Genomic DNA, 56,141 nt, shown 5'->3' with positions numbered 1-56,141 from the left:
TTGATGTTGCTAAAACCCATTTCTACCTCATACCTCAGGATACCAGCTAATGTTTTACTAGAAAGAATGTCCATGAAATTATGCTTGTTTTTTTTGTTCCTTTGTGACTGAGGTCAAAGTGAGCCTTGAGAAACAGATGGTTTCAGGCAAAATTAGGGTGTTTAGGTGAGTTTAAAGTAAAAGGTAAGACCTTTATCTGCCTGAGCAGCAGTTGGACCCTTTTAATAGCTACATGTTGGGTACATTTTGGGAGTAATTACAAACCTTCAGCATGCTTTAGAGAGCTTTAATGCTGACATTTAGCTGCAACAAACAGTTTGTGTTCATTTAACCTTTAACAGCTTCATAATTTTTACATTACTGGTTTAAACTAAATCCTATTAATAAGCCTCCAATGAAATAGAAAAGCCAAACATTCTCAAATATTTATACTTTTATGTCAAAATAGAGCACATTGTACAGCATTAGTGATACTTCTTGAAAGATACAGTATCTCCCAAAGAGGAGGATTCTCCTCTGTAAGGTTTAGATTATTCATATGATATAAATATACACACAGTACATCCATTTCCAAAATAACAGTAACCTCAATATGCAACTCAGTCATGAAAAGACAGACATATTAAGTCATGGACACATGCTTGCATGGTCTTAACAGTTCGACATCAACAATACAAAAACATTTACATCTGTGAAGGACAAAAGTTCAGTTCCATGACTCCATAACACACACACACACACACACACACACACACACACACACACACACACACACACACACACACACACACACACACACACACACACACACACACTCATATTCATACAGGCTAGTTGTGTGCTTAAAATGATTATAACTCCATCTTAGCGCTCTTATTAAGTCCATCTGAAGCTTTTGCCACCAAGTCATCCTTAAGCCATCTGTTAAAAACAGCAACCGGGTCAATGTTCCAGTGTTTGTGGAAAGAGATGGGCACCTGGTGAGCTAAGAAGTCCCTGGCATAGTCCTCTGGGCGTGCCTGAAAGATAAGATAAAGTACAGTAATTTATATTTGGAAGCAGCCACAAGAGACTGCAAGTGCTGCAGAGAGCGAAGAGTGAAGGCATGAAAGTGTACGTTTATATTGAAACGGATACTGCATACTGAAAACTGAGCAACTGAAACTATTATGTTTTAAGAAATTATTTTCAACCAAACATCAGTAATTGAATTATTAAGTTGTAAAATAAACAAGATGTTAACTTGTTTGGAAGCTGTTATTGGTACATGGAGTTGGGTGACCTTATATAATTTCTAGCATAGCTCCACCCACCTTCAACCTACATGTAATGTCACAGTTATGTCTAGTTACTATAATATCCAGTTTCTGGTTTGTAAATACCATTCACATCAACATCCAGGTAGTAATTAGGAATGTGAAACTCAGATTTTTCCATCATTCAAGGTAATTAAACCAATATTTAATAGATATAGTGCTATAATGTTATAAAATAACGTAACTGCCAGTTTTGCAGTCATTTTTTCTTCTGTAGGTCTTTTTGTCAAATGAGAGAAATGGCTGTCAGAAATTCCCGATATCTCTGACTCAGAATTACAAGTACAGAGACTGATGTGAATGATTATTCCCACTCAGCTGCTTGTAATTACAGAATCTTAGATATGACCTGTGTGGATGGGCCTCTAAATATCAGATATCAGGCCAGTTGTGCTGTCGACTGCCAATAAGATCAAAAGGTCTCTATTTGTCTCCGGATGATGAGTCTGTAAAACCTGTGATGAAATCTGACACCATGTATCTCACTTATTATTATTATTATTATTATTATTATTATTATTATTATTATTATTATTATTATTATCATCATCATCATCATCATCATCATATTTTGCTGGTGTTTTATCAAATATGAAAAAGAACAAAAGGCTATTGCCTTTAAAAAGCCTTATCAGTCTCAAATACACAGAGAGAGAGAGACACAAATAATGTATTATAAGAGTGTGAATACAACCTGGTGGAAGAGTGGACTGTGTGTGACAGGAAGTCCGAGAGCATTGAGGCACATTCCCAGCACCATGTCATCCGGCGCATCATTGCTGTAGCATTTGCAACCGCTGTCAAGAAGTCGGACCACAGCCTCCCTGCTGAACACCATACTGCAGCAACACAGAGACGGACATCAGAAACATACAAAATAAATACATAACACAACCGATTTAGCTGTGCTAAATTTAAGAAGCAAATGTTGTAAATTACCAGAAAATAATATGTATACTTTCATCTCAAGGTTTATTGTGCTTTTTTCATTCATTCGGTGAGAGGGCGACAGAGTAGAGAGTGAAACTGCAAATCAAGCTGACAGGGAGATGTGGTTTTCTGTGAATTGGCTCTGTACAACAATGATGTGACGTCTCTTTGAAAAGAGAGGCAATTACGCATGAAAAAACAAATCTTAGGCTGCCAAAAAAAAAAAAAAAAAACATTCATTGCCACTCAAAACCGTTTTTGAGAGATATCACTTTTTAGAAAACTGGCAGTTGCAGTGCTGTAAAGTGTCAAAGCAACTGAAGTGTCCCTAAATAGAGTTTCTCACACAGCTCAAGCTTTATCTATAGTACAGATTTCCTCCAGCACTGACAGCTGACATATAACTTGTGCTTATTACCCACTTTTGTGTGCATGTAATAAGAATGCTTTAAAATATGGAACTTATAGAATTGCAATAATTTTGTGCTATATGTTTTCTTGCAGTAACCAACAGTTTGTATTACGTAGTGTGAGTATTAAGCATAGACTCCCTGTCCCATCTTATCAACTGATGACCATCTGTTTACTGTATTTTGTGATGATTTATTCCATATTTTTATTGAGTATCTTTACTGTAATGCAGCCTGCAAAACAAAATTTCCCTTAAGGGAGCAACACACTTTTAAACGGAATTGAAATGGTTTATCTGTAAATTACAGATTACAGGGTTTCCATTACAGATTTTATAGTCCCTCTGCTGCGTCTGTATCTTTCATCATTATTCCCTGAGCATCTGAGCTGTGAAACTCACCCTCCACCTCCAGTGATGTAGCTGTAGCCGCCTTGGCTCAGGCTGTAGCCGTACCTCTCCCCTAGACACACTGGTTCAGAGGGGTTGTAACAGCTCAGCAAGACTTGCAGTCTGGGGAGGCTGAAGACAGCACAGATTAAACTCATCACACACTCATTATCATCATACACACATGCCTGCACATACACACACATATGAAACTGTCCATTTAGAATCTGAAATAACTGTTCTCCCTGAGGCACTATTACACATCCAGAGGCTTCCACATGAAGGGGCAACATGACATATATAAAGTGAAGCCAGGACTTTATGTACTGAGCTTTTTAGATGTTCGACAGGATGGTAATATCTCTGGAACCCATCTTCCCAAAATGATTTCATTCCAAGCGCTTCTCTATTTCACTGTTCAAACCTTTTTATAGCTGTGAGACAGAGTCTAACAGAAAATGTATGAATAAATGTCAGTCAAAGTTTGAGAAAAATAAAAGCATGGCATTTAGAGAATGAGACACTGAGACCCAGCTGAAAAAAGGGGAGAAACACCATGTCGAAAAACCATTTCCAGAGCATGGAAATATACCTGATAAGTGTGTCATCGTCCACAACAAGGAGCCACTTGGTGTTTGGGACAGAGCTGCTTAGAAATCTTTGAAGGATTGCAAATGTTTTCCCACAGTGGCCTGCAAATAGAGACATGCTATCAATAGAATGGCCTGTACGACTTAATCACATATTGACCATGTGCTGTATTCTGGTTTACAAAGATAAATGACCCTGTTACAGGAAGAAAAACACATTTGGCATAAGCAGGTATTTACATGCACACAAATGCCTGCATTCACAAAAATGCATACACAGGACAACAGCACTGCCACAAAAACAAAAAAGTATTGTAATAAGTTATTATACTAATGCTAAAGGATTTGAAACGCGGCAGGCTAACCAAGAGAAAACATTACTGTAAGGCCTCAGTTTTAAAGCAATAACTCCGATCTCACAGCTCCATTCAGTACAATGAATTAATTAATTTTTCAGCATGAATGGCTCCTGTAGGAATCCAACCTGGGCAATGCTAATATGTTGCTTTAACTGATAAGATAAAGAATCATTAGATGTGGCCAATAGTGTTTTATTTAAACAATATAACAATACGACTATTAGGCCCAAACCTAACAAGTGTGCAGTACATATGCAACTTTCCTTTCTGTTTCAGCATTACCTTGACAGTTGTATGCATCATAAGTTACAAAGTCTGAACAAGTAGTGGTTCTGCATTCTGCTCACACCTCAAACGCACATGTGGCTGTAGGTGGACACATGAGCAACTGCAGTGATCAAACAAGGGGGCAAAAATGACACTGCCACCTTTTTAAGATTTGTATTGTACAGCATTAAAAAATATTTTCAATGCAAGGATGTGTCCTCTAGAGCTTTGTGAGCAGAAAGAAAGCCGCTGTCTATATTCTGACATCTCAAACAAATAATAAGGTATGTTTGGCATGATGGGCCGGGAAGATCAAACTTTTACTCTGGCATGTTTGACATAACTGCCAGATGGAACAAAATGTTATGCCAACTCCTGAAAAAAATATATGATGTGGTAGTACAGAACAAATACCATGAACCCAAAGAAATATACCCATCAGAATCCAAATATCTGCACACCATCAGGGCTGAGAGCTGAGACATGGAAATCCCTGGTGGCAAGAATCACAAAGAATACTGAGGCACTACTGTTTTATTTATAAGGCACCCAAGGTGTTTTTTTCCCTATTATCTGAATATAGCATAAGTAAGGACACCTTGAACTGCGGACAAGAATAAAAATAAAAAAATAAAAAAATGCACTTTTAGAGGCAGGTATCCAGTCAAGTCTGGATCTTATTTCTAGTTGGAGGTGGTTTGCGAGTGACGTTCAGAGGCTTGGAAAGATGCAGTAGCTTCCACATCCATGTCTCATGCGGTATCGGCACAAAAAAAGAGACCGACCACTGCTACATTTACTTAAACATAATACTACGGCTCCTTTTTGGCCTCATAAGGGTCTTCTATCATCAGGTCTTTGTTCTGACACATTGGAGTCAAGTACAATACACGACCATGAATAGTTGAGTATTTATTTGATAAAGTTCCTATGCCATTTTCCCATTTCAAGGTCTTGCATCACCCTTCCCCTCACTAGCTCAGACAGAGCTAAAACTTTTAATCTCAGACTGTTGAGTTTATTTTTCCATTTTCAAAATATATATACTGTAAGGCTTGTGTGCTTTCACTTTCACAGACTTATTTCTTTGTGACTACAGATGGCAGCATGATAACCCAGAACATTTTAAATGGGGTCAAAGCCTGTTTCTAGAGGCAACCAAGTTTATTTATTTTATGTTTAAATAGTCTTTAGGGTCAGTTTTTTTGATGTTTCTGATGCAGTTTTAAGAATGTTCTATCTCTCTCTCTTTTTTTTTTTTTTTTTTTTTTTTTTTACAAATTTCACTACAAAGAAAGTCATCATGGCTACTTTATTGCCACATCTTGTACATCTTAAATTGATTAGGTAGGTTGGAATTGTGAACTTTCTGACTTGGCTCTCAAAGCTTAGGCAAGTCAATAGAATCAATGAAGTCAGAGGAAGGTGAAAAATAAAGATTTATAAAGGTGACTACAGATTCCTGACATATTGATGCCTGTTGACTGTTGATGAAGTCCAGGCCTGTTCTCAGCACTCTTTAGCATAAACCTTGACGTCTTAGAAAAGGAACAGAAAGAGGTGAACAAAAAGAAAGACATTATGCATGGCCTTACTTTAACTTAATTGTAGTCCGATAACTGATTCAATATCAGTATGTGGGTATTTAAGAAACAGATAAACTGCGTATTTTTCATTTGACCTCAGTCATATTTCATGTCAGTGCGTGCTTATCTGATTAACGCAGTGGCTTTACTGTATGTCCCTATATGTGACTGACTCCATTGTATATTTCTGTTTGAAGATACAGTATATACAAATTTTATCAAGTTGCTTCATCAATGGCCAGTCACATTTAAAGTCTCCCTTTTTCTAGACACCAGAATCAAACCACTGTAAAAAAATTCAATCTACAGTATGTATTCCAGGATGTAAGCGAAATTATGAGTGCTCAGTTTGATTGACAGTATGCATAGTTACTAAACAGAGAGTAGCTTCAGCATCTGGCCGCTTACCAAACTAGACAAAATCCCCCTGTCTTGATGATGGACTGTGGATTGGTGCCAAAGTTCCAACACTCAATTGTTGTCTCCTGAAAGTAAAAATACTCATATGCAGTGGAAGGCAAAATTAAGGGAAGGAGACACTTTCTCCTGGATAATATATGAGAAAGACTTATCCAAAACTGGCTTTCAAATAAAAACATAACTTATTAGTTTAGAGGAGCAAAGCCATGGCTTTTTCTGGAGTAAGACATCAAACTAATGAGTAAGTCACACCAACTCTCGATACCTAGGGAATGTGTCGAGTCATGCAAATGAGAAGGTTTGAGAAGCCGGACAACTTCCACTTGAATTTTGTTTCTGTGATGGCATAACCAGCTGCCAACCTGTCAGCTTGGCAGTATGCAAACTGTGAATGGGAGCACACATCATCACTTGCCCTGACCCCAGTATCTGACGGAGAATATCATGATAAACATCATTCAAAAGAATATTAATGTTGCTCTGCTTAGTGGAAATGACGACCATTTAACAGATCTTTAGCTCGGAATAGGTCCACTACACTAGTCATTCACTGTATAAAACAATCATGACAGACAGACAGACAGATCTGATTGATAAATCTGATTGACGAGAGCTGTGACATGGTTTACAAAAAAAAGTTTGTAAACTTTTGAAGTAAAAGGCGTGAACTGTCCACCTAAAGGTGTAATTGTCAGTCTTTACAGCTTGTTTAATAATATCTCAGGGATTTTAATGTTCCTAAAATCAATCCTTTTTACTCTTCACATATCAGACCTCCAACTTTACACTAGACATGCCATCTCAAGAACTTCTGCAGCTATGACTCTACTTTAATGATCTGCATCAGTGAGTTCAGGACATACTGGCTGTTGTAATGATGTAAACTACAAACACATTTGCATTTTCTGGTGACATTTTTACCAATATGGAAGGAAAATAACAAGCAGCAGGCTAGATGAAAAACAGATGTATTGTCTAACTCTTCAAAGACCAACAACATCTAGTAGCAGTGTGAAACTCCTCCATCACTGTTGATTCCAACTGCTGTCATATGGTTAGCTGACAGGGATAACATAATTCTGCATAGGACATCAATGTTTGTTTCCCATTACGAGTGATGCAGAGGTCTGAAATCAGTTTGAAATCAGATTTGAGCAGCTGGGGTGAGACATCTTCAGAAATCTGATCAAACTTTCTTAAATCAGATTTGCAAAAAACTGTTTCCTTGTGGATATTTCCCGTTAATATTTGATTAAAAAAATCCAATGTGGTTATTCCAGCGAGGATACAGTATGCCCACAATCTGAAAACATTGACAGTGTGTGCAATAAGAACTATCTGTAGTTCAGTGTCAGGAAGGAAAAGAAGCTGGTAGTGGATTTGTAACAGAGTGAGAAGCCGCTGAGACCTGTCACTATCCACGACAAGGAGGTGGGGATGAGGCGGCCCTCAAGTAAGGGGGTTGCATCTCAACAACAAACTGGACTGCTAACAGAGTAACTTTACAAGAAAAGGTTTACTTTTAATCTTATATTCTTGCTCAGCTCTGCAACACATTAGTCTACATGTTCCAGCAACTAGCTGGTGGCAGTTTGCATCCTTTGCTGCCTCAATACAAAGAGGTTCCAAACGACGTACTTGTTAAAGAACTGAGCTGCCTGGAAACAGCAACTGAAGGGAGGCTGGAGACTAAACCAGACTCTTTCGAACAACAACAACCCTCAACCCTCCTACAGTGGGCTGAAAGTGGCTACAGCCAATGCATCATCCCATTAAGGTGCAACATGAGAGGTCTTAGATGATGTTTTGTGCCAACAGCCATCAGACTGTAAAATAATTCACGCCCAAATGGCCTCTGCCTCAGGCAACCAGGAGGGCGCTGAAGCAGAGAGCTACTGCTGTCTTTACAAACTACCCAGGATTGCTTTGAGCGGTCTTACGCTCTATGTACATGTTCTTGCTCTTGTTACATTTTCTTATTATCATACATTATGCATTTCCCTCAGGATAAGCTGGAGGATGTTGTTGGGTTAAAACTTCTCCTGAGGGATCACCAGGCTCTCAGACCAGCTGGAGGATGTGTTTTCCTTGCAGAGAAGCCTGGACTGTCACAGGGTCTCCTTCCCAGTCTGCCATGCCTGGTGCATCTACAGAGGGAGCCACCATTTGGTCTTTGTTACCAGGTGCAGCCTTTTAATGCAGAGGAACAGTGGTCATTAACCTCTGAACTCTTGATTTTCTCCCCGATTTCACCTTACTTTTGTGTAAATATAGAGATTTTTTCCCCATACTGTATGATACATGCTCTGTATCAGCTTGTTCCCACACACATGACAACATGTTGTTATGTGTCTGCACCATTACATGAAACCAAAACATTGAAGATGCCTTGCACATATTTCCTCAAACTATAAATCCTGATATCTTTGATAACATTTGGGATCTTGTCAAGAATTGGGGTTCTGAGGTTTGAAGGAATAGTTTGCATATTGGCTTTCTTGCAGAAAGTTAAATGAACAGATAAATACCACTCTCATATCTGTCCGTTAAATATAAATATACACTCAGGAGCTGATTAGCCTAACTTCGTATAGACTGGAGAAGGGTAAACCGCTAGACTGGCTCTGTCCAAAGCTGACAAAATATGTCGGCCAGTACCTCTAAAGCTAACTAATTAACATGTTATATCTTTTTTGTTTAATCTGTACAAAAACTGAAGTGTAAAAATGACACGTTGTAATTTTACGTGGAGGTTATTTGCCTGACAATTTCTTGGCCAGCAGCAGGCAATCAGTGGAGACTCCAGAAAGTCCCCACTGTTTGCCTGGAAACCATACTGTGACGATAAGACTTCAGGCCAAGAAAACTTCCAGCACATTACCCCCACGTAAAACCAGTGAACTTTAGAGGTCTTATGCAGATTTTGTTTCCACCTGTTTCCAGTCATTATGCTAAGCTATACTAACAGACAGTTTGCTATGGCTACATAGGCTAATGTACAGATATAAGAGTATGGTATCCATCTTTTCATCTAACTCTTGCCAAGAAAGCCTAAAAGTGTGTTTCCAAAATGACAAACTATTCCTTTAAACAACACTTTGCCCTGCTATAAGAGCTTGTATGTACCCGACAGTAAGTCTGGCAAAGTGCAAAAGGTTAAAGTGTGCTGTGCTTAAAAACAAACTACAAGTGACGACATAATAACATAATATTATCACCAGCTCTTAAACAAACAAATATCTGGAGCAAACATTTCAGTTATTAACTACTGACAGTCCGACAGTCTGGGAAAATCAGCAGGGGATGTTGGCCATGCTTCTGGTGAGTAAATGTGCTCAGTCAGAGAGAAGCTCCTCAAATTGAAGAATAAACAGAAGGCACAAACCCATTTATCACCTCGGAAATTATTCTGAGAAAAAATATAAAAAGCATGCAATAGTTAAAAAATTTTTTTTTTTGCACGATTAACAAACAAAATCCCAACATAATTGACAAAAATCTATTTACACGGGGGATTGAATAACAAATATCAAGATATCAAGTCCTGCCATTGTGTTATTTTGTGAAGTAAACACACTTTTAGTGAGGCTTTCACAGAGCTACTCCTACTCGCTTTAGTTCCAATTCACCTCCAATATTAGGTTTGAATCATGGCCTCCATCCCACTCACAAGGTGTTAGTTTGTAGATGATTCAACTTTAGTTTGCCATTTCATTTTTCATGTACCTTCGAATACGTAGCTGACCCCTCACCATTACCCAGGCCAGTGACTGTATCTGTTAGTGCGACTGAGACTGAAGGAGTTTAGGCTGCAAAAGGAGCACTTACCTCTTTCAGTATTTGGTACTCCGATATTAATGGTTGGTATTGAAGGATCAGCATGGTCACTGTAGTACTCTAAAAATAAGGCATCCTTTTCCCACGTCTTCTTTATCACTGGAACTAGAGCAAAGGGAAGAAAAATCAATAGTGTTCACTAAGTTTCACAACAAGCAGACCTCTAGCTCCGTGCAATGTAGACTCTTTCCATGAGCAAATGATTATTTCGAATTTATTGCAATACATGGTTTCTCTGATGTCTCTGCCTTTTGTTGGTGAAATATTCTATTATAGACGATTGGAGAGGTTTCTAAAGAAATAAATAGTAGAGACAAGAGGGAAAATAGATTGACAATAAAAGCGGAAAATAAGATAAAATGCTTAATCCTCCCACTTTGTTGAATGTTCAAGATAACTTGAAAATAAGCAGAAAACCTCAGAACTAGGTATTATGTGCTGATGCTATATACTGTATGAGATAGATACAGTTTGGAGTGTACAAACCATTTGTCATTTGGGGAAATGGTTATACCAAATAAATACCACAAAACGTTTACAAACAAAATCAGAATCAGAAATACTCAAAAATCACTCTCTTCAGTTTCAACAGTTAAATTTCAGAATTATGAATCCCGGGATCCCTGTCAGAGTCTTCAAGAAAAATGTTATAACTTTATACATACATTGTTTGTGTTATATGCTATTTATAGTTTGTTTTATTTCATGTTTTGTTTTTTTCTTATGTAAATGTTTGGAAACCTGTACTATGCGTAGGTTGTTTTTGAAAGAATAAAACCCAACAAACCAAACCAAGGACTAGGAACAATTTTCCATAATGTTTCAAATGTGAAAAATCTACACAGAGCCATACAAACTCAAAAACACAAGTAACAACAGAAACCTGTGTTTATTTCTTTTTGTGGTAGTTCAGGGTAGTTCTATCAGTGTTGCAGTATAAAAGTGCCAAACCAAAAAAGAAAAAAAAAGAAAAAAACAACAAACAAAATCAAACATAGTTTTAAAGGTTAAAGCTTTTATGCTGTCACAGTAATAAACATTAATAAAACTACCCTGAGTTCACCCATCATTTTTATATTAACTCAAATTTCTAAATAGATGAATTTGCATTTCCATGTCATTGTTTTTGTGCTATATACTTACTACAGATATAGAAGATTAAAACGCCTTTACACTTAGTGACATCATAAATTAAATGTGAGGCTCTTTTGTGTCTGTTGCTTACTGATTTAAGCTGAACTTTGATAGATAAATCTAATTCATTTCCATCTTGTCTACATTTGAAACTGATAATGGCAGCTTGGCAGAGGAAATTGTAATTAAGGTAATTGGTGCAATTGCATTTGAATGAAGTGTACAATTTGTCTGATCCCTCTGGATTTAATCTGCAATTTGATCTATTGACTGAAGCTGCTACATTTATGAGGTTAAAAGAGAAGCAGATTTACTGTAGACAGATTAATGTCGGCCGAGCTTGCAAATAAATGGCTAAACATCAGTAAGTGATTTCTTAACATCTGCAGGATTGTTGGATGATTGTGCGTTTCCAGCATCAAGGGGGGCACACAATTACATACTTCAAGGTATTTTATTAGCCTTAATACTATTAAATTCTCTCAGACATGACGGTGGAATTATCTAGTGAAAGACTTTATCATGACAATGAGTTAAAGCTCTTTAATCGTACATGCCAAAAGGTAAAACAAATCCATTACGAGAAAACAACAGGACAAAAGCATGTGCCATTTCAATGGAAATTGTGCATCTTTGGTGGATTCTGTATGAGTGGGAGTGTGACTCACCTCTTTCACTGTGAAACTTCCTACATGTTTTCACAGCAACAAATATATCTTCCTTATTTACAGGCTCCCCCTTTGATGAAAATAGGAGACATAAATGCTTGCATGAACATACAGCATAAATCACATAATTCAAACAGAATCTATATTGTATGCAGCCAAATGGTTGAAATGGAGTTTTTCAGGCAATATTAAGTATCAAAGTGAACAGTGGGAATTGTGATCTTCAAAGTGAAATTAGAATTGGATATTTCTGTTAATGGACAGACATCATTTGGCCTTCTGGTTGTCTTTGGCTCTCCTTCTGAAGCTTAAGACATACAGCAGCTGATAACATTGCAGCATATGTAAACATTTCAGGACTTAATGCTGAATTACATTGAGTCATGTGTACACTTATATAATATAAAAGCCTTGTAAATAAGAAGATGAGCAACAAGTGAGACTGGGAAAGATGATAAATTAAATGAAAGAGTGAGAGAATAAAAATGAAAATGAACATCTCTATGTGCATCTCTGTGCCCTTTGTTACCACATTCAGTCCAAAATAGAATGTTTTTTTTCTTGTGCTCAGTCACACAAGAGGATTCACTAAATCAACAACAGACAGAATGCATTAAAAATGTACACTACATTAAAATGTCATCAGCTTCTGCGCAAACCATCTATTTTCCAAGAACATTTCTAAACAGGATGTGATGTGATAACTGTGTCTGCCTGCTGTTTGGTGCTGAGCAGGTAGTGTACAGTGGGTTTTTTGAGCTTTTTCTCTGAAAACAGCTGCCTGCTGCGGTTAAAATGAGTGAACTAAAACAGTAAAGTTGCGGGTCAAACAGCTAAACAACGAAACTCGCAATAAAGCTCAGTAAAGCCGAGGGGAGCTGCAGATTCAGCTGATAATTCTCTGTAGGTTCATCACTACGAGCGACCCCTTTCACATTGTTTTCACATCGTCATTTGATACATTTTTATTGTAAAAATATCGGTTGTAGCCACTTTAATCATTTAGTGCATAAAATGACATGTCTGATACAAATTTGAGCAAGCCTCTGTCCTGAAAGGTCCAGCGTGCAGAGAGGAGCAACACCACTACAATAAGTTTATTGCCTAAAATAAAAAGAACATGTTTTGCTGCCGCGGCCACTTTGTTGATCCTGTTGTTGATCGTCCTTTGCCTCCTTGAATCTGCCTCTTGAGGCTCTTGATTCTTTGTTGACACTGCAGCCAAGTGCTCCTGTGGTCCCACTTGGCAATTTGTCTTGCAACTGTTTCGAACACTGGCCGATTACGATACGTCCCCTTTTATTATGTGTGAATGGAAACTTCTCCCTGAATACTTATTAAACCTGTGACCTTCATCTTTTCCCACTGGCTGCTCGAGTCGTTGTCTTGTTTTCTGGTCAAATGAATGCAGTTTTATGAGGATAGTGATTTCCATCGAGAGGGAGGTAAAAACCACATGAATATAAATCTGACAGATTAGACAGCGACAAACATGCAACAGACTCTAGACCACATATGCACATCTAGTATGTGATCTGAATCACAAATGAAAAGATCAGATTTGATTTTTTTTCTGTCAAAACTAAGAGGGGAGGTGAGAAAAATCAGAATTGGGACACTTTCAGCAGCCGTTCTGGCATCCCAAATTCAACTCACCTCACCTACACAACAAAACTACAGTCACACACACACACACACACACACACACACACACACACACACACACACCTGTGCAACACTATCACTTCTTCCCAGCATTATTGATTGATTTAGAGTGCATGTGGGGTCATCAGCTGCTGGCTAAAGGTTGGCTGAGCCTTTTGATCAGTTCACAAACCAAACTTCTTTCAGGTAGAGCAAACAAAATACTCAAAATATATATCAGATCAGCATCATCAATATGGTCAGAAAAATAATATACTGCAACAGGAAAAAAGTGCACCGGCAATCATGATTAAACTAGACTAAAACTGTTCTTTCTACATGACACTGAAAGTACTGACCTCACTTACTTTGTGACCCAATCATGATGTTTTTTCCCCTCAGCCATACCCACTCACTGGCTCCCACACAGTTACAATGCAACATCAAGTATGGCCTTAAGATGGTACCAATTATTTCCTGCAGGATTATTCCAAGAAACTGTCCGCCTCCTAGACATTTCTCCCTTGCACATAAAACTGACTACAATATCTTCTCTCTATCTAGTAAATAAGAAACTACACATGAGATCAGTTACTGAAGATCAATACTAATTTTGTAATAAAGCCTTCATTGCACAATGAGAGATGTTCAATGAATTGTTATAATTTCACTGTAGTACTAGTTCCTGACTATTTGAGTGGTGTTACTCCTCGTAGTGTCATTTAACTAACCAGATTTCGACTGGTTACACCTGTGCTACACATTTCCATTACTACAAAGAAACAACACAGGCAGCTTATTCACAAGAAACAAATACCCTTAATACTTTAGTTTAAATTAATCACAAAATATGTGGGATATATGGGAACAATTATGCTTATGTAACAAAAATTCTGAAGAGCATGTGTGTAAGATGGATAACAAAAGACTTAATAAGAGAGAGAATAAAGGAGAATAAAGGAGAAGGCGAAAGAAGTAGGAGAAATTGAGAGCTGGTTAGTCACCAGCTGTGGACAAGTGAATTTGCATGCAAATTTCGATTTCCTTGGTCCACATGTGATGAAAGGATAAATCTAACAGAAGAGGATGAGCCAAAAACCTGATAAAATTACTTCTAATGTTAGTATTGGTTGACACTCAGTCCGTGTTTTACATGAAAATAAGCAAACAATTGTCAAATGCAACTCTAGATGCTGAGTGGACGCAAAAGGATGTTGCTTAGCAACGGAGGAGTATTTCCTTCTTGGCGGATGACTAAATACAATTTTGCGAAACAAACAAAAGACTTCTCCTTTTATGTTAATGCACAATGTTCTACCGAATGGTGTACAAAGACAACAACATTCAAGGTTGTACTGCACCATAAAATATTGGTGCTGCGTTGATGCGGCCGTGAGCACAAAGGCTGAAGGCAATAGATCACAAAACTGCCTGTAGCTCACATTGAAGTGCTTTCTTTTTTATGTTGTATAATTTTGTTCCCTTACTATTTCCTTAGAATTGAGGACAATCAAATTGATCTACACACAGAGCAGATACTCACACACAGTGGAGGCTCACTGCTCAGAGTGGTGGCACAGTGGCGGGTCTGAGGAGAGTCCTCCGGCTCAGTGCACAGCTCAGGAACAGCAGTGAGATGTGGACCGTTCCCATTGTCCCAGATATACAAGGCAACCTGTAATAACACAGATGGATCTTTTTGATTTTAACAGCTAAAGACAATAGGCAATCTTTCAGACAAAAATGTTTTATTATATACTTACAGCCTGGAGCTAATCTACTGACAGTAAACTGGATTGACATTGAGGATTCATGCAATGTCTGTCTGTACTTTTGCATATAAGTGATCTTTATTTTCACATGCATGATGTATTACGATGTGCATTACGGTGTTTAATTCATCTGTAAAAATAATAATAATGTAATATAATTTTAAAACAACTTAAAATTCCTTAATTCCATTTTAAACCTCAGTGGGTTTACCCCCCCCCCAAAAAAACCCCCAAAACAAATCACATTGCATCCTTTTTTTTTTTTTTTTTTTACATATAAAGAATATACTATAATAGTATTATAATTGAATCTCTAGGACTAAACTCATGCCATCTCTAACTAAACCACCTTTTGCACACGGAGCCTGATAAGTCTAATGCTGTGTTTACTCAACAAAATCCCTAGATGCCTCCCTGACTGAATTTCAGCGATAAAAATAAGAACCTCAATGCTGCACCATGACAGTTCTCCAAAGTAATGAGATTTCACTTCAAGGTTAGATGGATTTCATGCCTCGCTCTTTTTGTGCAAATAAGTTATAGTAGGTCGGCGTTGGCTTGAGTGTGACAAACAAGACAACTGTTAGAAAATGGCCAAAAACCAGGAGCCTCATCATCACTTTCCAAACAAACAGGTTTGAAGGTAAGTGTGTGACTTGCATGTTATCTTACCTCATGTTTCAGGTCAATGGTGAAGTCAGATTTAAGTGGCTCATCTCTCACTTTGTTTGCAAGCCTAAAATAACAAATGACTTTCAACTGAAATATGCAATAAATACAAAATAACCTCTCAAAAATATGGAATACTGTAGTAATATACTTTACAACTCAATTTTACAGACACAAACAGATTTACTGCACATACTCACCGAACAACAAGGGGGATGCTTAAGGCCCAAGCAGCAGCAAAGTCTGGATATTTAAAGATGGAGGGATTCTCTGCAAAGGCATAGTGATGGATGATGGTTGACTCCTCATCATGGAGGGGCTTACCAAGAAACCACTCCTGATAAATGAGAAGTATGTAACAGGATGTCAGCATGAGTGCAGGTTACTTCTTTTAACTTTAGATGTTACACAGATTTTTGACCATTAACATATTACTGTGAACTTTAATAAAAATAAACATTTGAGCATCTGGCCTAATTTTGGAGTTTTCACACTGCGCTTGCCAAAAAATCTTTGAAATGATTTGCGGTGACTAAGTTTGTAACTAACTAGGGAAAACAATGAGATTTCTTAATAGAACAAAGTTCAAAGATACCAGATATTTTTATATATATATATATATATATATATATATATATATATATATATATATATAATATAATATAAAGTCTCTTCATCATAATTCTTGACATATCTGGAGTAAAAATAATCTTATATTTAGAGAAAATCCTCATCCAACAGTTAAAGTGCATGAAGTTTAAAGGAACATAGTTACATTTGGGAAATATGCTTATCCGCTTATTCGAGAGTTAGATGAGAAGACGGATACCACTCTTATGTCTGTACGGTAAATATAAGGCCGGTTAGCTTAGCTTAGCACCAGAACCTCTAAAGCTCAATTATTAAGACATTATATCTCGTTTGTTTAATACATAAAAAAACTAAAGTGTAAAAATGACTATTCACTGTTTAATGGGGGGTGGGGGGGTGGGGGGGGTATGTGCTGGACTATTTCTTGTCCAAGCACAGTAACTTCCTGCATTCTCCGCTGGTTGCCTGGCAACTGCTCAGAGCCAAGAAATAGTCCAGCACATGACCCCCTGTAAAACAATTCATTTTGGTACAGATTGAACAAACTAGATATAACGTGTTAATTAGTGAGCTTTAGCTTTTTTTGGTAGGTGGATTTTGTTACATTTGGACAGAGCCAGGCTAGCTGTTTCCCCGTTTCCAGTCTTTGTGCTAAGCTAACCGGCTGTTGGCTGTAGCTTCATATTCAGTGCACAGATATGAGAGTGGTATCGATTTTCTCATCTAACTCTCGGCAAGAAAGCAAATACGTGCATTTCCAAAAATGTTGATGACAATAAAATGCTTTACATTAATTGTTGTGCAGAGTTTTTTCTGACAGACCAAAGCAAACTTCAGCATTTGCTGATAAAAAATAAGCAATTTTTTTCCTGTAGGCTTTACATCAAAGTGTAATTAACATAATTTTTAGCCCTGTTTCACTTGAAAGCCAGCTCAAAGTTGTGTTGTGAGGGCTTGTCAACAAGTACAAAGCAACAAAAAAAAAACCCAACAACATAAAAATATGCCTGTTATTTGGATTATTTTAAGAATTTATAAATGAACAAATTATTGATGGAGAAAGCTATTTTACTAAGCTTGATTAAGAAAAAATATTTTCATTACAACCCCAATGTATGATTTTCTGATTGCAGCGTTTTCCCAATATTTATATTCGACCTACCACAACGAAACTACTACAAGAAAAATAATTTCATGACTGGAGAGACAGGCCTTAAATTAGGTCTACAGCAGAGAACGGAGTGACATGTCTGACAGGTTACACTGTGAGCTGGAAGAGCTCAGTGCAGCTGCAGAGGAGCTGGAGCCTAACTGATACTGTATCTCTTAATTGAAGTGATGATCAATTAAGCTGGAGTTCCAAGCAGGAAGCTTTGGTCTCGCTACTGACTATGACAAGAGCAGCAGAGAGACAAGAGAAACAGAGACGGACAGAGAGAGGTTCAGAGGGACTGTTGTATACTTACTTTATTCTTGTCAAATTTTGCAAGGACTTGAACAAGCTTAGTCATCTTCACATTTGTTTCCTCTTCAAAAAATACAATCCAGGATGAGTTTTTCCCAAAGGAGTATGATAAGCTGAGGACACAAAAAAAATAAAGCATCATCAAAACTACAGTTAAATAATAAAATAAGAATAAATGGAACATTGCGATGCACAGACAAACTGAACAAAAAAACATTTTTTTTTTTTTCATTTCAGTCCAGGCTGAGGAACTATCTAACTGAGGCTCCTGACCCAGTCAGATCAAGGCAGCCACAGAGTTTTCGCCTAGAGGGCAGAGAGACAAAAAAAAAAAAAAACCCAAAACATCACAAGCACACAGACTTCTTTCAGGGAGGGCGGCTCTGTAATGATTTGGGGTGCTTTTGGTGATGTTGGTCCTAAATCTTTATGGTGGAAGAAGAAACCAGATGCAGAAGTTATTCCTCAAAACAATTATTAAACACATACTGGATTTTTGAGAAGGCCCAAGCATGTAGACAACTGTAGCTAATGTCATTATCATGCTGTTCAGACCAGTGGATAACTGCAGTAATAGGATTATTGTCACAGTTTTAGACACATTAAGAAGGTATTTATCATAATTTGAAGCAATCAATCACAGTTATTGTGTTAGTAATAGCTTCCAAGCAATCTGTAGCTTTAAAACATGGCAAACAAAATGTCCTCAAAACCTAAATATAACCTCCAAAATTTCAACTGTAGGAAGACACAATGTTTGACATTTTGGCTGCATTTTGAACACTTAACCAATCACATGCTCAATCAATCCTGAGAGTTCAGGGATACTTACTATGGCAGCAGAGGAAGGATACTCCAATCTCCCTCATTATCTGATAAACTGTGAAGAAGCAAAACCACCGGTGGTTTCTGAAAGAAACACCACACAAACCAGAGATACAGCGATGCTTATTAGCTGTACAACATCTACACAAAGCTAAAGACAATAAAAGGAACGTTTGTGCAATAAAGGACCAGAGGGTGGCCTGGTGTTTAGAGAGAATGTCGTGTAACTGGAAGGTCAACGGTTTGATCAGTGCTAATGAGCCAGTTCGGGACAGGGCCTGTCCCAGTCTCTTACTTAAATGACCATACCAGCGGTTTGGCATGTTAAGCTCATTTACAACAAGTCACATATGCTCTGCATTTAAGCTAACCATTAAAGTATCAAAGCTAAAAAGCTAACCATTTTGCTGCTCGAGGCTTTTTTACATTTTTTGATATTGTTTTCTACCACTCTATGCAGTCTGTAAGATATGAAAATCTATTAGCACTCTTAGCACTTTATTTTTGTTAATGTTACATTATCATTGCATGCAATTTGAAAAATCTGCACTGCTTGGCCTCACAGCAATATTGTGTAACGTTGACAAAAATGTACACAATATGCAAAGATACAAAAGACTGGTGATATTCTATATTCTTTCTAATCCCATAAAAGACCAAACCAAACAATACATTTATCCTCCAAGCATTGCTTGTGTTGTCCAAATCTGATGTTGCACTGACATGTTCCTTCATTATGATGATCATGGGCACTGTAGTTTATTTTGATCTGCTATACGCTGTCCTGTTGCCTCACTCACTACAGAGTAGCAAATGTGTATTAATCAGCAGCAAAAAAATAATCCCCAATAAATGCACTGTTTTGCTAAGAACTACAGTGGACAGCTGTTTTGTTACATTATTTAACCTGCAAAAAATAAAAATAAAAAATAAAATTTTAACCATATATTTGTGACCCAGTTTTAAAGATTTACATCTTCAGTAGTGCCACTGATATGGTAGAGAAAACGGAGAGTATTAAGAGACGACCTAATGCTGGGATCGGATTACATAATATTTTTGTCTTTTGAGATGGTCACTGTGTCAGATTCGTGATCATAGAGTCATAAATTCTTGCCATTAGTTCGAAGACATGACAGACTACAGACTGGACCCTGACCAATCTGGCCGTTTCGCATACATGCAGTAGATCAATGGTAAAGTGACAGGAAATGACTTTACTAACCCACCTGACAGCAACAACAACAAATGTTTACATTAGCAGACTTATGAATGAAAGTGAGCGTGGAATTCTTCATTGCCCATTATCAGTGAAAGTGGGCTCTGTCTTTTTTCTTTCCAGTTAGTGCAGCATACATACAGCATGTGTGCAGAGGGTGACTGTGATGTCACACTCACATGTGTGATTAATTTGGTATAATGCTCCTGAACAGAGGGTAATAGTCAAATGGTTATGTGAATTTACGACATGAGGCATCCCAAACGTTGCGTCAGTTGTCTTCCAATATGACACTTCACAAGATAAAATGAGCAATTGTTGCACCTGATGCTCATTTTCATTCCCAACATCTGTCAGGTCGGCCATTATCGGCTCATATTGTGTAGTCTGATCTTGGCTTTACTTTTTTGTTTTGCTGGTTTTGATCTTTCCATGCGACTGGTTGACAATAATCAAAACACAGAATAATGCCAGTCTTATCCTTTAAGGAGATAAAACTGAAACACACTGGTATGATCCTTTAAAACCCATATTGCCTTCAGGGTTGCTGCTCTTGCTTGCCCTTACAGTAGGAAATAAACTGTTAGATAAATATCACCGGAAACAAGCGCAGGACATTACAGGACATGGACACAGCACACAATCACTTCCAAATAAGAGAAATCTGTTTCAGCAAAATGTTCTGCAGTCAGGATGGAGAGTAGAAGGTGAGGATTGCCTGAGAGAGCCGATGTTTCACGCTGCGAGAAAAACAAAGCAGCAGAGCGTATGACCCTGTGGTTCATTACTGCATGGTCCACTCATCATGCAGGAAGTCAGGGGGAACAGTCTCCTCTGAGTCATTCTGTCAAACGGCAGCCTGTTTGATTTAGGTGATGAGTCTGACACTGTTTACACTTATTAAACCCCATTAGTCATTGAGGTTTGTTAGCTCTCATCTAATATGAGTTTTATCTTAAAGCTAATGGCATAATAACACCTACCATGTTTTATTAAACTGCTCTCTACTTGACATTCACACCATCTCCCGTTATATAAAAAGAATAACTTGGAGAAAAGTTAAATAGAGAAGAAGGGTAGTCTTCAGATAATAATGCAATCTCAAAAACAGAGCTTTTGCTTCCAAGAGCTATTGACATTCCTGTGATAAAGGAGGCTTTCAAGAAGAAGAGGCTGATTCTTTTATGGCAATTGTGTGCAAGCGGCAGACTCCTAATCAGAAGATAAGAGCTGGTCCTCATGTGGACATGCTTGCAACGAATAGGACACTGATTGCTTGGTGACTTGGGAGAAGATGGGGGTCACTGAGACCTGGTTGTAATAGGAGGGGCTGGAGGGGAGACTGGAGATAGAGCAGCCAACCTGTCAAAACCACTTCAGTGATGAGCTACAGTGAAAAATGACATTTTTGATGAGCAAGCCATTGAGGGCCAAGTCTCACAATGCACATTACAATATTTTCATCACAGTGGCTCCTTAAATGCATAAATTGTTAAGATAATACAAGTGATGCACGAGAAAGCATTTTTTTAAAAAAACAGTGTATTTCACTACTGATGTTAAAGATTTCTGAGTTTAATCTCATTCTGCTGTACTTGCATGTCTCTGTGGAAATGAGCATCGGCTAAACGACAAAAATACTGTATAAATGTATGTATGTAATGTAATGTGAATTTCTCCCAGAAGGCAGAATGTCAGACTGTAGGAACATGGGCTGTGAGCCGCCGCATAGAATACATAAGTTCCTGTCTGTGTAAATCTGTGGATATCACAAAACCTTCCCACAGTCAGACGAAATATCTGCCGAGGTTGAAAAAGGCTCTGAGACAGAGATACTGATAGTTCATTATCCGTCTCGGAGGTGCAGTGATCAGATCATAAATCTTCAACTAATCGTTGGCCTGAAATTTCAAATATTTAGCGAAGTAATTTAAGCTTTAAATCTAATATTTTTGTATTGCAGTGCTTTTGAACAGAATACTGGTCATTTACCCCCTTTTTTCCTGATCCTACAGAAAAGGAAGTCCAGACTCGATGACAACAGTTTAACCAAAACCTGAAGCTTCTTTCTCGAGTAGGACTAGAAATAACGGGTTATTTCAGTACTCTAATGTCTCCACTGCCTTTCTGCATATCTCAAAACTGATTTGAAGAACATACTGCACATCAAACATGTTTAACAGCTACAAAATAAGCAAATCTATTGTATTATTTGGCTTTAATCTTTTTCCTTCAGTATCCCAGGAACACCCTCTAAGACTGTTAAGAAGCAGAATTATAAGCATGTTGTGCCTCAGAGGTGGGAGTGAAGTGGTGGATGGCTGGTTGTAACTCATGCTTGGCTTAAGAAGGTGGGGGTGGTAGTAAATAAGATAAAGTAGAGAGTTTGAATTTAATCTTTAAACTCTAATGTTGCTGAAGAAATCACAGTTTTTTGCTTTTGTTAGATTGTTTACTGCATTTTTATTCTGTGAAATCCAGCACCAACAGTATACTATAATTCAAACACTTGTCACAACGGCTGGCTATTACTAGTCCTAATTTCAAAGCTATTTTGCTGGCTGTTTTAACTATAGTTACAAATGAAAAGACTAGAGACAAGTTTTGGTTCAGTCATGTTTGCTTTTTACAGGATATCTCAAAAACAGATTTCAATGACATTTTGTGTACAGTTGGGCCACGGTCTAAGAAACATGCCATTCAATTTTTGGTGTGGATCTATGATTGTTTAACATGGCATGAAAGGACATTTCTAATCATGATTTTCATAAACTACTGCTCTTACTTGAATGGTTATTGTTATATTATACTACTTAGGATGAGCAGGCCATAATTAAAAATGAAAAAGAAAAAGGACATTTTTTCCTCAAAAACTCAAAAAGGAAATTAGATATTGAAATGACAGCTGGATATTGTGAAATGGCAATGAATTGAAAACAGAAAGTGAAATTTAAAGTCCTGAAATGGAAAATAGAAGATCTTAGATGTAAATGCAAAAAATAAAGTCTTTAATGCATAAGGTTGAATTGTAATGTGAAATGTATGTAATGTAATGGGAAAGGAAAAGAAAAATCGGAAAGGGAAAATTAAGTATTGATATTTAAAGTGATCTTTTGGTTTTTCCATGTTCATCCCTCCCCTTTGCCCTTTTCCATTTGGTATTTAATATTAGGCTTTTCAGCTGTATAGACATGTTGGCATTTTTTAGAAAATTATCCTCTATACAGATCTGGATTCAAGATTAAATTCACATTGTTTTTACATTTTCTATTGTAAAAAAAAAAAACAAAATTCTGAAGCCTTGGTGGAGGTACAGCATGAGCTCTCAGAATGCTTTCTGGCTACATCCGAGGCTAAAGGTATTTTCACTCTGATTCTGTGAAGACAACTCATTTTGATCAAAAGTCTTTGGGTCATATATCTCTTTGAAAAGCTAATCAAACCTCACTGCCCCCTCTTTGGGAAGTTGCTGATTAAAATTCTCCCTGGACTTAGTTTGTGTAATTGCATGCAACAGATACTAAAACGCTAGACATCTCTGAGATCATAAATGCAAACACAACATGATGTGGTATTCATAGTCTGTCTCATCTTATAAAATGTAATGTCCATTAGTGTAACTAAATCTTTTCATGACAAATCTTATCTACTGGCACAAATGGATGCCACTATTCATTACAGGAAACATGAAACAATCTTTGCAAATTGTGGACTAAATTTAACTTATCAGATTTCAATAATAATAAAATGAGGACATGAGCTGTTGCACAATTCTTATTTTGGACTTTATTGTCTCCTGTTTGCGTACAACAACCCTGAAATCCTGCACTCCACCTTGAACAATACAAAGACAACATGGCGTCCAGTACTTTTCCAAGAGCATGGTATGTAAACAGTGTGCCACACAAAATATTTTGAGATTACAGCACTGAACAGAGAAATAATGACTCACTGTAATCATTTATATATTTTTCTCTCTCGGTTTGGTACAGTCAGTCAATATAGTAGATATAAAGGTACGTGACATCCGGCGGTGGCAAAGAGAGACAACAATGACAAATCCAAGACTACAGAAATATAAACCCAAGCAGGAGTTGAGCGTATAGGTATTGATAGTACAATCCCTTAGAATAATCAGCACTTTCTTGACATCTTGAGTGGGGGGTAGGGGTAATCACTTCATCAGGTGGGCACCCTCCTTCCTTGGTGTTTTGTTGATAGGCCCACAACACCTCCAAAGGGTTCAACAGCGACACCTGGCATCCCAGGTGCACCCCCCTCCTCTTTTACCCCTCTTGGTCATTTTGCAGCCCATTTGGGATCCTTCCATTTCAGCCACAGGCAGTTGCTGCTTCGCTCAGCAGCCTCTGACAGCGACCTGAAGGCTTGTCGGAAGGCCTGTCCTCTGACTCCCAACCGCTTCAGTGGCCTGGTAGTTGCTGTGGCTACAAAACCTCTGCAACCAAACTCTACGGGGAGCAACTAGGTTTGCCAGCCCTGTTGTACTGCCTCAGCTGCTAGGTCTGAGTACTTCGGCCTTTTACGTTCATTCGCTTCACCAATTGTAGCCTCCCATGGAACAGTTAGTTCCACGATGAACAGGGACCTTCGCGAGGTTGACCACAAGAGCTAATTGGTCTCTTGATGCAGGAAACACAGCGAGTCGTTCCTTAATCTAACTTAGTGTAATATTGTCATTAGTGATGCTGCATTTTATCTGGCTCTGAAGAGTTTTAATGAACAGAAGCAAAGGGCATTTTGACCTGTAAATGTGCTCTGTATCTTTCTATGATATGATGCTGAAGTACTTAGGGAAATTTTACTAATTGAATGAAATACTGAGCTGATGTCCCAGGAGAAAATGTTTTTTTTTTTCTTTCCTCCAGCCTTTTTTGGAATAACTGAATTATAATCAGGAATTACAATATTCATTAAAATGAACATATGCCTTTGGATGATCTTCACTTCCCATTAAAAATGTACAGACAAGAGGCCAGAAATGGAAGGTTGATTTGTTGAGAAGAGCGATATATATCTGAACATCAAAGAAGCACAAATGTTTAGATTTCCTAAATACATAAAATTATAAGTAAGCACATGATTTGCTGTCGCAAGGAGCTGAGAACGTTATTTCACATATTTCAAACTATACTTTAATATTTTGGACTTTAATGTACTTTAGAGGTTTAATCTGGAGGGTACCATGAATAATTTTTCATACTATCATTCAATATTTAAAAATATGAGAATTGAGTCAGTGTAACAAATGGCAAACACTTGGCAAAGCTTTTTTTCTATGTAGTGAAATCATACTACGTGTACTTTCTCCCAAATGGATTTCCAATTTAAAAAAATAAAGTTTTTGAAAATCAGTGCTGACACCAGGTGGCAACATATACAGCTTACAACAACTCATTCAGGTGTGACTTTTGCTGCAAGTGATGATCGTTACCTAGACATATTTCTTCTAAAATGTTTGGGAGCTTTCATGTGCTCTTCGTATGCCAAAAAGAGAGCAAGTGTGCTTGAGTGAAAGGTGAATCTTGAATCTTACCTCTGTGAGACTGTGGGCCTGCTTCAGTAAATCTGCTCTCCGTCTTTCTGCCTGCCTCACATGGAAGGAGTTGCTTTGACTCTGGAGGACGAACACTATCTCCCGCAGGTCTGGAGGAACACAAAAGACAGAGATGTGAGACTGCTCACATACTGTGAAAAAGAATCATGGCAATCGATGACCTTCTGAGAGCAAGACAAGATAAGAGCCAGGGTTGGAATAACTGAGGTGATTTTTGCTAATCTCCATTGTTGGCCTGGTGATAATAACCAGCACATCAAGAGCTTAATTGGCTTGAGGAGAGAGTATGTAAATGTCACAGCCCAGACTGTGTTTAAAAGATTAGCAGTCAGAAGAGTCTTTCTATGAGGTAACGTAACACCCAAAAGGTTGACAAAGCCCAGCTGTCCACTTCTGGCTGAACGACACAACTGTATTGTCAGTAAAACTCAGTATTGTTACTGCATATTAAGGCCAAGGTTAACAGGGAGCTAGTAGCTCAATAATGTCAGTTTGAAAACTGCTAATACAGGCTACGTCAATGCTGACAACATGTTTAGATATCATCTTTGTCATTGACCTAGCTTGCTGCAGTTCCTCTTCATGTGAAATCCATTTACAGGGCAGTAATAGTGACACAGCTCAGTGAAGAATGACATTGGCTGCACAAACAAGTCCACATAAACCCTGTGGCTCTCACGACCAGTACAATCAAAACTAGACCAAAGGACCAGGGGGGAGGGAATAAAAAAAAACCCTGTCATTTTGTCTTTGGCTCTGTACCATTACGTTTGACAACTCCTAAATCTTGTAAGCTGTCCCTCACATCAAAATAAAGTCTGCAGCACCCGGCTGAAATGACTGTGACAACAAAAAGGCTTTTCAAGGATTTAGAGCTGAGAGGTGGGAGCCAATATCCAGGTGTGAAGTAAGAAGAAAAGCAGAAGAGATGTCAGTTTCCCTGCTATGACAGGCAGCTCAGAAACGTCCCAGTAATGAGATGTGCAGGGTTTCTTGTGTATACTTTCCTCTTAATTTAGAGCTCAAACAAACATAACAGGCTTTGTGCCAAATAATTATTACTTGCTTTAGACATTTTAATTAGCTACTCAAGAATTTGTACAGAATATAGTCATAAAGAGTATACCATGTCATAAATTACGATTACCAGAAGGAGTTTTTCCCATGAAGCTTTTCAAAATTTGCTGACTAAATGTATTTTAATGTTTCAAAACATAAATAAGTACCAGCCACTGCTGACAGGTCTATAATCTTCCCATTGGAATAGTTGTGCAAAAGCAATACAAGGAAAGAGGGGAAAGGTGAGTGCTGACAATGGCAGGATTAGATGGATTGCCTCCTCCTCAATTACACTACTTGAACCTATTCCCACCCTGGGTTCAGATATTTGCAGCAGGGTCAGGGGTAGACACTATGTCAGAGTACAGTATCTGTGTCAGATCTTTTTAATTAAGTGTTGGTGGGTGTGTCGCTCCTCTGCTCCGCTCATAACAAAGATCCCATTGATCCTGGAGCCCTGGTGGGGGTGGGGGATTTACTTGCTAAATCTCAGCATGTCCATCTCTCAAAAGGATCTAACCTCCGCCGAGAGCTGAGCTTAGAGATCGAATACCACTACACCACCTCTAAATGTCCTTCTGGTGAGTTTGCTAAATGAATGACTATGTGTGTGTACGTGTGTGTGCATCTGGTTTCGCATAAAGCAGTGCATTTTAAAGCCCCAGGTGAGGTACCAGCCTCTTGATACTGCACAGTACAGCAATAATGCCAGCTGCATGAGACTAACAGCAAAATCAGATAAGCAGTTTGCCAATCCTTCATTGTGGAGATAATGCGTACCCCATGTCAAAGCAACGGAGAAAAGGGGTAAAAAAAGAAACTAATTAAGACTGAATTCACTGGCCTCGGCTCCACACTAATGGTTTTCGATTAATCATCAAACGGGAGGAAAAGGGGAAAAAGGAAAAATCCTGTTATAGTGCCCTTTTTCCTTCACCTCCATCATTCCTGTGTCCTTCGCCTTTCAGGCAGAAATGACCTTTGTGCACTCCCTTGACACTCATGTTTGCCCATGTCAGATTACAAATGTGCAATCAATACATCTACCTGTATTTAATAGGGCTATATTAAAACAGATTAGATTTAAAACAATGCCTCTTGTGCCAAGAATGCCACAAATAACTTTTTTAGTAGATATATGCAATTATCCAAGGATACCTCTGGGCTGAGGAGAATATGAATAAAATGCATAAAGTTTTGTATGTCTCTTTCCCTTGCACTGCCGGGCCATTATAACAGGGTGTTAAGGTGTTTGGAAGTGGCTAAGCTTGGGTGTTTGATGTGGTTGCTAGGGTGTTGGTAGATGGTTACTTGACCTCTGTTCCAAAGGCAATGCACACCACCAGGTATCATGCTTTTGCTGTGTTCGCTCCTTGACTATATGGGAAGAGTCTTGCAAAGTTTAAGAGAAGCCACGTTTTAAGATGTTTTTAAGACGTGCACCATTTGTTTTCTTTCTTGATTTTTTTAACTTCAAATTCAATTTAATTTGTGCAGTACTTGGTTTATGGCTAAACATTTACAAAACTACTGACATTCCAATCAGCCTCAGCTGTGTTAAGTGCTAATTAGCAAATGTAAGCATGCTAACACGTTAAACTAAAATGCTGAAAATGGTATATATTATACTGCTTAATGAAAGCATGTTTGCATTGTCATTATGAGCATGTTAACATTAATTCAAAGCACTGCTGTGCCTAAGTAAAGCATCACAGAGCTGCTAGTGTGGCTGTAGACTCTTAGTCTTGTTTCCCCTCTCTCTTTCTTTTCTCCTGTTAATCACTTTATAACTTCTGTTTTTAAAAGTGCTATATAAATTAAGTTTGCTTGCTTGTTTGCTTTTTACTTGGCAGTTGATAGTGTATTTGGGTAAGATGTTGCCAGGTGTTTGCTAGAGTGTTTGCAATCATTGCAATGGTTGTTAGGGTGACTGGGTGTATTTGACACGGTGTATTTAATGTTTGCTTGGATATTCTGTTGTCACAGTTATCACAGAGGTAATGCTATTAGAGCTAACGGTAGTAACTCTGGTTGTATTAATAGCAGTCCCACTGGTGAAAGTATGCAATCAATTCATCTATCTTTAATAGTAGGACAAAGATGTGAAGTAGCAGGTTGGTGCCAAACATGCCACAAAGCGCTTTTTTTTTTGGTGGTTAAGTGAAATTATCCAAGGATGCCTCTTGGCTGATGACAGAATAATATCCCTCGAATGAAAGGGACTGAAAGTTCCTAGGGAGATGAAGCCAAAGCCCCGGTCACCTCAGAACAGGTGATTTTATTTTGCCATGCTGATGGAACTAGAAAGCAGGAGTCTAGCGTTCGTTTATCTACCCTCACTCATTCAGTATTCCACAGATGCCACTCCATCGGAAAAAGACTGTATCAGCCTTGAAAAATATTGGATGAAATGAGACACAGGGGAATTGTGCTTCCTTCTCTCTCTGATCTGATGTTTTTCTCAATGCATGGAGCCACTGTTTAAAAGGCCATCACCATCTGGTCTCTGGCAAACTCTGTGTGAAGGCTTTGAGTGTTGCGTGTACTCACTTCCTCGCCTTCTCTGCATATAAGAAGGTAGAAGATCAGACTGATTAAAGAATCAAGGATGAACTAAAATGTGTTTGTATCTCTAGGTGTATGCATACAGGAATGTGTAGTAAATATCTCCACTTGAATGTGTGCTCTCGTAGTGACCTGACCCTGCAGTGTTGCCACCTCATTGACACAAATAAATAGTGACACTTCCTTAGAGCAGGATGGCAGACGTTGCCAAGTGGCAGAGGAACTGAGAGCACATGACCTCTAGGCACTTCTGCAGCTCTGTCATCTCCATCAGTGTCACAGAACAGGTGTGTGTAGTCACCAGAGCTGTCACAAGAACGTTTTATTTCAGCCTTGAGTATCTCCATCCCCACAGTTAAATATACACATGTCCATGGCAAGACAGCCGACAGTGCGCAAATGAATGCCTAGATAAGTGGGAGAGCAAGATTTTAAGTCTAGTTCAATATTCTGAAAAAAAGAAAAAAAAAAGAAAAGGAGGAGCATAAGTATCGAAAGCAGATCAGTTGTGCAATTTCAATGACAAACGTCTGCAAAAGTCTAGAGGGATAAGATTCTGCAAGTGGGGCCATTAAGCTGTTGTGGGAACAATGAAACTGTCATGACAGATCCAGAGCTCTTCATCGCCAGCACATATTCAGAGATGACAGAGGATGTCAATAGCTCATTTCCATAGTCGACAGGCATGGCTCCCCATCCAGCAGCTGATTGTGCTGGTGTAAAACCTGCTACACTCCAATGACTCACATCATTGGACTCCCAGAGACAAGATGACCCAGAATCATCCTTCTCCTAAAAATTCCCCTCCATCTCGCTCTTCCTCACGTCCAAAACGGTGCATCCGAAAGACATACTAGACCGAAGAGAATTGGGTTGCAGTTTCCAGACTAAACTAACCATGACCGTCACACCAGACAGCACCAGGATTTAATAGCCAATCCACAGACATCCGGTGATATTCAATATAGAAGCCCAAATTCAATATAGCCAACGTTTTAGGCTGTTGGAAGTTTGATTTAGCCATATAAAAATAATTTACTTTCCCTATAGGCAATCATCTAGTGTGGCACAGGCCTATGTGTCATACAGCAAGTGAAACGATTTTCTATCAGCCTTCTTCTCATATTAATACAGACTTTTAATTGCTTTGCACAAGATCAATAGAGGGCATGGTGTATTTAACTCTCAGCTTACTGCTGAAAAGGTCAGTGTCATAAATATCTCAGTAAAACAGAGAGGGGGCCGAAATGAAGGGAGCAAAATGAGGAAGCAAACCAGTAGAGAGAGATACATTGCACTACAATTGCAAAAGAAAGAAAGAGGAAGAGTGTGTGTGTGTGTGTGTGTGTGTGTGTGTGTGTGTGTGTGTGTGTGTGTGTGTGAGTGAGAGAGAGAGAAAGAGAGGCATGCAAGAGGGGAAAGCCATCAGAGGGAAAATTCACTCTCCTGTAAAAATTAGCTCATTACAATTCTCTCCAATTAGTAACGCAAAAACACACATACAAAACAATCACACGGCAGATGCAACATGTAAAGTTTGGAAAAAAAGGGTCCACAACCTGTGATAATCACACTCATTAGAGGTTCAAGAGTTCATAACTCCATGGACAACTCTGCTGAAGACTAATGAGTGCTGAACTCAACCCTTAAACCTTACATTAATAATTCAGGAAGCTAAGGCAATTAATGCAGAACAGATTCCAGGTTTTGCTTATGAAACCCATTCATTATCCATAATAGTATTTTGAAAATGGATGAGACAGCGCTTGAAAATAAGTTTGATTTTTCCTAATTTCTAAAAAGCTGAATTCTTCTGGAAGATGCAGGATTTCATACCCCATACAGCAATATACGCCAGCACTGTTTGGGACATTTGAGAATTAATGCGTGATGTTCTTTTAATTTGGAAAATAAAGTTATCTGCCGTGTTCAGAATAATTAATACAGAAAAGCAGGGACAATGGAGAAACATGAGAGGCTAAGAAAACACGGAAAAGTAAATACACAGGGAATGTTAGTTGGTACGCAGGAAGAGTTCAGTCAACATCTTGTGAACATTATACCTTCTTGAAGACACAATACGTATCCCCCTGGCCTGAAAGAAGCTGGCTCCTGGCCACTTCATGAATATAATACAGCTGCAGAGGGGACAGTAGCGCTGCTTTACTGGGCTTAATTATTGTTATAGTGATAATCTGATTTAAATTCTGGCACACCTTCTCTGCTCTCAAGCAATGCCGTTCACTGTTTTGGTACAAACTTGCCCTATACCCTTAACCATCAAACACTATGCATTAAAAAGAAAAAAAACACCTTAAAAATATAAGCAGCTTTTGGCAATGTACCTTGCATCTGCTGTTTGCTGAAGCACTTTTCTTTCTACCACAGATAAAGAACCAGACCTTTAGGTCATTTACTTTTCTACAACATCAACAGTAAACATCTGATTAGTGCTATTTCTTTAGTCAAACAGCACAGGCTTATTTCTACTAAAGTTCAACAATCATTCTAAGAAACACAGGTACTGGCCATGACTAAAAGAAACTGTCAAAAGGGAGCAGAAGAGGCAGAAATAGCCATTTCTCCACCATTGTAGCACCACTAGACCATAATGTAATGCAGCCAAGAGGTTTTTTTTTAAAGCAAGGAGATCAAATCATGATTGACCAGAGATCAAATCCTGCTTCATGATCTCTGTATTAAGGTTTCTTTCCACCTACACATACAACTAACACCTGAAACAAGAAAGTTAACGTGAATTCTCTGGAGATGGAATTCACATGGAGAGCACTCAGTATGTAGCATTTGAGCCTGCTTTTAATCTTTGGTTTACTTTCTTACATTTTATTCCACACATCAGTGTCTCCCTATTCGTGGGGGAAGACACAATTTGACCAACAAAACTAAATAAAGTTCTAATGTAGGACGATGTGATTTCCTTACAGAGTCTCAGAGGTTATCAGTATAAAATCCTTTAGGAACAAGTTGCATTATGAAATTGTGATAGAAGAAGACTCAAATAGAGGCAGCCAACTGTAATTTCTCAGATCAAAACATATCTACACATCAACTGAATTTAAAGGAAAACAGAATATATAATCTTACTAATAGTAAAGTAAGTAAGACATTACTGTGGTCGGGGTGAATAGCCAACGGGATTTTACTGCCTCGTTATGACATTACGTAAGATAAGAACATAATTGCCTTGGATCTACTTACTTAAAAAGCTGAGCTTGGCAGACAAGACATCAAAACGGCTGAATCAGGTTAAAACTTCAGACTTTTCTCAATTCATTAACAGCTATTCTTGTCCACATGCATTACCTCCAAATACTGCACATGTATGTATGTATGTGTGCCCTAAACCAGGAGCAGTAACCAGCAGAACACTGGACATGATCTGAAACGACTTTCTATACTTAAAAAGTTGGTTTAATGGAAAAAGTTCTTTATACATGCATTATTATTCATTACTGTGTCTCCCCCACTGTGCATATAAAACATAATTTTATCCATATAGAAGAAGAAGACGAATTAATTATTATTATTATTATGACTTGTGGCCCTGGGCACTGATGGAGAACATATGCATCTATATGCGTTTTTTTAACTCATATTTAACAATGAAGTTGTCTATCTTTATATTGTTGCTGATTTGAATGAGGCATTTCAGTGGGTGATGTTCCAAGGTTTCAGCTATCTGTGTTGTTGGGATGTAGCATGTTGCATTTTTAAAAAACACTACATGTAGCACAATATGGCCCGAGGAATCACACTGCTTTTAGTTTGCTCTAAAGATATGGAATGTTGTATATCTGCAGTGTGTACAAACTGTAGTGGCTCATTTTATTCAGACTTAAATGAGACATCACTATTTAGATTTGGCACCCTGTACTTCCTCTAAAGAAATATTGTTTGAGCGATTACTTCCAATACTTTCTAAAAAGGTCACCAGCTCCTTCAAAAAAAAACAAAACAAGCCATTTATACCTTTTGATGTTTATTGTATTGTTAAAACAACAGAAAGTCCATTTTTCCTTTATTCATCTTCTGAATTCCTGCCCACAAACAATATTCTTTGCAGGCGAGCGTAGCTTTTCTGGTGTGACAAAGGGAATTACTGTGGTGGTGCCAGATAGTGATGCTCCATTTTTCAGATAGCTGTCTGTTTGTATTTCCTCTCTGTGCTGAGGTGCCAAATGAGAGCATTATGAAGTTGCTTTTGTGTGCTTTTGCATCTGTGGTGACCCAGTTGAATGAACAACAGGCAGAGGTCCAGAAAACTGGCTCCAAACTCCTCTGCAGGCTCCCGAAAATCACTCTCAGATGGAGATTGTATGAGCCCCCTGAAGCATGAAAGGCATGCATGAGATCTTTTTATTTGCTCTACTTATGAAATTCCTGGTTGCTGTCAAATCGATAAAGAGATGGGACTATATTTATGAAAAAGTCTGAGGAACTATGAAGATTACATTTTCAAGGCAGGCATCAGACAAAAGCCCTTTTAGCATTTTCATTTAATAGCATTTGCTATTTAAATTTCACACTGTCCAACATTTCTCATTTCAAGATTTACTATTCATGATTATATTAGGTGATAATGTATTTCAATCCTTTGAGCATACAGTTCTCTTAAAACTGAAAAATACTAGTAATAGTTCATCTCTTTGAATGTCATCCAATGTTACAAATGAGTTCCACTGATGCAGACTGATTCAAATATCAAACAATAAGATAATATATAGTCCTATATATGACCCGTACTATGAATAGCAGCTTTGAACACAGGTACTATTAAATACAGCAGCAATGCAAATGCAAAAAAATATAAATGAATACAAATATGAATACACATATAATAGTCTATAATAGTATCATTTATTTTAAAATTATAGATATACCTACAAATAAAATTTACTTTGGGAAACTACATTTGTTATTATTAATATGGTGGGATTTATTGTTGCTAGGGAACAAAACATTAAGCAAAGTCTGGGAAGAAAGATGTACCTCTATAGCTGTAGCTATAAAACTGTGTATGTCTTTAAAATGATGATAAAATATAGTAATTTAGTTTTGGGGTCCAATGTAAGATCCATCTGACGATCAAAGCTGATATTAGTAAAGAACCTAGACCAGCTTTTATGTTCTGTCATATCATTAAGGAGCATATACTTTTACCCAGAAATTAAATAGTAGTTTATTGGACAACATAGTATAAAGAATAGTGTGGTGAACTATCCCCCCTTTCAGGTGTGTGCACAAAGAAAGTCAATATATCATATTTTATATTATTTTATTTATATATTTTCTATAAAGTGGCACATGTAGATTGGCTCCTTTTACATGACATAGCTTTTATAGCTATTGCTAAAAGAACAAAGGCTAAGCCTGTTGGTCTCCTATCTGTACCCTGTAATTGTTTGTACTAGGTAATTATAAAACTACTTACAGTACACAGTTTATGTATTTCAGGGTCCCTCCTAAAAGCAAATTTGTTATCCTCTTATTCCTTATGCTTTAGTAAGTATTTCATTGGCACCCCATATGTACAGAATCTTTTCACTGTAATTTTTGGCCTGTAATATAAAGCAATATTATTTTTGCATATTTTTATTACTTCCTTAATTTTGCTACTGCTATAATTAAAAAAAGACTTACCCAGTTGATTGTTGTGGCTCACTTGCATATCATCTTGGCTCTGAAAAGACAGAGAAACTTGTTAATAATTACAGCAACAAAAAAATGTTCAAACACGTCTTCAAATAATGGCCTACATACATCCACTTTTGTTATAACAAAAGATGTAGAAACTGTCAAAAAATGGCTTGTGTGAAGATGCTCAGTTTCAGCTAAATGCTCTATTTCCTCTTCCTAATCACTAATTAAGACTTAGTGATACTAAATATGGAAAGCCCTTTGGGTTATTTGGAGAAATAATGGGTGATACCCCACGTCATTAGTCCTTCCTAATTGCGTGGGTTTTGTGCCTGCAGCATTTAAGCTCTGTGCAGTCGGCTCAATTAAGGCCTTCAACACTGTTCCACCTCCAGAGCTGTCAGCACACGCGGCAGACCATGGAGGAATGAGTAAATCAATCACAAGCTGAGCAAACTTTGAAGAACTGTCTTTTACCTCTATCTTTCAGAGGAAATCTTTCAGTCTTGGGAGAAGGCGAGAATGTACGAGTTCTGGCTGTTTCCAGAGCTCTAGAGCGGCAGAGTATTAATAGATAATGACAAACTGAGGCCTGTTTTGATTTATGACTTCCTCTAGACTAACAATCATTTTACTGGCAAGCTGTTGCAGCCTTCAGAGAGCTTAACTAAGTCATAAATTCACTCTCAACGGGTGTGGTGCAGTGGTTACAGGGAATCACAGTAGTTTGGTGGTAGTTGTGTGAACCAGCCTATATGTAACCCGCTTTCTCTTAAGCCATTTTCATAGTGGAGAAGAAACTATTAATTTAGTCTCCTGCCCATGAATGGTTTCCTGCAACTGTCATGACTACGCATCATTTATTTTTTGTAGGGCACGTTTCCTGCACTTCCTATCTTTCCTATTATTTTCATCAAATCCTGAATCAAGCTTTTCGACAAGCATCGAGCGGGCACATTTTCAGATGTAGAAATAATCGTAGAAAGTTCACCAGTTATAAAGATATGCACAGTGATGATTCGTGCATATGTGAGGCTCTCTATCTTCTCTTATTTTTTCAGGTGATCAGAGTTAGAGGCAAATATATGCACAGGCAGAGAAGATCATATCAGGGTGATTTAATTCAGTGGGTACAAGACATCAGCTTAATTGGACTCAGTAGCATTAGTCATGCCCAAAAGGTTTCTGTCTCATCTCATCACACACCACTCCTCTGAAATAATTTCCTTAGCTAAACAGAGAAGGAAAAAAATGCATCTCGCAAGCCAGGAGAATCGGACTCATTATCAGATAATTACTCATAAAATCTTTCCAACTTGAAAAAACACATTATATAACAACAGGTTTATATAGAGGTATAACTAATCAAAAAAGAGCAGGGAAATAATCATAAAACAAATGAAGGAGTGTAGGAGTTTGTCTGGATGAATAAGGTAGCTGAGACAGAAGAAAGGCAGGTGCAAAGTTTTTCACTCTGTCTCCTCCAGCACAATTCAACTCTCAGGCAGAGGAAGCAGAAAATCACTGCAGTGTCAAACAAAATAAATCAAGACCTCCAGTGTGATGAATGAACTGGTCGGTGAAACGTTACCGATTACATTGATTGTGTGTGTGTGCGCAACTGTGTGCATGTGTGTCTACTACATGGTTTTACATGAGCCTAAATAAGACCCAATGTTTTATGACAAGTTTTTAATGAGGCTTTAATGAAAATCCTGTTAGTCTAGCTGAATTATAGACACTCCTACAATGTTATCAATTTGTAATGTCCTGTGTATTACGAGAGTTCCTTCGTATTGAGCGGTTGTAATACAGGCTGTATCAAAAAAAGTCCAAAAAAAAAAAAAAAAAAAAGTAGCCTCCTCATTCATTTCAGTTAGACCATTTTTAAACCCTATTTTGGCACAGCAGGGGTTCCATCGCAGCTGCCTCAGGCAAAAAGGTTTAACCAAAAAGTTGAACCTGGCTCAGCTGTTCCACAACACATCATCAAGCAGCAAGCCATTGTTTTTGCCAGTTGATTACATGAAAGTGCACATTTTTGTACTGTAGATTACTTGTTACTGATTAGCTGGCAAACGCTGTGAGGGAGGATAAAATAATTGTTGCTGTAACTTTAAAGCGTTGTAAAACCCTGTCTTACAGTATTAAAAACAATGGTGCAGTGTTTTGTTGTCTGTTTACCCTTCAAACTCATTGATTCATTACTCAACCTGGACATCTGGGATCATATTTCATCCTCTCACCTGCAGCAACACGCCCCCACCAATGCAGGCCTTTGTGCTTCTTAATGCAATGCTATTTTTTGAGTCTGAGCACCTGCTTAAGATACCTGGATTACGTCTTTATTTTTATGCTTTCCTATGTTTTCCATTTACCAGTGATATTTTACATGAAAGATCCATTATCGACTTCCAGTGTACTGTGGGTGAGATAGAAATATCCTGAAATTATGTCAAATTATCTTTATTTAGCCTGTTACCAAGAGAAGTAAAACCCAAAACAACATTAAAGAACAGGATTTGGGTTCAGGTTCAGGAATTCAGTTTTGTGGTTTGGTTTATGGACAACATTCTAATATATTTATAAAATACAACATGTCAGACTTTGTTAGGGACAAAAACAACATCAATATTGTAGTCTTGGACTGATTTTCATCATTTCCCTTGGTGTTTACACACCAAAATAAGAATACAGATTTTTTTATATATATATATATATATATATATATATATATATATATATATATATATATATATATATATATATATATATATATATATATATATATATATATATATATATATATATATATATATATATATATATATATATATACACACACACACACACACACCAGTTTTTTTTGTTACAGTGTTGACATTTTATAAAAGATGTATTTTTCCTTTAACGGCACAATCTATGACAAGGTGAATGTACCTCAAATTTATATGGTCAAAAAGTTACTTATTGGACTTTTAACAAAATACCTTTTTAAATCCTGCTCCTTGGTCACACTTCAAAAAAATCCCTGCAGTGGAGTGGCACAAGGGCTACAAATCTTTCACTGGTCAATGATCTAATATTCTGCGGCAGAGTGAACTCAGATCAGGTCTAACATCATTTTCGCCATTACTGAGAGATTGATTATTCTCAGCTCACAGAACTTGACTCTTTTTGGTCTTCTATGCTTCTGCACGCAGGTAACGCTCTCCTTAATCCCATCTGACAGCAGGCTGTCAGCCATTTGCAGCGGGAATCAGACACCCATAGGTGTTAAAAAGAAATTGCTACGAGTCTACACTGTCCATCTGAAAGGGTTAGTTTCACCATCCCTTGAGCGCTTTTGATCTGTGGCACCACAGCACTGATACAGACAGACAGAAAGATTGTGCCTCTTGTAGTTTAACCTCAGAACAACGGCAGCAAAGGCTTTCCCAGCTGAGGAGGACATGCGTAAACTTCTCGAGACCGATGCTCAACCGACTTAATGTGATATGTTATGTAACCAAGGACACCCGCAAAGACAACCCTTTGATCCCTGCCTTTGATTTGGAAGCTCTTCACATACATACACGGCAGAGCTCCTGCTCCCTGCTACATCTCTCAATCCCCGAGGGCACAGACGCTCCACTGATGTAAGTGACCCATCAGGTCACATTAGCTTTCTGTTCAGTGATGGCAAGAGTGATTCAAGGTTGCAGGATTTTCTGAATTTTGACATGTGAGAGAAAAATGTGTGATGTTTACAGAAGCTGGAAGCCTAGAAGGACTTTGAGCACCTCAAATACCTGAGGAGTTGATCACTAATAGTCATGTCTTCACTCTACATTTACATAGGAATAAAATGATAAAATGATGTGCAAATTGTCAGCTTCATGTTGAGGATGCTTTCAGATCTATTGAGCAGTTTAAGAATTAAAACGCCTTTTGTATCCCTCCTCTATGCCAGGGTGTCAAAAGAAGTGACAGATTAAAATTTCATTCAATAGTAATTTTTCATACACAAGGAAAAGCTCTTCATGTGTAATGACTTAAAATGTCTGCTGCCTAACATCAGCAGGCTATTCTTGTGTGTGTATATATTTATAGTTTACCTTTGGAGTGATAATGGACCTCTGTAATTACATGTTCGCTAAGCCCCGCCCCCTGTTATTTACTGTTGCTAAGCCTGTCAAGCTCTCATGCATCACTTATGCAGTTTACAAAGATTATGGAGGCAGATTTACCACTTGAAATTCTTAGTATTTTTTAATTTTTTTTAAAAACAAGGTGTCCTTGATTTGAGATGCAGGCAGACAAAAGCATGCTTCTCATTCCTAGCCGGTGATTGTTGATTTTGCTGGCTGAAAAAATACCCAAGAATCCTGTAAAAGGGGTCTTAAAAATAAACTGATTGCTACATACATGATATCATGCTAAAAGGTTGAGGCCAAAGCTGCATGTCTCAGGCAAAAAGGCAGCATCCTACAAGTTGATGATCCATGTAGAGGACATGGAATAAAACAAGCATTGTTCCTTGCAGGGGGACGCTAGTTAAAATATAAGATCAGACTGTTACTTCTTTCTAACATAACCCTGTATAGCTGCTTAGCTTACCTACTTGTTTGTACTTTCAAGTAGTATGTTTTCACTTTTAATGTTAAAGTACACAACATTAAAAGAAAATTAAAGTAAAACAATGTAGTCAAGCTAAACTTAACTGACTAACTAACTTTATCATTAGCTACATGTTTCAAGCTGCCATCATCTCATCACTATGCATCTAAATTTACCTCTAAATTTCAAACACTTTTTTAAAAATCAAGGCTGTTGTAGACTTTGGAACTAAAGTATTATGAATAGAGAGGATCCAGACACTGGAATAAAGTCACTCTTGTAATGTCTGTATTTTGAGAAAAAATAAAACTTAAATGGTCAAGTTAAATCACTGGAATAAAAACAAAAAGGAGAAGGTGTTCCCTGCACATACAATGTGGATCAGTGATTGGTCATTACGTTAGCACATTTACAACTCATGCACGTTTCTGTCTGGTTGCCGATTGGTCGACTAAACGTGCTGCTGCTTTCTCCCACTCACGGAACAGTGTTAGTCCAGAGAGCCACAGCCACATGGGAGCACATTCACCGAGAAATATTGGCGACTCTCTTCAAGAGAGAAGAGTCTGCCTAAAAAGTCACTAAATTGGCAAGACTGCTAATGTTAGCTAATGCTAGGCTACATCACTGCAGCTACTGTCAACACAAATGACAAAGTAATTATATATGCATCCAATTAAGGTAACTTTAGTATGCAATTAACTGGCATACAATGCCGTGCTTATAGTGTTGGATGGTATCCATAGCAACAAGCATCCTGTCCCCAGTAAAGTAGGTAGCAGTGAACATTGCGTAGGGCGCTATGACCGACCTAAATTATTTTACGTCTATGGGTTAAACAACTTCAAATGACAAAATATTCGTTTTAGCTGCCCTTCTTTCTCTCTCCCTTTGTGCAACAGACACACAAATGCACACATAAAAGGGATTTGATTAAGAACAAGTGGCTTAGCTTCATTAATAATCCAGAATAAAAGTGAGAGTGAGCTACTAAGGTCACTGCATTTAAATTTCACATTTGCAAGGTAATGTAATTAGCAGGATAAATTACAATATTTAACTCCCGCAAGCCTGGTTTAATCCACAGCTTGCAAATTCTGTCTGAAAAAAGGTTCTTTGCTGTCCGGAATGTAGTAAACAATATTAAAAGGTTTGCCAGAATCTGGACTTTGATCATATTCTTGATTACAGTTTTGGTTAGTTCTTGTATAGGTGCACCTGCTGTATTGGTTTCTTCCTCCTATAATACGTTTTAGCTGCCCTCTCTTGTTTATCAGCCCTGTGACTCTAAATGTGGTGTTTACCTGGATGAGCAAACTTGTTCTTCAAAGATAGAAGTATATGTTGTGTTAAGTTTCGACTTCTTTTCTTCAGGGTCTCTTACTTAAGTATTAATAGTACTCTCTTGTGTGTTACTCTATAAAGTTGATATTTTTTCTTCCATAATTTTACAATTTCTCACACAGTAAAACAGTTCAACAGTGACACTCTCACTTGGTTAGAACACTGTACACAGAAGGATTCAGCTTTGTTTTTCTAGGCACAGGAAAAAACTGTTGCCAACAGAGGCGACTAGACTGCACAAAATTGTTGACAGGGGTCCAAATCTGGTTGCCTTGGGCAACTGCTGTGTAAGTTACTTAGGGTCACAGTATGCTCCCTGGCCTCTACATGAGATGGCTGAGAGATATTTTGACCAGATTTTAGCCATAACCATTAAAAAAAAAAAGAAAAAAAAAATGGAGTTTGGTCACACAGGAAAACATTACTCTAATGCTTCAGCTTTCTGGACTATATCTCAGTATTGTAGATTCTTTATCTGAATTTCTCATGAATGGAACTCATTGCCATAAATATGGCTTACATGAGCAAGGTCAAAAGGGTTACAAAAGGACACTGTGCTGTGAAGTGCTATGTGCAACCTAAACCTGTATCTTATGATCACTCTAACTCAAAAGAAGCAAATTAGCAAACACTTATTAAAGTAAAGTAAAATTGGGCACAGTTCTAGAAATATAACAAGGTAATAGACAAAGTTGTTTCAAAAGATATTTTCAAATTAGGAGTGGTTAGTGCCTTACAAATAGAAAAACAAGTCATTTAAGTTCAAATACCAACTGAAATTAAATTGCAGTTCTTTAAACCTAAGGTAGCTAACATTGGATAAACTAGCAAGAGACAGCTACATTTTGAAAGTCTCCCTCTGAAACCACTCCCCCAAAACACATTTTCTGTGCAATGAGTGCAAAGGCAGAGTGTGTAAAGAGAATTTCAACAAATATAACAAAAATGCTTCTGAAATGCATTACCTACCCTAGCTTTAAGTAGAGTAAAACCATTCTGGTATCCGTCTAAGTAGATGGAGACCTTATTTAGATACAGCCAATCAGATCTTGCAGAAAGCAGTAACGTTAGAGTTCTACCATTAGGCAGACAGTTACACTGAATAACAGCCAGACAGCAGCTACACAACACAAGAGCCACAGACTCTGAACAAACACCACTAGCTTTCCTGCTAAAGTTCTTATCTAACTTACACACATGAACACAAGTCTTGCCCTGCACCTTATGTAGCTTGTTGAACGAGCCATCAAACAAACATTCACGGGGTAAAATTGCACTGCTAACGTCAGTTTGTAGGCTAGATAGCTAATTAGCTGCTCAACTGCAGCAAATGTCACTTTGTCCATTTAGATGCCGGTGTGGTCCTTACTCTCAACAACACACTGTCTGCTTGTAAGCTACAGTGCAAGTTTGTTTACTTTGTCTCCGGTTCCCCTGACGGGGCTCAGACTGCCAGCTGCTGTCAATCAAACACAGACACCGACACGCCCCTCCCGCCGAAAAGAAATGAGCATTTCTGATATTTCCCCAAAGGCCTTTTTTCCTTCCTTATAATAATAATAAAAACAATTGACAATACATTTTAACAAAACAAACACTTTTTTTTACTGCAAAAAAGGATGACTAAATGTGATTTAATTTGGACTTTATGATAAATTGGGTTACTTTACTAGAAGAGTACTGTTGAAATGATGTCAGCTAATCCTCTAGGTGCTCATAAGTACCACAGATTTTGTCCATATAATATGGTTCCAGAAAAAGATTGTGTTAATGGATGCAGATGAGTGTGTACCGCCTGGCCAACTGTTGATATTCACAGTTTTTGTCCAGTTGCAGTGGGATCTTTTCTGCTGAGATAAGGTCATTGCAGAGGAGTTGAAGCAACCGTTTGAGTTTGATTTTCTTACGACTGCCCAAGGTGAGAAGATGCTGGAGAATAAGAAAAGCTATTTTACAAAATGATGTTTAGCAGAAAGCACGACCACCTGAAAACAACAGAGAAGATGTTATTGTCCAATCAGACATGATGATTTGCTACCTTCCTTAATGACACAATTCAAGACTGGTCATAATGTCAGCAACTGAATGGCACTTAACATTGAGTGCAGCCTACGCAGAGATGAAGATCTATACTCCAAGGATAAAGGAACTGAGCAAAGTTGGTTATGGCGGCAAATAAGAAGGGCTTGTGTCTCCCATCTGGGTTACAAGTTTACAAGGACACTATTTTGTGTAATTTTGGCATAATTGGGAATTGAATTAAACGTGTTGTTCCTGTCTGTGGAGCAGTTTTATCCTGCACAGCCTGAAGATGAATCTAAGAAAATGTTTGCATTATGTAACTTTGTGAAGCAACCCTTTTAGTCTCAAAAACACATGAAAGAACGCAATGACTCACAAAGATCAGCACCTTTAATTACTTCTGCTGTACTGGTTGTGTTCTTGTGTGTGTTGTATGACTGGTTGTTGCTTTTCCCCCACATCTAGGAACATCGCCTAAAGGTGAAGCTGCTCCTTAGCTTCCTGTTTGGGCCCTGCAATTTCTTTTAAAAGTGTCCTCATGTATCTTGAGAGGACCAGAATGGTGGCAAAGTGACAAGAACTGTCAGGTGAAGAAAAAGCTCAAATTATTCATTGGCTTTGCAGGAAGTTTGTAAATAATTTCTCACACTGTGTAGTCATCATGCATCCTTTCACTGTTCTGAGTCCTTCGAGTGCATGAGATCAATGCACTTCTGCTTACATTAGCAAACTTTTACTACACTTGTTGTTTAGGCTGTTTATGAAGCCCTGAAGCAGCAGATAATCGTGGTACCTGTGCTTGCCTTCGCTAACTTCTCCAAGTCATTCTAAGTTCAAACTGATGCCAGTTATCAGAGGCTTCAGGCCATCTTCAAAGGAGGGGGAAGATGCTTAAACTTGTTCCATATGCAAGCCACGGACCATGTTCAAAGACAGCCACTGAAAATTACACTTTAAAATGTTTACGGCTGCAACCATGTTTCCTACTTTACATATCATAAGCCTTTTGTAGCAATGTTATATGCAACAATATTGATCAAACGAGAGTATGTAAATTTTGAAATCCTGCCTGAAAATTGAAACAGATGATAATCTTATCCTCCACTGTAAGGGAGCAAACAATAAGCCACGGGTTGCAGAATCACATTGAAAATGCATTTCTCAGTTTTAGAAACATGTTGTATGTTTAATACTACTTGGATGTTGCTACTTTGCATTCTGAGATTAGCGTTACCCATATCACACACACACACACACTACAGGAGCCCCCTGCAGATTTAGCCCGATTTGAATCGTGATGGGATGAGCCCAGCTGTTTGAAGTCAGATGGGGAATCCTGTCTTATTCAGTGCCAGATCTTCTATGCTGACCACTGGCACAAGCTCTGATCAAACAGTGGTTTAAAGGCCTACATTGCTGGTTTGACTCCATTAAATGCAAAGATATATACAATGCAGTTTACATCAATGTCAACCATTTCCAAAGCATACTATAAAGTCTTAGATTCATTAACACATTGTCTCATCTTCTCAGAAGCCAGATAGATAAACCACATACTTATGATTAATAATGGGTTATTAAAAAGATCAGCCAGTTGATTTTTATATCAAAACCAGTGGCTGACTGAAAGATAGGAAATGTGGATTCAAAAATCTAATCAAACAATCTATAATTTTGGGTAGAAGTAATATGAAGAGTAACTTATTTGTTGTATATGGGCTAAATCCTCAAAACACCAATATGGCCTTTAACATTAATTTAAACTGTGTTTAAGCCAGCATGATGTTTATCATTTACTCAGAACTACCTTTCTATGCTTCTGAACAATTCTGTATAGTTGAGAGAAATACCAATCACGTTTGGTGTGTTTAACAACTGAGTTGTGACTGCTGTGCACTGAAATTCCTGAAAACCAAATCTCAGAAATTTCTGGCACCAACAAAAACAAATATCTTTGTTAACATGGATTGGAGAGGCAGGAATCAAAATGATTTTGGATTTGGATTGTCCAAACCAGTAATACATTTTTGATCTGAAAGCTTAGATATGTATTGTATTGTGCTTGATCTTATAATTCTTGATTCGTTGCTACAAAACTGTTTTAAGCAACACTGACAAAAAAAAAGGTCCCACATACAGTACACTGCAACTTTGTTAGAAAGTCAATAGTCCTCTGTGGAAAGAGCAATAATTAATTGCTTTTTACCAGCAACTGGTTTACTTTTGAAATAATAAGATCAAGTGTGTTTACTTTAGAGTCCACTAATTTATAAGCATGTGTCGCAAAATGTTGTATACAATCAGTCATGTGAATGACTGCCAGGCCTCCCGCCATTGCCCTGATTTAAATTCCATGACTTTCCATAACTAAACTGGAGCGCTTCCATGACCTAAAAATTTGTATTCCTTTCTAATTTGTTAATGTTATTCTTCAGCGCAGGATATCTAAAAAGGGGGCAACAACCTGGTTTCCACTTTGCAGTTGGGCCTGGTGAGAAAAACACATGACAAACATTACTGAATACAACAAATGTCTGATACAAGGTGTAACATTTTGACCCGGGAAACACCGGGCAAAATGTTGAAAAAGCTGTTTTTCTGATGCTTTTCATAGACTGAAATGTCTAAGAATAGATATATTGTAACAGTTCAGACTAAAAGTAACTCCATAAACCAGTTTCTCAGCTTTTATGTCTTTTGTTCCAGGACATTAAACAAGATTCCTAAATTACATTTCCATTGTTGTGAAAACATGGCTCTTTCCATTCCCTTGAAGGGTTTCTTCTCCTGAAAGGATGTCATTTAAATCTTTGCTTTATCACTGACAGGCAGCTGTCCCTAATCGTTCTTTTATACAAAAAAAAAAAAAGTGCTTTGACTGAGTATCCTTTCTTAAAGGGATATTGATAATATGGCACAATAATTTTGGGGAAGAAAACCTTTTTGTTCAAATTAGAGGCCAACATCTTTGTGTGCTTTTCATAAATGCAAACTAACAGAAAACCAATTGTTTTCAGGATGTTTTTTATTTGCACTTATATTACACTGGATGTTTAGTTTATGACAATTACTGCCTAACATGATTTACAACAATATGAGAAAAATGAAAAAGTCAGAGTGAAAGGGTGAAACTTCCTCTGCAGGGAAAGAAGCGGTAATTTCCCTTTTCTGTGATGCTAAGCACCTCTGCCAGGAGGCTTACTGTCAACATCTCCTCACACCAATAAGAAGTAGAGCAAGTGAACATGTTAATTATTTATTGAGCAGCAACTGCAGAAAATGAGGAAAGAGCGAATGGATTTGTATTGAAGAGCAAATTAAACATGGTCGTCAATTTCAGCTGGTCAGGTAATTAAGGCTTTAATAGAGGTCAGGTGACCAGGAAATTAATGATTAACTCTAATTAACACTAATTATCAAGAAACTAGCAACAAGGCAAGGTTTCAGACTAATTTGCACACAGGAAACAAAGAATCACGTGTCAACTGTTTTTCTTACCTGTGAGCCTTTTCCTGAGCTGCCAGCAGAAAAGTTGATGTGAACTGTAAGAACAGAAAGAGAAAAAATGATATTTTAGATAATGATACAAACAGCAATTAATCTGTTTACACTGAACCATAAACTATAAATAGACATAAGCTGTCATATACAGGCAGGGCGACACAAAACCAATCTGCTTTATGTTTGAAGAAAATATTTAAAACATAACTCCGTAACATAACTTTGTGCAGAGTCTATGTTGGCTCTCTGACAGCACGATACATCTATCCGAGTTTATAATTAGAGCCAGGAGAGCTCCTATCCAATTACATTGCCATCGATTCTGAGACAAGAAAATCTTCACAGAGAGATTCCGAGGATTTCAAATCAATACATCAAAAAACAGCCGTGTCGTTGAGAATGAATTTATACAGTAGTTTGCATAAAATCAGGCTGCCTGCACTCCAACATCAGTCAGCTTTAAATCTGACTTTAATTAGGTGATAGAACTGAGAAAGAGTTAAATTTCCTCTCCTGACTCGCTGCAACAGCCATTAAAGGGCAAATGAGTGTTGATTAAAACCTAAAAAGCAGCAGATATATTTTCTAGGAACAAGACAGCTGAAATGCTTGCTGTAGTGCAACATCTAATCCAATACAAGATACACACAAAAAAAGGTACATATTTCATAAGATAGATAAAATCTCCATGACTTTTCTTTTATGACCCAATCTGCAGTAATTTGGTCAGATATTAATTCCATCCATTGCAAGGGAACCCTCTTAAATTATTCACAGAGCTGAGTTAACTTCAAAACACTTCAATGTGTAAAGCCTGGAGTGATGCCACCAGTTCAGAACAAACGAACAATGTAATGAACCAAATTATTTGAGTCATGAAAGCACCTAAAAACAACAGTGGATGCGAGCCAGAAATATTATTTTTCCATGTTCCTTTCAAAAAGAAGCATAAGATGTCTAAGAAAAAAATATAAAAAGTAAAAAAATACCCACATACCCATAAAAAGGTAGTGATTACACCCAAGGTCTTTACCGATTTTCATGGCGAGATACACAGTATTTTCAAAAAGGGAGAAGATTGATTTTCACACACACAATTTTTATGTTTCCTCGCATCAAACATCTCTTTTGTTTGTTGCTGCAAGAGGACACTGTGCACTGCCGTTTACAGTTAATAGAGTTTTTCTGTGACGAGGACAGCTCAGAATATGCTGCAATAAGAGAAAGTAATGAGACAAACTAGGGAGAAAACAGAAAAGAGCTGCTGATTACCCTGCAGATCAACTAAAGTCTCTTGAAATAAGAAAAAAACAAAAACAAATAACAGTTTCTGTGGCAAATCTTATACAAATTACAGAGATTTTTGTATTTTTCAAACAACTATTCATCTTTATAGAACAATACTAAAGAATATAAAACTGTCAGGAACTGTCTCAACTTTTAAGCCAACATGGAAAAGAAGTCATGAAAGGGCTCAGAATAATGTAAAGTTTGAACATCTACAGTTCCATGCCAACTGAGGAAACTATCTCCTGATGAAGACCACATTAATATGGTTGAAAGCCCCTTACCACTTACCGTAGTTAAGTACTGCTATCTCCACAGGTCAAGAATGAACTGCCAAGCTCAAAATAATTTTTTAAAACACCTATTATATATTTTACAACAGTCATTAACTTGTTTCTTATCACCCCTTCAAACACTCCCAGCAAACAAGTGTACTCTATCTCTTACATATAAAACATTATGGCTCCTAAAGAAAAGAAAAGCCTGCCGCCGATAAAAGGAACAACTAAGTTGTCTGTCTAATAACAATTTACATTACACTGACTTTTTTTTTTTTTTTTTTTTTAAATCAGCAACAAAATGCCAGCTAAACCAGAACCAGGCTAAACACATGATTATCTAATGTCCATGAATCCTAATTGCCATGTGAAGTTCACAAACATAAAATCTGATCCAGCAAATCATGAGTTCTGTAGAGCGAGTAGAACGACTACATTGTCATCTGGCATCCCAGTTTCTGTCAGTATTAAAAATGCAATATTTGGTGTGAAACGAAGTCTCCTACAGGAATACATTCAAGTTCACGATACATTCTGCTACAGCTGCTCAAACTTCCTGTCTTTTCATGGCTCACCCTGGAGAGGGAGAGAGAGAGAGAGGGTGAGTAACTCCCTAGATAATGTCAGGAGTGCTGATGGGAGCACCTCCATCTCATCGCCTCCTCAGCCTGCATAATTAAGTCTGTTGTTTCCAGCCATGTTTTCAATTGAGCTGCACCGAAGGGAACTTGCTTGCTTTGATTTTAGAAACTCTGGAAATCACTGTACATGCTGAACACTCTGAATGGTTTAGCTGAATGCTTTTCAACAAGCATCGAAATTTACTTTGTCACTGTAATCAAAGCAGACGTCCGATGCAATTAGACAGGAAACACTGTTCTCATAACAATGGGAGGGAATCAGGTCGGTATGGGTGTATCTTAGCAGAATTCAAAGAATCTAACAAAGAAAATATGTATAATGGGTACATACTTTACAGAACTGCAATTTCTCTTTTCTTTCCACTAGGAGCTATTTCCTTCTACGAAACTATCTTGATGGATTCATAGTAATTAAGCAATGATTAGCTTGTTTGATAGTTGGTTGGTGTCTGACGTAACTTTCCACTTCATTCAGGATTTAATGGGTACAGAGAAACACCACGTAAAAATACTTTGCAGTAACTAAATCACATTAACAAAGGCAGCTACACAGGTGCATTATATTAACTTGAATGCTAATTAGCAGTCAGTGTCAGCTTTAAAAGAGCTCTGATAATCACCATGTCCATATGTGAGCGAGAAAAGCTTCAGAAGAGGCTGAATAGTGAAGAGCTGAATGTGCAGCTGCCCTGGTCCTGAAAAACAGTTATTTAATCTGGCAAAGACAATAAAATTTAAAATCATGTTAGCTTCACAATTCTGATATTTATGGTGGGCCTGCCACCATGAAAATTCTTCTGAGGCCAATGCACAAACATCCCCAAGCTGAGGGCCATTAAACCTGGATTCACCTCTTACCAACCTCTTCTAAAACCACAGACAGCAGCTCCCAGCACTTGAGTTCAACAAGAACACTACAGTATCTGCATGACACAAAATGGTGTAGAGTGGCTGGTTAGGACAGACAAACATTCAGCAAGCCAAAGAGACTCAGATTTCTCCTCTAGAACTGGCAACTCTAATCAGAGGTAAAAGGAGAGTGAATATTGTTCTTAAAATTCTACTGGTGGTGACAGAGTAGACTCAAATGGGATTCTCATGTCGCTCTGTTTCTGCCATTAAGGTGTGTTAAAGTTTAACACAAAGTTAATTTTCATCATGCAAATTTGATGGCTGCAGAGTTTTTAGTGCCAACCTGACAGAGGTTAGCTGTAGCTGCTAGCTAACTGGCTGTGTGTGCAGATGTGCCTGCAGCCCAGTGTATATGAATTATGTCCACAGTGAATGATTCTGCACCTTTACGTCCAATACCACTGTTCAATGCCAATGCAGGAAGCAGTAGGCTCTGTATGTATAGCATGGCGGAAAGTATTGTGAGGAAGTTGGGGTGATGTATGGACGTGTAGCAAGTCCAACTTTCATGCAGGAGATGGGTGTTTGCTATCCAGCACAAAAGTTCAACGAATGTTTGCCTTTTTATATTAACCATATCCATAACTAGTTAACAGTGTGTAGTAGTTGCAGAAAGTGAGAATTTTTAAAAATGTCTATTCTGGATGCTCTTGTCTGGCGATAGGGTTCGTGCCTGTGAAAGAGTGACAGCTCAGTCAAGGACTGATCTCAAAACTTACAAAAGAGCTCCAATTCGGTTTGTTATGGAGCCATAGTAAAGACTTTTATTCTTGTCTGTGTGCTTTCTAACAGCTCAATGAGAAGCATTCTGAACTCACGCAGACCTGTCTTGACCTCGACCTAGAACAAATCCTTGTCTGTTTGCTTCTTTCAGTTGTATGTATGTAATCATTCTCCCTTTAAAATCTGCTTTGTGTCCAGTCTGAACACATTTCCAAAAGATGAGTCGATATAATATATCAAGGTTTGTTACTGTGAGTTTTGGATTCCACTCTCTGGTCCCTTATAAGTCAAAAATGACTTAATGCAGCGTTAACCCATTTTTCCCCCCATTGTTGGTGAAAAATCTGCAAAAGTTAATTTCAAATGACCAGTGTTTCCTTCTATAATTCTTTCATGCAAAAAACACTTTGTGGAGGACAGAGTAAGCAAACACTATTATAATAAAAGTAGCTCCTCAAAAGGACTGGCACAGATGGCACACAGTTTGCACTGCACATACAGTTGTAATAATGCATCTGACTTGTATTTTTGAAAACGGCTCTGCAAACTATTAGGCATGCAGGAAGCACAGGCTTCATCTGGCATTGTGTCATATTAAATTTAAACTTTTTATTCCCACTCAAGCACTGCCAGCAGCCATCTAGAACCCATACTGGCAACTCCTGACCCAGTTAGAGCTTCTAGTTGTAGTATATGTATGTGTCATTTCATAATCACAATATTGATATATATCGTAAACTCTTTTTGGGGGAATAAATTGGGAAATCAGGGAAAATACCTGACAAATTGAAGTACTTGATCACACCGATGCAAAAATCATAAAAATCCATTGTTTCCAGAAAGCAGACCTGCTAATAATGGAGCTGAAATGCTAAGCTGATTCATTGATTGTCAGAAAATTTATTGGCAACAATTTTGATAATTGATGCCCAAGATGTTCTGGTTCCAGTTGCTCTAATGTGAAGATGTTCTGCTTTTCTTTGACTTATATGATAAACTGAAACTCTTTCGGTTTTGGACTGTTGGTTTCACAAAACAAACAATTTGAAGATGTCACCTTCGGTTCTGGGAGCTTATCATAGGCATTTTTCACAATTTTCTGACATTTCATAGACGTTTTCTCTATCCAACATAATTTGCTGGGTTGTCGACATCGGCCTAATACAACCACATATACATTAGACAAACTGTATAGTGTATATTGTCCAGCCTGCAGAGAAAACTCAATGTTGAGGCTCATGTCTAAGATCTGATCTCATTCCTTCAGTCACTACCAAAACCTTGTGACCACAGCTGATTGGTCAGATTCAGAACACAGACAGCAGCTCTCTCCTTACCATCATCACCAACATCAATCTCACAATTCCTATTACTGTCACTTCTGAGTAAAGCCCCAAGGACACCTGAATTTAGGTGTCCTTGGGGATGGGCGGAGCAAACTTGCTAACTGTTTAACTTCATTAAGATGACAAAGCAGCAATAACCTTTGAGATGTTGTTTATTGATATGAAATGAAAATGTCAGACTAACCATCCATTCATACTTTTTTTTTTTTAAACTAAAAAGGGATAAATGTAGACGCAGCAGGTGCAATGAACATGTCTCAGTAGCAGAGCATGAAGACGCAAAAAAAATGCGCCATTTTTAGAATTTCCCCACACCCTCAATGACGGAAGATGAATTTTTTTTTAATTTACAGATTTCAGTTTAAAAATCTACATAATGTGCACAGTACTCTCTCTGTCCCAAATAACGTACATCTTTGTAGTATAACTATATAAACCAACAGTCAAATGCAGACTTTGTGGAGCGGCCGCATGTGCCACACTTGAAATGCGGCTCATGTGGACTCCTTGAGAGTTGTAGCCTCACACTTGGGAGGTGCTGCTCCTCATCCCCACTGCGTCATACTCCGCTTTAAACCGCTCCAGTGCACATCAGAAATGACAGTCTGCTGAAGCCTCATGGACGACATCATTGAAAAACAGCAGAGGTGGCACCCTAATGTCACCAAACTGGACGCTCTCCAGACCTCGGCTGCGCCTTGATGTTAGGGCCATGAATATTACATATAGGGGGAGAAGACAAGCAGCCTTGTCAGAGTCTGATGCCCAGCTAAATGTGCTTGAATCTGTGCCAAACACAGCTTTCGCTCGTGTACAGGGTACCGGTGGATTGCAGCAGTGACCCTGGCTGCCCATACTGTACTGTATTTTTGACATATCCACAAACATGAATAAAAATTCTGATATATATATACACACGTTTTTTTACAGCATCTTCAAGTACGCTAAAATGCATCATTTCACCCATATTTAGTTATTAAACACAATTTCTTGACCCACAACCAGGAATTAAGTGAAAGGTGATCTTAAATGATGTGACAACTTTTCTTGCATTCATTAAAAATGATGAAAGTCTGTAAAATAAAAAAAAAAAAAGAGACCAAGCTGATTTTTTACACGACATAAGCATGATCAGGTGCAAAGTATGCAGAGAAGGAATGTAAAAGAGTGACTAAGCGTAGGTTAAAAACTGATTATCCTAGGTCGAATCCAATTAATAATATATCAGTGTGACTGGAAGACATTTCTTGCAGCATTAAGATTCATAGATACTCTGTAACCGATCTGTGGTCTTAGACACGACAGTATTTTATTATTTCCCGTGTTATATACCCAGGCAGATGTCACCCTTTCTTGCAGTACTATAATATTTGCAGATAGTTCTGGTCTCTCTTTTTTTTTTTTTTTTTTTTTTTAAATTATTACACTGACATTTTTCAGTCCTAGCAAGGCAGGCAGAGTCTCCTGCACTCAGCATCTCTCACATTCTGTTCAGGAAGACACATGGTACACAATATGCATATGATGCAATATTGGTCACTCACTGTAATTCTCTACACAGCTGCTGCCACACATTGTGCTCTGCACCCCACCCAAAGGACGCGAATCTCTGAATATATTCTGTACATGCAGAACATATGCATTGACATACTGTATGTAAAGATTCTTATTCTTAATGGTGAAAGACATAGCACTGTATGCAAGGTACTGTAGTGGTTAAAACGTGCTTTATTCCTGTGAAATTAAATTCACCTGAAATATTTGACATTTAAGCCATTAACTGTTTGTTCAACTAAGCAAGCAACTCGGAAGCAACTTGGTAGGAAATTAAAATAATTGTCCACAATTTAACATGTAACATGTTTCTGCAGGAAAATTAACTACATCTTTTATGAAAAAAGTATAATGACACTTTCAATTGGATGTAAGACTGAATATGATTTTCCCCTTCTGGCAAAAAAAAAAGAAAAAAAAAAAGCAATAAATCATTGTATGCTCACATAACAGCGGCTGTAGTTTAATCTTCTACTTTTGTTTCTAAAGTCCCGGTGCAAATCCAGAGTGACAGAGGAAAACCTGACTTGGTAAAGCTTACAGTAGCTATAGCCTGAGGTGCATTCATCCTCGGGCTTGACACCCACTAGGGCAACGTCGATGTGTCAGGAAGAAGCTACTTAACGCCGCTTGACGCGAGTGGGAACAGATTTCCACAGAAATGCCGTGACTCCAAAAAAGGAGATGGCTTTCAAACCTGTTCCTGTGATTAACTCTCATGTAAACTTACAGTCATCGGTCTGCATAAACCCACATGGCAACCAGTACGTGCAAATCGCCTTTCAACTCCTCAGGAAGTTGAGTCGAATCATGGCTCCGCACTTCAACAGTTCTGGAAATGGGCTACAGCTCGCCTCTTCTCGCCGCCGAAAAACACTGTATTCAGCGCTACACTGTCGCTTCTTTCCAAACACGAGCTTCACCTTTGAAAACAGGACAAACTGTTTACTGTTTAGGGTGTCATTACGTCCCTCACAGCTGCCTGGTCCGAGCCTCCTGACAAGCAATTTAGAAAGTAAAGTGAGTACTTACAGAGGGAAAGGAAAATCCAGCAGCCTGCCACTTTGTGCCCGATGTGAGGGCTGTTCGACAGCATCCTGGGAGAGTCCTGTGAGCGGTGTAGGTGGCGGAGAAAGCTCGCAGAGCATGGGCTTTCTTACGGTGTTAAAACAACAACAACAACAACAACAGGGCTTTTCCTCTTCACAGTTTCACGGAAAACGGGGAGTGGGTTTGTTCTCCGGTAGGAGACATCCCCATTTTCTGTACAAGGCGCAGGAACGCACTCTGCTGGCGGGATGAGTTCACTGAGCTCAGCTGACAGGCAGCCCGACCAGATGGAGGCAAAAAACCCCCCCAAAAAACCCCAATTAAATCACACATATACACTTCGTGCTGCTGCCTTCAAGTGCTCTTGTGAAACTCCTGTTTTTGAGAAGTAGACGTTGAAATACGATCTTGTTGAGCATTCATTTTTGGAGAAGATAATGGCAAGATGGACTGTGTAACAGCGGTTCTTTTGGCATTTATATTGTAAATAAAATCAATGGGTATAGCCTAGAGTTTGATCAGAACTGCAACTTATACAGAGAGAACCTTAACAGGGCCGTAGCTGGGATTTTAGAAATACTGAGGTCAGGAGTAGGGCTGCATCTAACTATTGTTTTCATTATCATTAGTTTTAATGGATTGATTGTTTGGTTAATAAATTAGCAAAAAAACCAAACACACTCCCATCTGCATCGTGATGTCTCCTTGTCTTGTTTTGTCCGACCAACAGTCCAAAACCCAAATATATTCAATTTACAATAATACAAAACAGAGCAGTGCAGCAAATCCTCATAATTGAGAAGCTGGAGCCAGGCTCAGCCAGCAAATGTTTGGCCTTTTTGTTTGAAAAATGATAATCGATTATCAAAATAGTTGCAATTAATTTTCTGTAGACCAACTTTACGATCAATCAATTGTTGCAGTTCCGGTCAACTATTCAGATATATGTAAATAGGTACGTAAAAAAAAAAAAGCATACCAGAATCAACCTCAAAAACACCATTTTGTAATTGTTCAATGTTAAGTCCTCCTCTGGCTGTGTAAAAAAAAAAAAAACAAATTTTGAGGAACAGTGATGGCAAAACCCTGAACCTTGACACACCTGACATTTAGTCTTGTCATAACAGGAAAAGCACAGGTGTAACTAATTGCATTAATGATGGCTCCATTCCAATTTAGGTCTCCCAGTAAGCCATTCCAGTGGTCCTTGGATTTGGAACACCTAAATGGGATGCAGCCATCGTTAATGGAATAAACACCTGTGCTTTTCTTGCAACATCAAGTCAAAATGTCTGTTGGGAAAAAGCCCAATCAGGGCCTGCAATTTATGTCCCTGACGGTGATGTGTAGACACACTGTATGGTAGAGAACAGTTTTAATGATATAGCCTCAGTGTCTTCCAGTTAGAATTACACTCAGTTGGAAACCATGCTTGCATTTGGAGAAGCCACAGGGAACAATTTATCCAAACCTTTTCCTCAGACTTCTTTTTTGTTGATTTTAAAAACCCACATATTTCTATGGTGTCTCAGTTCTGGGGAAGGAATTGTGACCAGTATTTAATAATGTCATATTTTATTTACATTATTTATTTAAATGATTTATTAAACCGCCTACAAACCCATGGTATACCCATACAGGTGTCTTCACTTATTTTGCCTGATTAGACCTCTTCTCCGGACTGTGTAGGTGTGTACAAACTGTGGTTCACTGACAACTGTCTCACTTTCCTTTGAGTTAAGTTGAACTTATTAGATTCCACCTTTATCACTCAGATTAGTACACAAAGATTGGTTACATAATTTATTCCCAGCATAACTTCAACCTGAGCGGGGTCCTAATTAACCACAATAACTGAAAACACCTGCATAGGTGTACTGGGCCTGTAAATACATTTAGTTACTAGTTGCATAATTGCATTACGTTGTTCTCTGGA

The 56,141-nt window shown here is 38.0% G+C and overlaps 1 protein-coding gene across 7 annotated transcripts; it reads right to left on the bottom strand.

Moving 5' to 3' along the window:
- Nucleotides 1-418: 418 nt before the first annotated feature.
- On the bottom strand, nucleotides 419-55,329 carry b3glcta (beta 3-glucosyltransferase a). Of its 7 annotated transcripts, XM_044202804.1 has the most exons (17): nucleotides 54,188-55,158; nucleotides 53,886-54,078; nucleotides 46,412-46,455; nucleotides 45,378-45,401; nucleotides 34,952-34,991; nucleotides 25,646-25,755; nucleotides 18,880-18,956; nucleotides 18,049-18,160; nucleotides 16,192-16,328; nucleotides 15,995-16,058; nucleotides 15,094-15,225; nucleotides 11,907-11,976; nucleotides 10,096-10,209; nucleotides 3,638-3,737; nucleotides 3,058-3,177; nucleotides 2,011-2,155; nucleotides 419-1,019 (listed from the first exon to the last, which is right to left on the bottom strand). In XM_044202804.1, the coding sequence occupies exons 2-17, from the start codon at nucleotides 53,899-53,901 to the stop codon at nucleotides 852-854; spliced, it is 1,473 nt and encodes a 490-aa protein (XP_044058739.1). In that variant the 5' UTR covers nucleotides 53,902-54,078; nucleotides 54,188-55,158; the 3' UTR covers nucleotides 419-851. The 7 variants fall into 7 exon arrangements, with proteins under 7 accessions (XP_044058739.1, XP_044058735.1, XP_044058740.1 ...); XM_044202800.1 differs by lacking the exons at nucleotides 53,886-54,078; nucleotides 54,188-55,158 and adding an exon at nucleotides 55,185-55,329; XM_044202805.1 differs by lacking the exon at nucleotides 45,378-45,401.
- Nucleotides 55,330-56,141: the final 812 nt, after the last annotated feature.

This window comes from Siniperca chuatsi, linkage group LG7 (genome assembly GCF_020085105.1).
Source record: "Siniperca chuatsi isolate FFG_IHB_CAS linkage group LG7, ASM2008510v1, whole genome shotgun sequence".
In the NCBI taxonomy this organism is placed as follows: Eukaryota; Metazoa; Chordata; class Actinopteri; order Centrarchiformes; family Sinipercidae; genus Siniperca; species Siniperca chuatsi.
Note: the sequence above shows the minus strand (reverse complement) of the source record. Positions and strands in the feature narration are given on the sequence as shown.

What these genes read in the sequence shown, in the direction of transcription:
- b3glcta (XM_044202800.1), bottom strand. Translation starts at nt 55,314, where the DNA reads ATGTCAGGTGTGTCAAGGTTCAGGGTTTTGCCATCACTGTTCCTCAAA. An exon ending in AGCATCCCCCTTGTTGTTCG is followed by an intron (nt 16,059 to 16,191) that starts GTGAGTATGTGC and finishes TTGTTATTTTAG; the next exon opens with GCTTGCAAACAAAGTGAGAG. An exon ending in TACATCACTGGAGGTGGAGG is followed by an intron (nt 2,156 to 3,057) that starts GTGAGTTTCACA and finishes GTGTTGCTGCAG; the next exon opens with TATGGTGTTCAGCAGGGAGG.